The sequence below is a fragment of the Lissotriton vulgaris genome, chromosome 8 (genome assembly GCF_964263255.1).
Source record: "Lissotriton vulgaris chromosome 8, aLisVul1.2, whole genome shotgun sequence".
Taxonomy (NCBI): Eukaryota; Metazoa; Chordata; class Amphibia; order Caudata; family Salamandridae; genus Lissotriton; species Lissotriton vulgaris.
Window position 1 is genome coordinate 1049295619 of NC_141696.1, and position 72089 is coordinate 1049367707.

Consider the following 72089-nt stretch of genomic DNA (forward strand, 5'->3'; position numbering starts at 1 on the left):
ATTGAAACATAGGAAGGGTAAGAAAAGGGAAACAATACAATGACATACCCACATTAATTTATAATTACCTAGAATGGTGTGAAGACCAACCCTTGCCACGGCTCGGATAAAGGACCGGACCCCCGATAGTTCAGGTGCCAACATGAGAGGACAAGTGGAGACTAGAATCAGGACAAGTACAGACCAAATTGAATTAGGACAGGACCACCACAGGTCAGGACCAGCACCCACAGCTAAAGCGCAACACCAGCGTCGCAACCCTCTCTGCAGCAAACAGTCGGACCCCGATTGGGTTATCAAATCTTCTCCCACAGAACCCCGATTGGGTTATCGAACTCCTTCCAAGAACCCCAATTGTGTTATAAAATCTTCTGACAGAGTGCTCCGCCAGCACCTCTGCTCTCGATCACCTATTGAGTGCGTTGGGTCAGTGACAGGTCAGCTATTCGGACAAGTCAGACAATCTAGCTAGCCAAGTCTACCTTAGATATACAATTTTCCAGGGCAGTGTACCACCCCAATTTGTGTATTCCCTCAATTTGATTGGTCAAAAGACGAGGAGAAGTCATCACACCATACCAGCTATGAGGTCACTCGATTCATATATTCAAATTAATGCTCCCTCCCATCATTTTATTTTCCCATACACTTTTTAATCCACCCGACAATGGATGTTTCAATAACATACATTGTATGTAAAATGTTCAATTTAGCTTCCTCTCGAGAGGTCGAAGGGTGAATTTCCCAGGTACATCTTCAGGCAAGACAGTCACTGGCACAGGTTTAATGCCATGACTTGTGGACTCTTGAGCTCTTCTGCTCAGTCGCAGGATTGCAAGATGGAGTGCAGTAAGATTGCATCAGGTCTAAATAGGAGCTAATAGTAAAGTCAAAGAGAAACAGTTTTAGAACATACAATAAGGGGGCATGGCTTGCGCGCCGGCGGCAGAGGACGGCTTTCTCGTGAGCTCCGCTCTGGGCTTAATCACGGATGCCGTGAGGACCTTTCCTGCCGTTTTTTGAACGGCTCTTTCAGTCTACAACAGCGTCGGAAGGTTGCCAGACAGTAATGGAGCACTTGTGCGGTTTATTCAAGCAACGGAACGCCGAAGTTTTAAATCGGTAATTTTATCATATCTCTTCATCACGGATGGCCGCCATTTTGTTTGTTGACATCGTGAATGCCTTCCTACATCGATTTTTCTGCATTGTTTCAGTATTCAGGCGTTAATGAATCAGGAAACAATATTATGACACTTTTTTCAATCTAGACTCGTTTTTAAGTGCTCTGTATAAGCCAAATGCACTGTACCTGTCGAGTCCAGCTCTCATTGCAGTTCCTCTGAGGAATTATGGCCGCCATTTTAAATTACCTCCATGTGAAGAGCTCTGTTTCTTTTTGTTTACCCTAAATATATATACGCTCTGGAGAGGTTGCTTGACTATATTTGCTGGCATACAAACCCATCGCCTCCTATCTTCTTGTGCTTCCTACTGTCATTTTGTTTCTGTTTTTGCATATTATATCTGAGGAGACCCTTTTGCCTCTTTGAGTCCTGCTGGGTTTTTGATCTACATTTTGCCTCTTTAGACGCTATTACCTTCAATGTGACATTGCCTACGCCTTAACACCTTATCCGTGGACTGGCATTGGTAGACGCACCTTTTTTGTGCAGTGTGGCTTGTATCACCAATATGTCATATGTTTTCTTCTTGCCTTTCCCAATCCAATGAAGACATCAGCACTCAAGGGTAGTGCATGCTTTTGACTGTTCTCTATTTGCCGCCTCATTTTTGCCGCACACTGTATGCACCTCTTACTACCTAGCGTCTCTAAGCCAGTTGGTGTCCATATTTTTATTGGGACCTGCTGTTCAGGGTGGTGCCCTCATACGTTATTCGTACTACTGTGTGGATCCCTGACAGGTGTTCACTATCATGGCAAATGTCTCTACTTCACCGAAAATGTCACAGACTGGAACCAAACCTAAGAGGCCTAAGAATGACCCGCCTTCCCCCATTAACTCTTCGTCTAATCCTGTCCTGGATTCCATCCTTGAGGAGGTCTCCAACCTTTTATGACTGCTACTAATGCAAAATTACAGCAAATTGAGGAGCGTCTGGTGGTAATGGAGGGTGAGGTTTTGAATCTGGAACAGCGTGTGAGCGATATCCAAGATGTATCCACTAAAATTCCACTGTTGGAACAAGAGATCCATAAACTCAAGCTTCATACCGAGGATTTGGAAAATCGTAATCGAAGAAATAATCTACGCATTTATGGTGTTCCGGAAAATTTGGAGGGTGTGGACATGGTATCCTTTATGCGGAAATTTCTTCAGGAACGTTTGGACCTTCAACCATCGTCACATCCTCTTAATATCCAAAGGGCCCATCGTCTTGTCCGTATGAACTCCAACTCCTCCAAACCACGTGGCATCATCATGCTGTTCCTAGAATTCACGGAGTTGATGACTGTCCTGAAGGCCGCCAGGATCAAACGTCGTCTTCAGTGGTCTGGTCATAACATCTTTATTTCACAGGATCTTTCATCGGCTACAAATGCTCGGCGCAAGGAATTCTTGAATCTTCGACCGTTGATGCGACAGCTGAACATTCAATATGGAATTCTGCATCCCTGCTTCTGCAAGATCACGCATGGTGGCCGTACCAGATCTTATGATGATCCGCAGAAACTTCATGATTATCTCCTGAGTGTCTCTCCTTCTACTATGGACACTGCTAACTAATGTTTTTCCTCATGTTTTACTCTTCATCGTTGCTTTTCTACTCTTTTTGACCTCTTCTGATCCTTTCCTCTCTTCCTGACCTCCTTTTTGAGGTATTATTCTCACATCCTTGTGTCTTTTCTATCTGTAAAAGTCCTTTTCTTTGGTAGCTCATGGGTTGCGTTCTCTTTCTGGTGTATCCTCGCCTCAGATGTTTTGGTTGCTCTCTTTTTCTCTGATCAGGCCTTCGTGCCTTGATCTGTTCATTCTCTCTCTTTCTGTCCTCATCTATTTTTCCTCTTTTTCTCTTCTCTTTCTCCCTCTCTCTTTTTGGTTTCTTTACTCTGTTTCCCAGTCTCAATGCTATTCTATTCCTAAACGGTCTCTACCTTTGTTTTTGTTCTTCGTAATGTCATCTCTCTTATTTATGGGCTACCAACATGTGTAACTTTGTCTCTTGGAACGTTCGAGGTCCTGGTCATCCTGTGAAGCGTCAAAAGGTATTGTCTCACTTATCCAAATTTCATTCGCAGGTTGTATTTCTTCAAGAAACACATTGTTCCGATGTTGAATCTCTTAAGCTCAAAAGACATTGGGTGGGTCAGGTTGTGTTTTCACCTGCTGTTCACAAAAAAGGAGGGGTTGCTATATTGTTTCATAAAGCCTTAAATGTTCAGATAATTTCTTCTCAAAGTGATGAAGAAGGGCGTTAGGCAATGGCTAAGGTTGTTATTCAGGTTCAGGTTCAAAAACTTTATTCGATTCAAAAAAAGAATCATAAAAGTCAGGCATTTACATTTACAGATATGATTTAGAATTCATTTTTAAAATACAGTTTTACAATTAAAACACTAAACAAACAGATAAGACACATTAGTTAATATAATCACGGATGGAACCCATAACATTTACTTTCAATCAAATTATGATGGTTCATAAGTTATTCATACTAGGGCATGCATCAAGGGGGCAAAGGGAGGAAAAATCACGATACAGCAACATACATGGCAAAGAAAAAGGTTCTTGGGGCCAAATTAACCATACCGTTTTCTTATCAAGAGTGACACTCGTATAAAATTTAACATCGCACAACAGACACCAGATGACAAAGATAACAAGTAGTCATAACCCTCTTTATAATGACAGGGTTGCTTTTCCTTCAGAACGGGCTTAATAAACCTAATTCTCGGGTCCTTCTATAGGGAACAGAAGAGAACAACATGCATCGTGCTTTGGCTATCTTTATTGTTACAGGGACAGGGGGGCAGTCTCTCACACCAACCCCCTTGTTTAGGAAACGCAAAAAGAAAATGCAAGATGTTTAACCTAAACCTTGTCAGATAGAATCGCCATTGCACATGATTTGTGAAGGTTAAATAAAACTGATGCTGTAAAGTAACCATAGGACCGTAAGGCCTGGCCAGGGAATGTACAAGTGAGGATTTCCAATAACTAGATTTAATGACAGTTTTAATGTCTCCCTGTATTTTTTCATGGTTATCGAAAATGTCACCCAAGCCTATTTTGTGAAGCATTTCATTGACATAAGATAGCCAGGGGATCTGTTTCACATTTTCCAGTTTTAAACAACCCAGGAGGATATCTCTAGAAAGCTGTAAGTCCTCTGAAAACCATATTTTGCCCCATAATAGTAGGGGTGAAAGGCGAATGGTGTCATTCACATAGCTCAGACCTATTTCATCATGGGCAAATTTGTTTGAAGAACCTGATGGAATAGCCAATACGCGCTTTATAAATTTATTCTCCATAATTTGTATCATGTCAGGGCTTTCAGTCCCCCAAACCCCTGCCCCATAAGTAGCTACCGACAAACATTTTGATTTGTACAGGGTTTTTAAATGTGTAACAGGTTTTTGACCTAGTTTGCCACAGAAGCGAAACAGACCTTCTATAGAGCGACTAGCACTCTGGACTCGAGTCTTCATTAACGGGGCCCAACTTAATTTGTTGTTAAAAAGGTTTCCCAAATAATTAAAATGTTCAACCTTTTCGATGGTAGAATTGTTTACTACAAACTTTCTGGATTTGATCCCCTTCGGGCCACAGACCATAGCAAAGGATTTGGTGAAGTTTACCTTCAGGTCTAGGTCCAGCATGAAATTGTGAAAGGCATCAAGGCAATGCTGCATGCTGTTTCCTGTGAGTGTCATAAGTACTGTGTCGTCGGCATAAGAAAGCATTGGTATGCTTCTGCCGTTGACCTTCGGAAAGTCATGGCAATGATCCAACAGGTACTTTTCCAGGCCGTTTGTATACACAAGGAACAAAAAAAGGGGCTAATATGCATCCTTGTCAAACGCCCTCAGTTGAGAGGATAGATTTAGTTTTTTCTCCCCCTGGCCCAAACCTTATAGCTACAGTTGTTGATTCGTGCAGTCTACGGAGCAAGGTGACCAAGGGTTCCTCGAAACCCATAACCCCCATCATTTGCCACAACTTGCTCCGACACACAGTGTCGAATGCAAGGTCCATGAAGGCAAGGTGGATGGAAGAATTCCTTGCCTTCATGTACTTCCCTATGATTAGGGCCAGGTTCAGACACTGTTCGACAGTTCCTTTACCTTTTCTGAACCCATATTGGGAATTCACGATAAGGCCCACCGAATCTGCCCACGTTTCCAGTCTAGCTAAGATGACCCTACCCAGTATCTTACGCGATGCATCGATTAGTGAGATTGGGCGATAGCATCGGGGATCGGATATATCGCCCTTTTTAAAAATCGGCACCACTACTGCCTCCTTCCATGATGCCGGGACACGGCCAATAACAGCTGCTCTAAACACATTTAATAACAGGGGGGCCCAAACCTTGACATTATGCTTGAAAAAGTCCAAAGGCACTAGATCAGGGCCGGGGGCCTTTAATAGTATGCCTTTCGACAGAGCATCTTCCACCTCTTGCAAGGTAAGGGATGAGCTCAGGGACAAAGATGATTGAGAGACCACCGACTCCCTAGCGTCACCTAATGATGATTCATGGGGTAAGACTCCATGTGGATTAAAGATTTTCCCAAAATGTGATTCCCATGTATCGCATGTAATCTGCATGACGATATTATCCTTGCCATTGCTCGTAAAGAGGGGATGGTTAATAACTTCCCAAAAGAGCCTGCTATCTTTTAATTCCGAGGCCTTTTCAAGATCTTCCCAGGCTAGGTTTTTTAAGTCCTGCTTCCTTGTTCTTATGGCCTCTTTATAGGCCAGCCTGGATGCTCTAACCAGCTCTTTGTCCCTTGGTTTTTGTTTTAATGCTGTTTTCAGGGATCTATGTGATGCCGAGCATGCAGCGTCAAACCATCTGGGACCTAGCCTTTTATTTTTCCCAATTGGTTTTATGAGGCGCTCGGCTACATGCCTACATAAAGATTCAAAGTTCCCTATGACTTTTTCGGGATTAGCTGTGGATGTTAGACATGCTTCATATTCAGAGCTATATCCATTTAGGATCTCTGCCTCTAGACCAGCAGCATCTATTTTGCCCCATTTGAGAGTAATTCCTTGGTTCCTATTATACTTTATAGGTTGCTCCCAGACAAGATGATTGGGTTTAACAGGACAAAGCAGGGATAAGATTAGGGGGTTATGATCGCTGGCAGCATTTGCAATTACTTCCAACTTGTCAACATAATGAAAATACCCACTAGACACAATTACAAAGTCAATAAAACTCATCGTACCTCTGCTTCCCTGAAAAGTTGGTATCGGAGCCGAATTTGGACCAACCCAGGGCTCCGCTATACATAAATCATTTAAAATAATGATATTATTTAAAGCGTCCCCCTGTGGTGTATGTTTGAAGTGTGTCAAGGGATGATCATGGGAGTCCTTCAAGCCACACACATTCGAGTCCCCATGGCTGCATAATGAACAGTTGAAATCTCCCACCCAGATGATAAAAAGTAGGGGTTGTTCGCGACGTGCCCTGGCTATGGCCTCCTCCAATTTCGACATTACAGCTGTCTCATTGTCATCAAAGATGTTATAATACCAGTTAATCAGTAATAGTGGTTCAGGGAACAAATTGACCAACATTAGCAATTGAAACCATGGGGTATCAACAATCTTGGAAGTTACAAGTTTACATAATTTTAAAGAAATCGCTGTCATTAGACCACCTTTTGCCCTACCCGCATGTGAAGGTACCGCTAAGACATTAAATGATTGGAAACCATCAATATTCTGAGTAGATCGGCTCCATGTTTCCTGGAGACACAGAAGATCGCGGTCTCCCACAAAATCTAGCCAGGCCTCATCCTCTAGTCTTGAAGCAAGCCCAGCGATGTTCCAAGAAATTAGGCACAACCTTAATTCACTTTGATTCTTACTAACTAGTTCTGGTATTGCTTCCAAATTTTGCCTTGAAGTGATTAGAGTTAGTTCCCTTTTTTGGGTAAGGCTAACCTCAGGGGCTAGAGGGTTGGAAGTATGATCGTCACCTACGGAAACATTCTCCCGCAAGTTATCTTTACGACTTTCCCCCTTCTCCCTCTGGCTAGGCTCTCCTATTATCAAAGCATCACCAGGAGAATTTTGTGATGGTCAATCTAGCTCCTCCATACCCACGAGTGGGTCAAAACGGTTTCTTAGGGGGATGTTACTTGGGAACCATCCTAGATAGTCTTCTCCCTGAAATCTTGATCTTGGGTCATTATGCCAAGTTTGCAAAGAATTGTTGTTATTACATATTGAACCCCTAAAGAAGCCATCACCCTGGTGCCATGGTCCCCAGTTGTTTTGATTCGGCCATGCGGCCCTATTTCTCCGGACCCACCCAGGGTATGTTTCGCTGTAAGGGGTCTGCCCAGAATTCTTGTGGAACAGAGTCGGGGGGACAAAATTCTAATTTGGATAAAAGTATTCCAGGCCTATACATTGGATATCCCCAACTATAGCAAATCTTGGTTTACGACAGATGATATCTTTTACCCAGGTGTCACTGAAGTTAATCAGGATACAGTCCCCCTCTAAGTCCTTCTCACTTGGGCCCACCCAGGGGACTCTACGTACACTGAGTATTTTTGTTTTAGAATTGGGAGGAAGTGGTCTATTATTATTGAGCCAATATGTAGCTTTGTTTTTTAACTCCTGATTTGATTCCGTTTTGTTGGGCAAAACTGGGGGTACTCCTGTAAGAATTACCATAAAAGGAGCTGAGTCTGGGGGCAGGTTTACTGGTGGTAGTTTCTTTTTGTGTACTCTGTCATTGTCTGTTACAGGTCCCTGCGATGGTATTGGTTTGGGCCCATGGGTAGTTCCCTGTTTAGTGGTTGTTGCTTCAGATGTTGGTACTGTACTGGCCATATTTTGGCTTGGAGGCCCCACAGTGACCGCCACTGCAGGTTTGGTACGTGCTAGTGGTACAGGTTTGGTTCGTGCTAAAGGGACCGGTGCTGCCTTAGGATCAGCAGATGCAAGTGTTTGAGGTGTTTTACTAACATTTTTACTCTCTCCCCCTTTTCTTGAGTTGCTATTGTTGGTGTTACTATTTTTGATATTATTATTGTTAGTGCCCCCCACCTCGGGTGATTTGCTCTTATTTGCTAATGTTTCGAGGGAATGGGTATTAAGTGAGATAAGGTGTTCCAATTGGTCTAACTTTAGGTTAACAATTTGGGTTTTTTCTAAAAGGGGCAACAGAAGCATCTGGACCAATTTCTCAATTTTCCCCAGAAAATCATCATTATTAATAGTGTTAAATGAAAAGATTTTCTGTCCCGCATCAGCTAGGTGGGTGCCTTTTTGTTTAGTGGCATTTGCCAGAGCTCTAGGTGCAACTGTCTTCGCTAACTTGGTTCTAGTTCCTTTTTTGTGATTCCCCCCTCTTTTCCGTTTATTCAGATTGTTGGATTCACGCTCACAGTCTACGGCTCTAGCATCTGTGGGGATGGGCCCATTACTGCTCAAGTTGCAGTCTAGAGTGCTCACCCCCGTGATACCTGATGGAATAGGTATATGAGTGAGTGTAGGTGCTTCATCTTGGGAGTCCCCTAAATCTGCTACCATGATTGTCTGGGAGTCAGAAATTACAACTAGATTTGGACTAGCCTCCAAGTTGCTGTCTGCACTCTGATCAGGGATAGGAGCCTTATTGGGGGTAATTGTTGAACCAATACATCCCAAGGAGGAACGTTTTCCTGTTATTAGATCTAAAGACAAACGCTTTTCAGTAAGGGCAATTTCTTTTTCTAAAATCCCCGTGGCCCAGGTTATAAAGTCATCTAAGGTACCAGTGGCTTTCCCATTGTTCGTTTTTACAGTTACCTGTCTACCCTTCCCTGAACGCAAGGACATCATGTGGATTCGGTGTATTGTTATTCCTATCTATAAACAACCAAATATATAAAACAACGTCTTAAAACCAATCAAATGAAAAAGTTCTGGGATCACTAATGAAAGAAAGTGGACCCAACCCGACCTTGATCGTCCTTGGACGGCCTTAGACGGTCCCGCCCTTGTCCCGGGCTTCTCCCGGCGCGCTCCCGCGCTGCGGGTACGCAGCAAGCTTTTATTACAAGTGTTGCGATTGGCGGGCGGGCGTGGCCGGCAGGGAGAGCAGCCCAGCTGATGGCAATTGGGCGCGCAGGGACTCCTGGTCCACGGAGTCCCTGCCTGTGCTCGCAGCCCTGCCGGTCCTGATACACCAGCCCCTTGCAGCCCCTTGCAGAATGGAAGTGAGAGCAACAGCGGCCCCCTCCTGGGCAGCCGCGCTGCGGGACCCGCGAAGCTGTAGGCGCTGTGTTTGTTTTCTCCGCTGGCAAGGGCTCCCGCTGCTACAGTCCGTGAGGCGTTTGAGTAGAAGATCCCACCAGGTAAGAGGCGATAGAGTCCTTTATCCGTGGGCGGCGGGCGGGCGTGGCCGGCAGGGAGAGCAGCCCAGCTGATGGCAATTGGGCATGCAGGGACTCCTGGTCCACGGAGTCCCTGCCTGTGCTCGCAGCCCTGCCGGTCCTGATACACCAGCCCCTTGCAGCCCCTTGCAGAATGGAAGTGAGAGCAACAGCGGCCCCCTCCTGGGCAGCCGCGCTGCGGGACCCGCGAAGCGGGTCCGGCGAGCTGTAGGCGCTGTGTTTGTTTTCTCCGCTGGCAAGGGCTCCCGCTGCTACAGTCCGTGAGGCGTTTGAGTAGAAGATCAATACTCATTCAGGGAACCAGCGGTGTCTGAAAACTTCAGTTTCTGCCTTTCGTGCAATCACACTATTCATAACAAGACAATGGTATTGCTTAATATATATGGTCCAGTTCGTCCGGATCCAAAATTTTGGAAAGATATCAAAGTTCTAATTGCTTCCATAGATTGCCCAGATTTCATCATTGCTGATGATTTTAATCAATGGATAGACCCTTTTTCAGATCGTTTATCCTCCAGTAAGTTTCAACCGGACAAGTCTCATAAGAGTTTTCAATCTGCCATTGCTTCTCGCCCTTTATATGATTCATGGAAAGTATGTAATCCTGATTTATTAGAATATACTTTTTTTCTAATGTTCATCACACACGTTCGAGAATTGATTACATCATGGTTAGTAAGTCTCTTTTGCCCTCCATTCAAAAATCAGATATTGGTTCTATTTTTATTTCTGATCACACCCCTGTTTACACTACCCTGGATCTCTCTCTTATTTCCTCTAAATTTAGTCGTTGGAAATTTAATTCTTTTCTTTTATCTGATACCATTTTTATGAAAAAAAGTGCAGAGTTTTTCAATGAATATTTCTCCTTTAATAATCCCTTGGACACCTCTATTCCCATCACTTGGGATGCTTTTAAGGCTTCTTTTCGAGGTTTTACTATATCCTATGTCGCTACCAAAAAGAAGCTTAATAGACAAAAATATGAAGACCAGCTTAAAAAAATTAAAAACCTCGAACACTCATATTTTACTTCTAAATCCTCCTCTGCCCTTCAGGAGTTAATTCTTGCCAAAACTGACCTTAATAAAATTATTACCAATGAAGCTTGTCACACCCTTCTCAAAATCAAATCTAAATTCCATGGTGGCCAGAACAAAGCAGGGAAAATGTTGGCAAATTATTTAAAAATAAAATCAGAGAGTAAAAATGTTGGTCCCATCTTCAATGACTCTATCAATAAGTTAGTCACTTCTGATGAGGATATTGCTGAAGTATTTCACAATTATTACCAAACCTTATACTCTGATGATACTCATCCATCGGAATCGAACTTAACAACATTTTTTGAGGGCCTTCCGTCTCCCCCTACCCTTCCGGTAGACTTTGCTCTCCTGGAGCGGGAAATTACTCTCCAGGAAATCACTACAGCCATTAACTCTCTTAAAAAGTCAAAAGCCCCGGCCCTGATGGTTTACCTGTTGAGTTTTATTCCTCTTTTCATTCTTTTTTTGCAACTAAACTCCTTCAATTATTTAATTCATTTATTTCTGATGCCAAAGCCTCTGGATCCTTTTTGGATGCTCTCATTGTCATCATCCCCAAACCTGACAAAGACCATTCACAGTGTAAAAACTACCGCCACATATCTTTAATTAATTATGATTGCAAAATCTTTGCTAAAATACTTGCCTCTCGTCTTGATTCAGTTATCCCCCGTTTAATCAAAACAGACCAAGTGGGATTTGTGAAGGGTAGACTTGCTGCTGATAATGCTCGCCTCTTTTCTAATGTCATTGCTCATAGTAAAAATGTTAATGTTCCATTGGAAGCCCTATCCCTAGATGCTGAAAAAGCTTTTGATCGCATTATTTGGCAATTTATGTTTCATACCCTCAAGTGGTTTGGTTTTGGTCCATCTTTTATATCCTTGATTAAACTCCTTTATTCCTCCCCTCGTGCCAGTATATTTGTTAACAACGAATTTTCCAGATTTTTTTTCATTAAATGGAGGCACAAGACAGGGTTGTCCCCTTTCCCCTTTGTTATTTATTTTATGTCTTGAACCTTTCTTAGAACGTATTCGTTCCAACTCTAATATTACTGGAATAAAACTTTCCTCTGTAGAAACTAAGTAATCTGCATATGCTGATGATGTCCTCATTTACATGTCCAACCCAGAATCCTCCCTCCCACATTTTCTTGATGAAGTGCATCTGTATTCATCCATATCAGGTTATAAGCTTAATCTATCTAAAACAGAAGTTCTTCCCCTTAATCCAATTTGTTTTCAATACATGTTTAATAATACTGATTTTGCATGGTGCCCCTCCAAAATCAAATACCTCGGTATTTGATTTTCCTCCTCTCTAAAAGATACCCTCAAATTTACATTCGATTCTCTAACTAAGAAAATTCAATCCCTTCTTCAAATGTGGTCCCCCTTATTCCTATCCTGGTGGGGTAGATTGGATACCATCAAAATGATGATTACCCCACATGTTCTCTACACTGTTTCCATGCTTCCGTTTAAAATTCCTAAATCTTATTTTGTACGTATTAATTCTCTGTGTATAAAATTCCTTTGGAATAACAAACATCCACGAATTGCATTACATAAGTTAATTCGACCTAAAAATGAAGGTGGTGTTCGATTTCCTGATTTTAATTCGTACCACTCTGCCTTTTTGATTAAACAATCCTTCTCCTTGGCATATGACTTCATGGATAATCCGGTTCCTAAGGGGGTTCTTGTGGAACGCTCCCTTTTGAAAGATTTTTCATTCCAGCATATTACTTTCATGTCAAATTGTACGTTTTTATCTAAATACCCTATTTTGAAATACTCCCAAGCTCTATTACAAAATGTCTTCTTCTCTACCCTATCCCCTCTTCAATGTTTTCTATCCTCTGTGGTGTGGTACAACAAATTTCTTAGATACAAAGGCAAATCATTTTACTTTAAGCACTGGAAAGAAAAGGATATCCTATTTGTACATCAAATTTTTATTGGTTCCTCCCTCATTTCCTTTCCAGTATTGCAAAATATGTTTAATTTGCTTGCATCGTGTCTCACTGAATATACTATTATAACATCTGCAATTCAATCTTACTTGTCTTCCCTTTCTTCTACTGAGCCTTTCTCCTCTTTCACCCCTACCACTCCATTGTATCCCCTATTTTCTACTCAATTACCTAAAGCTGCTCTAGTTTATTCAACTTTGTTATCTAATATCTCAGATCGTCCTAAATCTAATGTAGAGACTGTTTGGGAGACTGACCTTGATGTCTCCTTATCTGTTGCATTGTGGGATCGGTTATGGTCTAAACTTTTTAAAGTGTCTGTTGCTGCACGCAATACGCAATCTTTACTCTTTATATATCATAGAGTTGTTATTACCCCGGTTAGTATTCACAAATTCTCTCCTGTTTCTTCACCTTTATGTTGGTCATGCTCCAAGGAACCGGGTACTCTTAAACACCAATTATATGATTGTACCCCTGTTTTATCTTTTTGGACTGGAATATGGAATATTTGCATGCCAATGATTTCTTGTTCTTCTCAATTATCTTTTTTAAATATATTTTTAGGTTCTTTATCAGATGATATGAATATTGATGTATCTTCTTCTGCTAAATTATTATACCTGTTTATTGCTCTTGCATTTAAAGTTATTTTATCGTGTTGAAAAGATAATTCTAAACTCTCTGTCCATACTTGGTGGAACTATATTTGTGATGAACATAGAATTGCTATCGCATCCTCTACCTCTGTCCCTCTAAAAATTAAATCTGATCTATTATGGCTCCCTTTCACTTCTTATCTTTCTTCCAATCCTTCTCCCTTGCCTCGTACTATTAATCCCACATGATATTTCCTTCTCTTTTCTTTTTCCTTCTTGTTTCCCCTCTCCTCTTCTCCCTCTTTCTTTCCTCTTCTTTTCCTTTTTCCTTCTTCCCTCTTTACTGTCCTTTCCCCCCTTTATTCTCATATACTTCTTTTGATATAGGCATGGCTTTTCATATTACATTCTTATGTATTTTTACCTAATTATTTATGCCATGTTTCTGTATTACTTTTAAAATGCCTAATAAAAATTTCCTGAACAAAAAAAGAACATATAATAAATGAATGCACTGTATACCACTTATCTGTACTCTATTCCTATTACTTTATTTTAACTACAGCTTTAGGATGAACAATTTAGTAAAAGCAGCAATTCAAGCGAAAACATAGAGCAGCCATCTTTAGTTCTAGTGCGCAGAAGCAAAGATTTCCCACCAAAGCAGAGAATACGTCAGGTCAGTTGCGTGTGACAGACGCATGAGCAGAAAAGTTCCTGCGTTTCGGCAGCCATATTAGGTCACTCAAGTTACTGTTAGTTAAAGCACATTGACAAGCTTCTCCTAGATACTAGCAATGTAGTCTGCTGCATTATTAATAAGACAAAACATGTTTATTAGTGCATTACATTTTATTTCGAGCGGGTTGAGTCCAAGCAAGTCTCTTTATGTGTAAAACCTTGCTCCATCATTAGTATAAGCCTCCATCAGCTCTCAACCTGTTCTGAGCCATGAATAAGTGTGAAATTGCTCTGAAATGCCTCTCAGGAGCAAGCAACAAGCTGACTTGAAAGAGCAGACATGACATTCTTGAGCTCAAAGGAATATGGATGCTGGGGACTGTGGGCCTTCTTTAAAAGTACAGTGTTAAATTGCGCTTTATAGGTCTGTTGATCCACAATTAACACCTGGGGTGCACTTAAAAGGATGAGAACAGCATACCAAGACCATTCCTATGGATCCCTTGTCTGGTTCCTGAAGGACCCTGCTTTCGTCTTCCAAGCTTCTGCCTCTAGGTTGTTGGGGGTCCAGTACATACTTGATTTGCATATGATTGTTATGTTTGGGATGACACTAGGATTATCATAGTACTCTTACCTCACAGAGCCCCAGCCCTGAGAGCTGATGTTTACTGCTTTTGAAGACTTTGGCCATCTTGAAAATGCCCTGCACGTATTTTGGGCCTGTTTGCAGCAAGGCAAAATGCAAATACTGAAAAAGTGGGTAGGCTGGAAGTGGTAATGGCCAAAGGAACATTTACCTCATTGGTTAGTGACCAACGCCACCATCATCCTCTAGCTGGTGACAGGCATAACAGTGGCACCCTTAGGTACCCTCCTTAGAATGCTTTCTGGACCAAAGGAGGAACAAAGAAGGACTGGATCTGCTGTGAGGAACCCTGAAGGACTGGACCTGCTCCCTTTTCTGCTCATAGCATATACATGGTCTCAAGGGTTGAGCTGGCTTACCTCCTATGAGTCTACAGGGTCACAGCAGGGAGCAAGAGTTCTTTTCTTAGACATACCCAAATGCAAATGGCAACTGGATCTAGACTGAACTCTACATTTGGCCTCTGCCTGGCACCCGGTGAGAAGTTTCTAGGTACCTCTCCTGAAGTCCTGTTTGCTATAGAAATGAACTCCTGTGGTTGGTTGAAACTTAATAGATTAAGGCCCAGATTTATTAAAGCTTTGTTTTTTTTTCTCACACATTGCATGTGACGGCTTAATTCAGATGTACAAAGCCACACAAGTGTCAATGTGCACCACCTCGCGTGGCTGTGTGAAAAAACTGTAGCATAATGTAGCTAGCTGCTTGCACTGTGTTATATTACATGCATAACTGGAAGGTGCTCCATGGGTGAAGCACAGCTGTCCCTTTGCATCCACCCATGGATTTGATGCAATTCCAGATTTACAAAAGTTAGCAAATATGAGACTGCATCAATTTGGTTTTCCTCTCAGATGAAGGCATAATGTGGAGAAATTTTTTTTTTCCTGCTCATTATTTGTTCTTATGCATCACACATAGAAAGAGAAAAATACCTCTTGGATTGATTTTGTTCAAAAAGGTATCCCTTCCTGCACAAAAAAAAAAAAATGCAGGCACTCTTGCATTATGGAGGAAGGGTGCCTGCATTTGCTCTAGGCACCGCGCTTAGCACCAGCAGATTGAAGAAATGCTTCATATCTTTGTAAATATGGAAGATTTCCGCTCTCTCCCTTTTACACAAAACAGCAAAGCATGTTCTCTTGCTGCACTGTGTTGCTTGAAATACTAATAAATACGCCCTTAATTGAGAAAGAAACATCTTTCACCAGGAAAAACATTATTGGTGTACTCCACCAGTGCTATATTGCAGTTGGCTTCAAATGATACCTAGGTCCCGGTCTACCACGACCATAGATTAGCATGTGTGGTTCTTAGAACTATGTTTACTTAAAAATTCTTATATCTGGTTCCCTTATTGCTTTTTTACAATTTTGGTGCCATTTGTCTTATTAAATTTCACTCCACTTATATTATTCAAGTGGGTATTTTTATTGTTTGGTGTTTTGATTGTGTTACTGTTTTGGTACTGCCTAACTATTTTAGACATTGCCCTAGTTTAAGCCTGTTTACCCTGTGCCCTAGCTACAAGGGGGTTAAACTAAAGTACATTTAGTGACTGACAAGGGTTGTAAGTATTCCTTAAGTTGAGTAATGACCCAACCCAAATAATAATCCTTTTGTTTTCATGCTTAGCCACTGCAATACACCGTTGTAGAAAACCGATGGTCCTACCATTTGACTAAACTGAAATTGTAAGGGATGCCATTCATGACCATGACATACTCAAGGTGAACGACCACCCGAAAATATGCAAACGAATTTGGAAACCTTTTTTACAATATTTTCTGAACACATACTAGGTTCACTAGCTTTCTAAAATGACAACGGAAATCTATGCTACAAAAATGATGCCATAATCCTCTGTATAGATATTTAAATTGATAGAAATTGTGTTACACATCATATTACTCCAAATCTATTGCCATTACTGTTGTCCTTGCAGCTAAACATAGGCATCTTTGCTGACCAATATGTGTGTTTCCCTAACCACCTTATTTTATATCCTCCTCTTTGTGTACCAGGAAATAATGCTAACACTATAGCTAGGTGTAATTACAATATAGACAGTTTTGTTGTCTGTTATCTCGGTAGGATATTTTGTAATCTGGTAATTTTTACTTTTTGAAGTTTTGTACATCAGCATACTAATACTATGTGCTTCTTCTATGTGATACAGTGTATGGTTCTATTTAGAGTTTGAGCTTGACGGATGCCAGAAATGTGGCTGATGTCCCATCCACGATATATCGATTGCATTATAACTACGGCTCCCTGTTTTCACTTTTTACCGATTTTACATATTAATACAAACAGAAAATCATTAATTTTTCTGTCTGCATTTATTTTTAAATATGGATAAAAATTGAAATTAGGTTGTTTTTAAGTGATTCTAAAAGCTGTCTGTCATGACTGCCAAGCGAATAGCTGAACGAGTTGACAGATAATGGGGTTGAAACAGAAATACATTTTAGTAATGAGGCTTAAGCAGCAGTAGGTGTGCACAGTATTGATACTAAAATGTGCATGTTTTCATGTAAGTGCATTGATTTATCCTCTGTTGGTTTTCATATCATTGAAACCTGTTGGGAATTAAAACGGGTGAACATTTATTGATTAAATGTGGAAGTATGGGGCATGGCTTGGCACCCGAGCGGCATGGCGGCGGCTGGGCGAGGCTCCGCGGCGGGACCAGGGAACGAGAAGCTGCATATTACCCTCGTCTTCACCAAGGACCATGTGAAGGCTTCGGAAGACGTCAGGGTCGTTTTCTGCGGTGCAGGGACAATTATAGTGCACAGCAACACCGTCTTTTACCAAAGTGAGTTTAACGTGGCTCCGTCCCAATCGCGGCCGCCATTTTGAATTGTTCGCACGAACGCGAACGTTTCTATTCATCTCCACAGCTGAAATTTCATGGAGCTGGCTGTTTTCTATTGTTTTTGACAAGACAATGTGCCTCACACAACCATTTTGCCTCAAGTAAACCAAAGTAATACTGCCTAATTCTGCATTTTCTCGCTTTTATCGGGCTTGAAGTTTTTTATTACAACATGAGGAGCAGCCATTTAAAAAAATATGCCTTTTCCTCAGACTTATCCTCATAACGCTGCGTGTTGTAGCCAAATCTCTTTTCTGACAATTTCTTCATTAATTCTTGTTATAAGTCTCAGCATATCTCCTTTTGGCGCTTTTTAAGTGCTTTTTTGGTTGCTTTTTGCTGTTCTCATGCTGCACTTCATCATATGTCCTATGTTTCATTGCTGATGTGACAAACTGTACAGTGGTCATTTTAAACTTGCTGTTACAATATCTAATGAGCATTTTATGAGTCCTAGGCCACACAAGTCTTAAGGAGGTACTTGCCAGTACTTATTTTTTCTGGCTTAAGGGTAACCTTTGTTTCGCCCTCATAAGCATACTTATTCATTACTATACAAGACTTCATATCTTTAGTACCTCCCCTCTTGTGGTTTGCTTCACACCATACAGCGCTTTATTTTCTTTTTGCCTGAACCAGGCAGCAGTGTGTGCTATAAGTTTTTATGGGCAGAATAAAACTAATTTCCTCCTCTTCATCCAAAACAAATTTTTGTAAAGAATTAGAAGATTTTTTCGGAATTCTCCGAATTAGAGGATTCCTTAGCTTCTTCTTCACACAGCTCAGATTCAACCATGGAAACCTCTCAAACTGCTTCAGGGAAAATGAAACACCAAACAATTGAAAAAGGATCCTCCCTCACCTCCTAAACAAACATCGCTTGTTTCCATGGAGTTGTTACTGGAGGAAATTAGAGCTCTTCGCCCTTTCATGGAAGAGACTAACACTAAACTCCAAGTCTTGACAGACAATTGGTCACAACTTGAAACAAGAGTTTCGTCTGTTGAGCAAACGGTTACTTTTTTCAAAGAAACTTGTGTTAATGTATCCCATCTTCATTCTCAAGTTTCCACACTCCAAAAGCAGGTTGAGGATTTGAAAATCGTAACCGGCGTAATAATCTTCGTATTTATGGTTTATAAGAAGGACTGGAAGGCTCGGACTCACTGGCTTTCTTCAAATCATTCCTTCCTAAACTGCTCCGTATGCGATAGGATACGGTACTGAACATCCAACGTGCGCACCGGTTAGGACGTCCATCATCTCCTGTATCTTCATCACAAAGGCCAAGAGGAGTTATCTTGTACTTTTTAGAGTACACAGATTTATTGAAAGTTTTGGCAGCAGTTAAATCTTCCCCAAAAATTACATGGTCAGGCTCCTCCCTATTTTTTGCTGCTCAAGACTATGCTAAAGCCACCGCTAATCGACGTAAGAATTTTTTGAATATGAGAGCAGAGCTTCGCTCAATAGGAGCCAGTACGGCTTGTTCCATCCCTGCTTTTTCAAAGTTACCTACAACAACAGAACAACTACATATGAAGATCCAGCGCACCTGCAAAGTTTCATTAACTCCTGCAAGCCATCTGCTGTGAGTCGTCTGGGCCTTCCTCTTCATTTACTGTCAAGAAATACTTTATTCGGTTCAATTTACAAAAACCATAAAAGTACAAAACACATGAAAATGGTCCATGAATCACCAGGCAGCATAACAATAATAAAATACAACATAGAAAGGGAGGGAGTACCCATTAAAATGTGCAGCACATGGTGGCGAAGTTTAAAAACGACAATATGTACGTCATTCTATAATTAAAAAAAGAAATTGCAGATTAAAAAACTTGATTCAAGTTACAATGATCAGAATTTATGGAAAATCATCTAGGACCAGTTGATCTTTTTACTGAGTCTCACCGCTATGGTGAAAAATTTAGCCACATTGTAAATTTCCCATATTTCTGCTAATAGCTGAAGATACAGTAAAGCTGGCTTAACTTGCCTGAACCCTTTCCCCTTTAACAAGGGTATAATACACTTTTTCCTGATATCTTTAAAGTAATCACAAAAAAACAAAAAGTGGACAGTATCCATGATCGAACAACCGTCACATTTGCACAGATCTAGATCCAGTCCCTTGGTCCAGCCAGGGCGGCCTGAAATTAATAAATGAATTTTATTCAGTCGAAACTTGGTTAATAGATACCGATGATTTGCGTTGTTAACAACCTTCAGGTAGAGTTCCAAATCATGGCCGGGGGAAACAATCAATTGATGGGTCCTAACAGAGGATTTTAACAACTCCCGGCCTTCTCTGTCCATTTCTCTGTTCAACAAAAAGGTGTTTTTAGCCCACTTCAGATCGGCTTTCACCAGGTTAGATGGTTTGTTGAACAGTTCGGGCCGACCCAACATTACACACATTTGTTGTACATATTTCAGCCAAGGGATCTTGTCCCAGTGATCTAGCATTAGGCAGTCCTTCAAAATTTCGTGATTAACTTCAAGCTCTAGATTAAGCCAGACTGATATCCATTTTAAGAGGGGGGCCATGGCGATTCGATCCTCCAGATAGTCCACGCCGCATTCCTGGTGGACTATGAAGCTGGCCGTGGATCTTGGCAAGGAAAGAATCGTTTTTAAAAAGATATCTTCCGTTACCTGGAGCGATTTAACAGGCCTAAAACCCCACAGGTCTGCGCCGTACATAGCGATGGTAATACATTTAGCAGCATATACTTTTAAAACTGCCTCAATGGGCTCCACCCCTAATTTACGTGAGAAGCCCAGCACCGCGGAAATAGAGCGTGCCAGGACTTTTTTTTTCTCCAGCATTTGAGGGTGCCACGTGGAACAATCGTCAAAAACAACACCCAGATAGGGAAATCTAGAGACTCTTGTCAGCTTGTGTCCATTACAGTGCAGCGTCATCACATTTTTTTTGGCCTTCCCTTTATGGTTCACCACCATGACATGAGATTTACCAAAGTTAATACTTAAGTCAAGATTTGTCATAAAAGCATAAAAAGAATTCAACAGGCTTTGAAGACCCACTGCAGTTCTGGCTAGGAGAGCGGCATCATCCGCGCATAATAATGCAGGCAATATGTATTTTCCTGCCCTCGGGATGTCCTTACACGCTACACCCAGCACTCCACCCAAATCATTTATATATAGTGTAAAGAGCAGGGGAGCAAGAATGCATCCCTGCCTTACACCATTGGTAATGCTGATTTTTCCAGTGCAGTTCCCTTTTCTATCATAACGTACCGTGGCTGTAAGGTCCCTATGGAGGTCTGCTAAGAAGTACACAATATTTGGGTCTATACCAATGCTAAGAAGCTGGCCCCACAACTTGGATCTGTTTACTCGGTCAAATGCCGAGGACAGATCCATGAAGGCAATGTACAAAGATTCTTGCTTCACTAATGTGTACTTCCCTATGAGCAATTGTAGATTTAAGCTTTGGTCAATGGTGCTGCGCCCCTTTCTGAAACCATACTGTAGAGGAGAAAGGGTATTAGTCTCCTCTAGCCATTCGGTAAGTTTACATAGGACCACTCTCCCTAGGACCTTAACTGCGGAATCGATAAGGGATATAGGGCGGTAATTGCCCGGGTCACCCATATCCCCTTTTTTGTAGATAGGGACAATCACTGACTGGGTCCATGACTCTGGGATTCCTGTTTTGGAAATTCTGTTAAAAACATTTGCTAAAACTTTGGACCAAAATAAGATGTCGACTTTAAAAAGGTCGGAGGGAACACCATCCGGCCCGGGTGCCTTGTTACTAGTCATTTTGCCGATGGCCACGGCCACCTCTTCCTCGTCCACAGTTAGGGTATAAGGCAATTGGGAAAAGGTGGTCGTGCCCTCTGCCCCCAAGGTCTCCGGTTCATAAACGGACTTAAAGTGCGAGTGCCATTTATCTTCTTGGATTCCACAATCCAGTTCATTATTACTAGGGTCAGAAAAATAGGGTTGATTGACCACAACCCAGAACTTGGCGCTACTTTTCAATACATCAGTTGAAGTCAAGTCAGCCCAGGCATCCTCTCTGATCTCACGCCACCTTTTTTCAATAGCTGTCTTGTATTCTTTCCTGAGAGTAGCCACAAGCATTCTGTCTACTGGTTTGGATTTGAGTGCTACTTTAAGTTTATGATTGGCAGCGGAGCATTTCTTATCAAACCAGCCTTCCTTCCCTTGTATTTTACCTTTGCCCTGTCGCGCCAGGTTGGATAGAATCTCGAGACAGACATTTTTATAAGCCTCCACTACTTCACTGTCCCCCGCCTGATCGTCCATACAGAGCTTTAAGTCCTCCCGGCTACTGTTGCAGAGATTACAAAAAAACTCCTCTGGAATTATCTTGCACCACTTGATTCTACGTGCTTGGTCGGTCAACCGCATGTCACATTTGTCTACCAAATTCGAGCTACTTTCCTTGATAACAATTACATTCTTAATTTTTAATACAACTGGGTTGTGGTTGCTAAAATGGGACCGCATAACTGAATAACTAGTAATTTGGCTTCCCCAACTACTAATTAAAAAAATGTAATCAATTACAGACCCGCTACCATGTCCTGTAAAAGTGGGAATGTCCTCATCACACCCATTTGGTAATATTAAACCATTTTCGGCCAACAAGGATTCCAGGAAAATGCCCTGTTCTGAGTGTTCAAAATTAATGTTTTCCTCATCCGGAGGACCAAATAGAACATTGGGAGGACATTTGTCCTGACAGCCATGGACATTAAAATCTCCCATTAATATGATGGTACATTCAAACTCTATAGACTATTTAAAGTCAGACAAAAAAGAATTTAACATCATCAGGTTACTAACTGGCTGGTCCCTGTCAAAAGAATTATAAAAGTTCACTACCAGTATGGTATGGAAACCCCTATGGGTAATTAGAACCGCAAGACAGTAGGGACAATCAGTTGCTATTTCCGTATATATGCCCGGGATTTTAGCAGATATCAGAGTAACCAGGCCCCCTCTGGCCCGCCCCCGCGTTGAGCTGACAGCTGGTAGGAAAAAAGTGGTGAAACCATCAACTGTGAGTGTGTGTTGGGTATCCCAGGTCTCCTGTATAGCTATTATGTCCATGGTGCCTATTAAATCCCTCCAGAAGGGGTCATCCACTTTACTCTTAAGACCCGCAATATTCCATGTTGTCAAAATTATCTCCCGCCTTCCCAATGCATTATCCGTTTTTTCGTACAGTGAGGCCCCACCTTCAGCACCCTGATCTGTAGTTAAGATTGGGTCGGTATTTAACTCCTGCACCTCCTGAACACTTTGTTCATTTTGCGAGGGGATAGGAAGGGTATTTTGCGTCTGTCTGAGTGGTGAGCCCTGTTTTTGTCAATCGACCCAGTACATGATTGGCAGACACTCATAGCGGTTAACAGTTGGAATGTTAAAGTGGTTTTCATACCCATTCGTGGCCTGATGGTGGTAATATGGGTGACCATTCTGTGGCCCTGTGGCGAACCCTCCTTGAAAGGGTCTACCTCTTCTTCTTCTGACCAGGTTCCATTCATCATCCCTGCCCTCATCCCACCCATAGGGTTGCACCTCCCATGGGGAATTAGACCTCTGTCTGGCTTTTAGTTCATGTGGACCCCTTAACCAGCTCCATCTTTTGTCCACTTGATTCCCAGGTAAGTAAAAATAAGAGAGAGGCCTAGCAGTGACAGTGCTTGCGTTATAACGAGAGGTTCCTCCGCAGATCTGCTCTACCACCTTCGGGTTCTCAAAAGTGACCACGATGCAGTCCCCTTGTAAGTTTTTTCTGTTCCCGCCCACCCATGGGGTTCTCTCCACCATTAAAATGTTGCTGGGGATATTCGGTGGTAGAGGGTGGTTTTTGGACAGCCAGTGGCATACTTTATTTTTCAAAGCCTGGTAGGATTCTACTTCAGATGATGAAATTTCTGTAACCCCAGTCAGAATCACTACATATGGACATGCATCAGGGGGGAGATGGATATTTCTTCGGGCCTCTGTCTTATCTCTTGGGGCCGAGTCCAGATTTGGAGTCAGAGGTGTGGGGTCTTTAAATTTGACTTGGGGAGTTGTCTTGGGCTTGGCTGAGTTCAGTGTTTGTTTGAGGTCAGGGGTCTTTGTTTTGGCACCTCCTGAGTTTGGGGTATTACTAGGGTTTTTTGGCACATTATTTTTAGCCGCAGTGACGCTTTTATCGACCAAGGATAGCTTGTTAACTGTGGTTGCCACGTGGGGTGCCTTATTATTCAAATTAAAACTAGGGGCACTTATATCCTTGTGAATATTTTTCAATACTGTTTCTAAACAACGTAGCCTAACCTCTATGGGTTCAAGGAGGGCTTTTAACATTTCAAAGATATTATTATTTGCCATGCTTAACCCACTTCCATCCTGGCTACTTTGGCTAGATTATTTACTTCGCCACTTAATTCCAAGATTTCCTCCAAACTACTGTCTACAATAGTATCATCCGGGAGGCTTAATGGTAGGCCAACATTCGCCGAGAGCGCCCCCCCAGTATCATTAGCACGAGCTACCAAATTACTGTTCACAATCACCGGGTCTGTGATAGTTATGTCCCGGTTGTGGGTAATGTGTGCTTTCTTCCCTTTATGAGTAGTGGATTTATTGGCCTTTTGTTTAGGAATTGCCCCCTCTTTCAAACCTCTTTGATTTGTGACACTAACCATGGGTGGGTTATCTAACTCATCGCTAACTGAACCACCATCTATCAGCAGATTGAGGTTAGGGGTAGCCTCCAAACCCTGTTGGGAACTTGGAACATCATAGTCCCCAGCATTATGTACCATGGCAAGAGTATTGGGGCAGGTCACAGTATTAGGCGTACATGCCTGAGCAATAAGGCCTAGGGAGGATCTCTTAGCCATAGCTAAGTCTTGAGACACCCTTCTGTCCATTAAAACAATCCCTTCATCAATTAAAGCATGAGTGCGAACAATAAAATCGTCAAGGGTGCCAGTCAACTTTTTTGCTCCCGCAGCGACCATACTTCTAGTCTCTCTACAGTTCATTACAGACCTTGCTGCTACTCACCGATATAGCAGTTAGAAATCAACAATATGTTAACAAACCCTGGTGAATAAAAAGCACTTACAGAGGCAATCAGAGTACAACTCTATTAATTAGAGTAGGAATACATATAGGGTCGACAGGCTTACAGTTTTGGTGTCCAATAATCAGTGGGCTGGTGAAGATCGACCAGGGTGTATGGGCCAGGCCAGGCTCCTCAGGCCTCTGAGGGCCACAGAGGGCCCGCCCTTTGCCCGGGCTTAGCCCCGCGCTTGGTCCCGCTCGCGTCCCGCTACGCGGAGGGGTTGATGGTGTTTTATGCGCCTCCGGGCACCTTTCCCGTTGTCACTGGTAGCGCCCCCGCTAAGGCTCTTGGGGGTTGTAGTCCCCCCGCTCGGCGGCCGCTCTGATGTGAAAAGGCGGCGGCGGGGGGGACTCGGCTCCAAACACCTGCGTCTCCCGGTCCTTGTTCCCGGTCCCAGGCAGCACAGACACGGCGGCAAACTCCTCTGGCAGGTCAGCAAAGTTCCGTGTTTGGGCTCCCACAGCGCTCCGGGGCCGCTGCTGTTTTATGCGCCTCCGGGCGCCTTTCCCGTCGTCACTGGTAGCGCCCCCGCTAAGGCTCTTGGGGGTTGTAGTCCCCCCGCTCGGCGGCCGCTCTGATGTGAAAAGGCGGCGGCGGGGGGGACTCGGCTCCAAACACCTGCGTCTCCCGGTCCTTGTTCCGGGTCCCAGGCAGCACAGACACGGCGGCAAACTCCTCTGGCAGGTCAGCAAAGTTCCATTATTGGGCTCAATTACTGGTTAAACTCTTATGTTGTCCCGTTTTTTGTCTCTTTGCTTCTTGTGTTGTAGATTTTGATCCTTCAGATGTTGTATTTTTACTATTCATTTTTACTGTTCGGATGTTTCCTTACTGTTCTTGTTCTGATATGCTTGTTATTTACCAATAATATTTTGTAATTAATGTTGTTGCTGTTAATTTTCATTCTCGTTTTCTTCTCTAATTTATTAATTTCTCCTTTCGCCTTTGGAGGTTCCCTATCCTCGTTTCATGATGTTTCCGTGGTCCCCCATTTAGTAGATCTTGGATGTGTCATCCAGTCCATGTGGCTCCATCCCCCCTCCTTGTTTTCTTGTATTCTTCCTATGTAGGTATGTTACCCCCTTACTTCTCTATTCCTCTTTTACTAATACCTTTTTACTTTTTCTTTCTTGCAACTTCCTTTTTTCTCTAGGTGTCCTTGATATTATCTTTCTCTTTACTTTTTCTCATCGCATCGCTTCACGCTTTCGGATTGTTTCCACCATTGATGTTTATTCTTTACTCTTCTTCTGCTACTTCTCGTACTCCGCTTTTTCTAGCAGTTTTTATTATGTTTTCGATTTCCTTCACTTCTTATAACATATGGTGTTGTTAAAGTTAGTTTCTTGGAATGTTAGAGGTCTCAATTCTCGTATTAAACGGCAAAGAGTGTTAACTCATTTGGCTAAATTAAATGCTGACATAGTATTCCTGCAAGAGACTCATCTTACAGACAAGAGTCATTAAAAATAAAAAAAGGTTGGGTGGGAGAACTATTTTATACCACTGGAGATGGTAAATGTAATGGAGGTCTGATGTTGTGTCGTAAATCCCTTATCTTTTCGTTTATTTCACAAGACTCTGATACAGATGGTCGTTGGCTTAATGTTAAATTGATGTTTTAGGATGTTCCAGGATAATTTTTTAATGTTTATGCTCCAACAGGCGTGGACACCTCTTTTTGGCGCACAGTGGCCAAACTGATCATGCTTCACATGGAAGATAATTTTATTTTGTCAGGAGATTGTAACCAGGTATTTGACCCTTTTATAGAACGGAACTCTAAAGTATCATTTATCCCTAACAAAACACATAACTCCTTTACTCACACGGTTACACAACATAAACTCTTGGATGCCTGGAGATTATGTAACCCCACTACTTGGGAATATCCGTTTTATTCCCCGGTGCATCACTCCGAATCACGACTTGATTATTTTTTTATATCACATAATATTTCACAAGCACTTACACATGCGGAAATAGGCCCTATTTTATTATCTGACCATGCTTCTGTTATGATTGATGTAGACATTTTACCCAAACCTGGTGCCCCCAGAAGGTAGTGTTTTAATAATGCCTTACTTTCAGATCCAGAATTCTCTTCTTCATTTAAACATTTTTTTAATGAATACTTTCTCATAAATTACTCTAATTTCCTACCCTTTTCAACTATTTGGGATGCTTTCAAAGCTTTTGCTAGAGATTTTATTATTTCCTATGCTTCAAAGAAGCGTGCCATTGCTCGCAATCGTATCCGTTCTTTGTTTGAAGACATTAAGAGACTGGAGCTTTCTTTTTATACTTCTAATTCTAGTGATGTTCTCAACAATCTTGTTAATGCAAAACTACAGTTTAATAAGGAATTGACAGATAACACTCCACTATATTTATTGAAATCCAGCACAAAATTTTATGGTGGTAGAAACAAAGCAGGGAAACTTTTAGCAAACTATTTAAAAACAAAACAGAACAAAGTGAATATATTGATGCTATTTTTGATGATGATTCTACTTTGAAGTTTAAGGACTTGGAAATTTTAGATGAGTTTGCTTTGTTTTATAAAGGACTCTATTCATCTGAAACAAACTCCACAGACCATTTACTTGCACAGTTCTTCTCACTCATTCACCGACCCCAACCGCCTTTTGCTGATTTCTTATTTTCGGAATCTCCGAAAACACAACCAGAACTTCTAACTGCACTCCAGCATTTGAAAAAAGACAAAGCTCCTGATCCAGATGGATTCACTGTTGAGTTTTTTCTCAATTTCTCCACTTTATTAATGCCCAAATTACACCCTTTACTTGAGTCCTTTCAATCGTTGGGAAAGTCTAGCGGTACTTTTTCTGATGCCCACATATGTGTAATCCCTAAGGATGTGAAAGATCTGAAATATTGCAAGAATTTTAGACCCATTTCACTTGTTAATATTGACTATAAGATTTTTTCCAAATCACTAGCCCTTCGTTTAGACTCCTATCTTCCTAAGATGTTAGGCAAGGAACAGTCTGGCTTTGTGAAAGGTCGTGTTATACAAGACAACACTAGACTTTTCTTTAATATCCTATCCAAGGCCTCGCATTTAAAACATCCCTTGTGGCAATAGCACTCGATGCTGAAAAAGTATTTGATAGGGTAGAATGGCGTTATTTATTTTATACCCTTAAATGGTTTGGATTTGGCCCTAATTTAATTTCCTTAGTCTCCCTACTATATTCAAATCCACGTGCTGCTGTTTGTGCTAATGGGTTAGTATCTTCTTTCTTTGACCTCGGTAGAGGAGTGCGTCATGGATGTCCTTTATCCACTTTTCTTTTTACTCTGGCCCTCAAACCCTTCCTTTCAAGAATTCGTCAAAATGTGCATATACAAGGTTTTCAAACCCCTACAACTAATGTCAAACTTTGCAGCATATGCTGATGAAATTTTGCTCTTTATTTCCAATCCCTCTGAGTCTGTTCCAGCCTTTTTAGACAAAGTTCACTCATTTTCATCAATATCAGAATATAAATTGAATAGCGATAAATGTGAATTATTGCCCTTAAATAAGTATACTTTTAAAGCCGATTTTACCTTAACTAATTTTACATGGAAATCGTCCTCTATCAAATATCTAGGTTTACATTTTACACCGTCAATAAAAGAAACAGTCATGTTGTGCTTAAATAATTGTATACAAAATCTCATGGCGCTCACTAATAGGTGGCATCCTCTTTATTTATCCTGGTGGGGTCGCCTGGATACTATTAGGATGATGCTTTCCCCCATCTCTAATATCCCAGTTTCCATATCTACTAAATTATTTAAATTAATAAATTCAGTGTTATCCTCCTTTTTATGGAACAAGGAGAGATCACGTATGTCCCTCTCAAAGTTAACACATCCTAAAGATGAAGGTGGAGTTAATTTTCTGAACTTTATTGATTGGCATAAGGCCTTTCTTCTGTGACAGGCTTCATACTGGTTGCTTGACTCTGCGGAGGACTGTCCTCTTTGGACGTCAGTAGAGTTTTTGTTCCTTTCTCCCCTTCATTTCAAGAATACCTCTTTCTCCCACAAACTTCAAAAACATTCTACTCCATTAATAAATTTCACTTAAAAATTATTGAACCCTGTATTTCCTCTACTTTCTGATACTCCAAAGTCCTTCATGAATTCACCCATATGGCACAATAAAACACTGTTAATACGTAATAAACCTTTTTACTGGAACTCATGGAAACAACGTGGTATATGTTGGAGACACCAGTTGTTTTCAAATAAAGAATTTCTCCCTTTTTCCTTGCTCAAACAATTATCCGCTTTACCCAACTCCTTCTTTTCCAAATTGCAACTTCTTCGTAAAGCTGTTATTGATGTTTACACATCATTATCCATTATCCAATAACATTGCTGCCAACCCTACCACTCATTTACATAAAGACCTCTCCGCCCTTTTTCACACACGACCCAAGGCATCTAAACTACACCTTTTTTTGCCAAGTAACAAGACGTTGAGACAGAAAACGGGTATTGAACTGGCGTGGGAAAATGATTTCAATATTGAATGGTCTCTTTCTTTGTGGAATACTTTATGGACTAAATTGTGTAAGTCCTCCACATCAGCTAGTTTAACGCAAACATTGTATTATGTGTATAATAGACTCTTGTTATCCCCACAACTTCTACATAAAAGATTCCCTACTACTCTGGATATATGCTGGACATGTTTTTCTCCAAATGCAGATCTATTCCATCTTTTATTCTCTTGCACTCCAGTTTATAACTTTTGGAAACAGGTCTGGTTTCAAATTAATTTAATTTTTGGCACACATCTCCCATTTTCTAAGACACTCATCTTCTTAGGCAGCCTTTCTTCAGCTTGGAATAATAATGCAATTAATTTTAAAATACTCGATTTATTAATAGCTATTGCCTTCCAACAAATAACAAGGAATTGGAAGAACTTTACAAACATCTCATACAAAGCCTGGAGGTATGATGTTTGCCACAATCATAGACTGGATACATTTTCCAATTTACCGTCACCCATTGCTCTTAAAAGACTTCAGTTGTGGTTACCAGTTACAAAATGTTTTGATACCAGTGCCAGAAAACACTCTTTGCAGATGTACTCAAAACTCCATAATTTCTCTAAATTCATCCTCTCTCTTTTGTGATTCATTTATTATATTTTTCATTTAATATCTACTGTAGATATTGTTATTCCTTGTTTTTAATCAAATATGCTTCCTGGAATACAATTGTTTTGTAGTATCTGTTGCTCAATGTTGGATGCTTAATCGCATTTATTGTTCAATGACACGTTTATGTGTTTCAATAAAATTCTTTTTGCCCCTAAAAAAAATGTGGAAATATACTAGTTCCAGCTTAATTTTGTTACAAAACGCAAAATAAATATGGATAGATGCAGATAAAATAAGCAAAACACAAATATGGATAAATACAGACTGAAATGTCGAAAAAATAAATACCATAAAAACTTGAGCCCTAATTATAACCTAGCATGCTGTCTGTCAAACTCTAAATCTGGCTCACAGCTTAGTTATACTGTTGTATGATAAATACAACGTTTAATTATGGTCACCAATGCTCTTGGTGAACATGCCTTGTTAATTGGGGTATTTCTTCGTTTTACAAGAAACATTTGGATTTGGAGATTGATTTGTGTGAAAGAAAAAGAAAAGCCTGCCATAACATCGCTGTAAATCACAGCATTTAATTTGGGATGAAAGGTCCCTACATATGCACAAATATATTTTGCATCTTTGTGCTTCCTGGCGCACAAACTGCTGCCATGCGCCAACGCAGGCTCCCTTGTACCAGGGTGCAAAGATGCCTGCGTCACAGGTAAATTTTTTATGTGCAAGAAGGTAATCCTTCCTGCACATAAATAATCAGAAATGGCGCTTTACAACTTCTATGTGTGCTGCCTTAGTACACATAGAACTTGCAAAACTGTTTTAATCAATCAATCAATCAGAGTACTTGTAAAGCACGCTACTTACCCGTGAAGGTCTCAAGGTGCTGAGAGGAGGGGGTGTTCGAAAAGCCAGGGCTTGAGGAGTCTTCTGAAGGCGAGTAGGTCTTGGGTCTGCCGTAGGTGGGTTGTTCCAGGTCTTGGTGGTGAGGTAGGAGAGGGATCTGCCACCGGAGGTTGTTTTTTGGATGCAGGCAACAGTGGCGAGGGCGAGGCTGGCAGAGCGGAGCTGGCGGGTGGGGGTGTAGAAGCTGAGTCTGCTGGTCCGGAGTTGTGGAGTGCTTTGTGTGCGTGGGTGAGGAGCTTCAATGTGATCCTCTTATCGATGGGGAGCCAGTGTAGGTCTCTCAGGTAGGGGGTGATGTGGCTGCGGCGGGGGACATTTATGATCAGTCGGGCGGAGGCGCTTTGGATGCGTTGTAGTCATCGTAGGTGTTTGGCTGGGATTCCTGCACAGAGTGAGTTGCCATAGTCCAGTCTGCTGCTGATGAGGGCCTGTGTCACCGTTCTTCTTGTTTCGGTCTGGATCCACTTGTAGATCCTTCGGAGCATTCGGAGGGTGTTGTAGCTGGAGGAGGAGGCGACGTTGACCAGTTTAGATATGGAGAGGGAGGAGTCAAGGATGAATCCTAGGTTGCGTGCATGGTCGGTGGGTGTTTGTGCTGTTCCCAGTGTGGTCGGCCACTAGGAGTCGTCCCAGGCTGAGGGGGTGGGTCCGAGGATGAGTACCTCCATCTTGTCTGAGTTCAGCTTTAGACGGCTGTTTCTCATCCAGTCGGCGACGGCCTTCATTCCCTTGCGGAGGTTGGTTTTGGCGGTGTGCGGGTCCTCGGTGAGGGAGAGGATGAGCTGGGTGTCGTCAGCTTAGGAGATGAAATTGAGGTCATGTTGGCGGCCACTTGTGCGAGGGGGGCCAGGTAGACGTTGAACAGCGTTGGGCTGAGGGATGAGCCCTGGGGGACGCCGCAAATGATGTCGGTGGCCTCAGATCTGAAGGGCGGGAGGCGGACACTCTGGGTTCTGCCGGAGAGGAAGGACGTGGTCCAGTCAAGGGCCTTTTCTTGGATTCCGGCTTCTAGGAGGCGTGTCTTTAAAGTGCGATGGCAGACCGTGACAGGTCCAGGAGGATGAGGGCTGATGTTTCGCCGTTGTCTAGTTGGCGCCTGATGTCGTCTGTGGTGACGATGAGGGCTGTCTTGGTGCTGTTGTTTCGTCTGAACCCGGACTGGGACAGGTCCAAGATGTTGTTGTCTTCCAGGTGGCGGGACAGTTGCATGTTGACGATTTTCTCAATGACCTTAATCGGGAACGGGAGAAGAGAGATGGGCCGGAAGTTCTTGAGGTCCTTGGGGTCCTCCTTAGGCTTCTTGAGAAAGGCGTTGATTTCAGCGTGTTTCCAGCTTTCCGGGAATGTTGCTGTTTTGAAGGAGATGTTGATGACCTTCCGTAGTTGGGGTGCGATGGCAGCATCTGCTTTGTTGAATACGTGGTGTGGGCACAGGTCTGACAGAGATCCGGAGTGGATGGAGTTCATGACCTTGCGTGTCTCGTCGTCATTGACGTCGGACCAGGAGGTCAGGCAGTTGGTGCAGGTGGTATTCACAGGGGAGGTGGGGTCTGGTGTAGTCTGGGCGGTCATGGTGTTGAAGCTGTCATGGATGTCAGTGATCTTGCGGTGGAAGAAGATGGCCAGTGAGCTGCACAGTTCTTGTGAGGGCGGTATGTCGTTGGCCTTGGCGCTGGGGTTGGAGAGTTACTTTACGATGCTAAAAAGCTCTTTGTTGTTGTGTGCATCGTTATCCAGGCAGTCTTTGAGGAGGATCTCTTGGCTAATCTGATGAGGTGCTGATGTCTGCGGGTGGCGTCCTTGTGGGCTGTGTGGTTATCCGGAGTGCGTTTGTGGAGCCATATCTTCTCCAGTTTCCGGCATGCACGTTTGGAGGTCTGCAGCTTGTCGGTGAACCAGGTGGCTCTCTAGCTGGTGTGGTTGTTGGAGGGTTTCTTGAGTGAGGGGAGGGTGTTGGCGCAGTCATCGTTCCACTGTCTGAGGTTGTGGGCTGCGGTGTCTGGGTTTTGGGCGAGGGTGGTGATCAACTGGTTTTCTTGTGACTTTGCTCCAGCAGCGGTGAGGTAGCTGTTGGGTGCGGTGGTGCGTGCTTCGTTTATTGAAGGTGAAATGGATGCAGCGGTGGTTGGTTCAGTGGAGTTTGGTGGTGTGGTCGTAGGTGACGTGGGTGCCTGTGGAGAAGACGGGGTCCAGCGTGTGGCCAGCGGCGTGGGTGGGCGCAGTGATGAGTTGTCTGAGGCCGAGGTTGGCGAGGTTGTTGATCAGGGTGGCGGAGTTGGCATTGTTGTTGTTCTCGAGGTGGAAATTCAGGTCCCCGAGGAGGATGTAGTCCGTGGAGGCGAGTGCGTGGGTGCTGGCGAGGTCGGCAATGGAGTTGCTGAATTGAGCTCGGGGTCTGGGGGTAGATGAGTGTTCCTCTGAGGGTGGTGTTAGGGTCGGTGTGGATATGGAAGTGCATGTGTTTGGCGGTGTTGAGGGTGTCGTCTGCGTGAGTGGTGACCTTTGGGTGGACTTGTTGACGATGGCTATTCCTCCTCCGATTCCGTTGGCACGATCCCTGCGAGTGATCTTTTAGCCATCCGGGATGGCTATGGCGATGTCGGGCACCGAGGAGTTGTTCCACCAGGTCTCAGTCAGGAAGGTCACATCTGGGGCGGAGGTGTCCAGCAGATCCCAGAGCTTGATGGCGTGTTTGCGTGCGGAGCAGGTGTTGAGGAGTATGCAGCGGAGGTGGTTGGAACCAGTCCTTGGAGGTTTGGTGGCCCTGTCACAGGTGAAGCTGCAGGTAAGGCAGCAGGAAGGTCCGTGAGTCCGTTTCAGGGCAGCTTGGAAGCAGGTGTGGTTTTGGCCGGCTTTGAGTGCAAAGATGGTGCTGGTGTCGTAGCGGAGTCTGGTTGTGCATTCGAGGGGTCCAGGGGTTCTGGCGCTAGGCGCAGTCCAGGCGTGGACGGGCACAGACGGGCTTGCCTTTGGCGCACCTTCGGCACACCAGCCGTGCGCCATAGGTGGGGGAAAGGGAGGGAGGAGCAGCTTGGAGGCGGGAGCGGGTGGCAAATGGGGTGCAGGGGGGCAAGGCCGTAGGGACACAGCAGCAGGAAGGAGCGGGAAACGGCGGGAAAACAGGAGGGCGGCCGGGAGCATGTACGAGGCAGCTGGCAGCTGTGTGGTGGCGTGGGGAGTAACCTGCCTGCGAGCAGGGTCAGAGGTCGAAGTTAATGATTATTTATGTGCAGGAAGTGACACCTTCCTGTACGTAAACAATAACCAAAGGTTATTTTCTCCTTTTGTGTGTGCTGCAGAATGCAGCACGCAGAGAAAAAGTAAAAAAATAGGAGAAATCTATACATTTCTTCTTGTTGCATCTCCCTATGCCGCATTTACAGATTTACGATTTCTTGTGAATCTGTAAATATGTCATATTCCATGGGTTTTGCGTGGGAACACTCACAGCAACACCCTTGGAATGTCCCTTTCACGTAAAGTGCTGCATGTAAAGGGGCCGTGCTTACAAGGACAGAAAAAGTCACGCAGGGTGGCTTTTCCTACCCTTGTAAATATCGGGCAGCAAAATGTGCTGCTGGTGACACACCCGTGGCGCAAGAGGCTTGTAAATCTGCCCCAAGTTGGGAAATTTGATGTTTAGAAGGGCCTCTGTTTCATCAGTTAGCAGTAGGTCCACCTGCTGTGGTCAAAATCACTTCCATAGTCCCTTAAATAAAACCTATGGGGATTTGTAAAGGTACCTTTCATGAAAGTTTAAACGTATATCTTTCATTCTTACGCGGGGAGTAGTTCTCCCTATGTCTAAAACATCATTTTAGAGAAACCCGTAATTGATGATTTGCCACAACCAATTTCTTTCAAGGAAATATAATGTGCAAAATAATTGCTCAACCAGAACTTGAAAACTGCTCCTCCACATTATTTGGGTGATGCTATCTTTTTTACTTTACTTTAAAAACCTTCAGTAGTAATGAGTCCCAATGTTCTGTAATGCTCAAGACGTTCATGATATAAGATCTCAATCAATAATACAATGAAGGTAAAACAAATGCTGGATCTCATGCAACCAACATCAAACGCGGCATCCATCCCTTTAATGAGCTTATAGCAATGCTTTCTATCATCTTCACCCCATTCGCAATCGTCATTGAGAATCTGGAGCATTGAGTAATTACCCAGCTATTAAATAAAACCAATCCTGACCCAGGCACTTGTCAAAATACTATGCCAAAAGCAGGCTCCCATTTTTCACCAGGCACTTTCAAAATATTATGCCATAAGCAGGCTCCCATTTTTGGTCATGATTCTTCAAACCAGTGTGATAGAACTGGGCTCACTTTACTTGAAAATCAGCTCCAACTTCAACAATTTCAAATCTGACCTCTGTTTTAACTGTATCATGGACACCTTCATAGACATTGGAGAAGTGTATGACATGGACCCTGGCCCAAGTCTGTGTCATGTTACTTTCTGATCTCTTCATTACTTGTAATACTGTGTACTGCAATACCTTTCCCAACCATTTTAAAATGCTCCCAGCAATTGGTGCAACTATCTGCATTGTTTCAAGTAGTTCATTCGGAATATACACGCCAAAAGAAAGTAAGTAAGTTGCTTTCAAAACCTTACAGCATCTTCTCTACAGTGCCCAAAATACCAACATTGTTTCTGATCATCGTACACATATACATTATTCTAAACACTCATCTTGGATAACCTTAAATGTGACTACCTTCTATTTGTTGATGATACACACCTTAGTGCTTGTTTCAATGACAACCCTGAGAACTTGAAACAGGACGGACTGATTTCCTATCACACATTTTTGAATACAGGAAAATGGTTGTTTCTATGCCTTTTAAAATTGAGATATTGCTCCTTAGGACCATTGCAGCTACCATGGTGATATCTTTCTGACCACACAAAAACGAAATGGGAAGAAACAAGGATGAATATGCTTGAAAATCTGGGAAGCTATGTGAAACTAGCCATTTATCCTTTGTCTCGAAAGATTTCTGTTTCTTTGCTGTTTGGTAATAGTTTACGGGGCTCCTGATCCCAATAAATGCGAGACACTCCACTGATCTTCCAACCCTGTAGTCTCAAGATGGCAGCCCCCACTGATCGCTGCAGAACAGGTCATATCTGCTGAAAGAATATCTTAGCATTTGGGGAGGAGTAATTGCACTCAGAGAGATTGCCTGTGTGCCTCCCCACAGAAATGAGGCTCTGAGTCTTGGAGCAGATGGGGTTCTTTTCATTTTTATTTGTTTATGTTTTATATGTTTGCAAACAGTATCAGCATAACTTTCTCAATAGTAATAGAGATTGTAGACATATGTAAACACAGTAAATGCTTCACATACTCTATTGGTCAACCAAGCATTTGGATTACCATTAGCTATTCCTGAAAGTGTATTTTTTTTATAGGAATGGCAGATAGTATTTTTTATAAGAATGGCAGTTGGATTCACTCCACCGGTGACAAGAAGGAGAACCTCATCTGCTTGTTTTTCCTCTGCTCTTCTTTGTTTTCAGGGTTGTCTATAGAAATATACAAGGAGGCTTATATATGAGAGCCTGGTGTCACTTTTGCACCACGTAAAGGGGTACATGCATAATGCAGGTCTCTTGATCATATTTATGAAGCCAGTTAAGCCACCCTGCATGGCTTTGAGTGGCCTCATGAATCATGAGTAAGGCAATGCAACACAGAACTTTGTGTTGCCTTACTATGCGCCCAGGAGGCATTCCATGGGTTTTGCAATGGGGTTTCCCATGCAAAACCCATGGAATCTGATGATGACCCCTGATTTACAAAATCATGTAAATCTGGGAAAGCACCAAATCTGTACGCCTAACGAGGTGAGACGTAATGAGGAAAACATGTTTATTTCTCCTCTTTTTTTACTCTTTCTATGTGTGATGACTTCTGCAGCACATACAGAAAGAGGAAAATGTCTCTTAGGATTGTTTTTGTGCAGGAAGGTGTCCCTATGTTGGTGCTAGACTGCCGAAATGACGACCAGTACATGGAGAAAGGACAGGAATACACTAAATTGCTTTAAAACAGCACATTCCTGCCCTTTCACTTTGGCATAGAGTAGCCCAGCAAGGTGCCTTGCTGTACTGCCCTATGACAAAATCCCATAAATGAGGCCCAAGGTATCCTTCCACAGCAGTCTCTTGGAAGGAACATTTTGTAAAATGCACCTAAGCATTGAACGCAGATAAGCTTTGGGGGGGGGGAGTCTTTCAAGAAACCTCTACCTGTATGGAAACTTCTGCTATTGGTGTTTTTCTGAACATAGAAGTGAGTGCTCCCCATTTCTAGTTTGCTGTGATCAAGCCTGAATGATCCTGCTGAAGCCAGCTGGTCTTCCCTGCTGAACTTCCAGCCACAATACTTTGAAGGCCAATCAAAACCACTAGACTACTTTTAGAACTACTAATAAAAGTGGAGGTGAGTTGAATGATAGTTCTCCCTTGAAGGCACACTCCATTTCTGCATATTTTTTATTAGTCAATCACCACTGCTGCTATGGGTATGGTCCAATAACAGGTTATATTGTGATCTAGCTAGAATGAAGTAGACTTGCATGCCTGTACGCCTGTGGGTTTGCAACTGTTACTGTGGGTCAAAATGCACTCTACACTCTTTCATCATTGAGGCTACTTTAATGAGCAGCCACTGACCCAGAACTACACTGTACCTTCAACAGCACTATATCGCCATTTTGAGAGTGAACCATCACTAATGCTAAATATAAGAGAAAGGTTTACTTACCCTGACCAAGTCACACAATTTTTGGAACACTAAAAAACTATCACCATTCTCAGCAGGCTTCAGGTGCACTACATTTAAGGTTTCTAATGGGCTTTTTTTTAATTTGCAGATGTTTCAGAGCAACAAAGGCATGAATGGTAAATGTTAAAAACTTCAAATCGAGTTAGTTAGAAACATACAATCAACATTTCACTGTGTTGTGATCAGTTTGGTATTATTGGCAGCAATGGTTGCAAATATTGTTAAGCTATTTAAACATTTTTGTAGCTGCTTTTTTTTGGTACTGTAATTTCTCAGTTGTACCGAGATATGCACGTAAACCGTGTATAATTTAAATTGAAGCCATGATTTTAAAAATACTTTGGGCCTCATTACGATGTTGGTCAAAAACCAATCCGTCGACTTGTTGTCAGAATCAGTTCCAACTAACTTGTGTTCGGTGAGTCAGACCGATCAATTGTGATGGTTCCGAACACCGTTTGTAAAGTCTCCCATTAACTTTAATGGGGGCCTGTGTTCTGACTGACAACACAAACTCCCATTGAAAAAAGGGGGGGTTGTGGAAAACCTTGAACCCTGTTGCATGCACCCCATGGTGACTGCCACACTGTGCATGGTTTTCAAAGGGGGGTACATTAGATAGCCTCACAAGCCCCAACCTCAGGTCAAAGGGTGAAGGGGGGCCTGCTAAGGGCCCCCAAAGTCAGTTTCTAACAGCTGTTCCATGTCGTACAGACTGATTCAGAAAGACTGTCTGAATCCGACATTGTAATAGTAGAAATGTGGTCCATAGAGCTGTATGATTCAACTTCAACCGACTCTGAGTCTCCAAATGCCAGTTGGAACCGAACGGTTACCTTTCCATCGTAATTAGTCAGTCGGAAATGTTTCAGAGTCAGTGGGAAACCTAGGTTCTGACACGGTTTAGGAGATTCCAACTGCAGTTCAGAGCCTTTCCGACTAACAACGTAATGAGGTACTTTGAGTTGTGTTACAATGTTTTACTTACAAAATTTTGGCTAACTTTGTACATTCACATTTCTCTAGCAAGACAAGTTTAACACTGAGAATGTTGTGTAAAGTGACTATTCATTGATTGCTTTATTCTCTATGCAAGAATCACAAGAAAATTCTGGTACTCTGGAATAGTGCTATGCCATGCAATAATATAGATTGACCTGATGCTTACGCTACAACTGCATAACATCTAGGGGCTTATTTATAATGCCCTTGCGCCACCAGTAAGTCACATTGTGTGACGCACCTGAGGCGCAACCTTCTGCCCGCTATTTACAAGAACACATAAAGCCACCGTGCGTGCCTTTCCACGTGCTTGTAAATATCACCCCTCTCGTGCAACACTTTGTGTGAAAGGGGCGTGTCATGTGTGTTGCTGTGGGTGTTCCAACACACAACACCCATGTATTCTGATGCGTTTTCAGATTTAGGAGAAATAGAAAACCTGGAAATGCGTCAGAATGCTATGCTACCCATGGGGTGGCGTAGCGTGGCACAATGAAGAGAAATGTTTACATTTCTCCTTGTTTTTCCTCTTTCAATGCGTGATGGCTTCTACAGACGCATGGACATAGGAAATCACTTCAATTGATTGTTTTTGTGCAGTAAGGTGTCCCTTCCTCAACAAAAAAAATCTTCCCACGACACAGGCATCCTTGCACCATGGTGCAAGGGTGCCTGCACCGGCTCATGGCAACCAATTGTGAGTCAGCGCAGGGGAAAGCACAGGGTTGTGACATATTATTGTAAATATGTAGCATCCCTGTACTTTGAAAGTGACTCAGTGCCGCTCAGCCAAATGGCTTGCAGCACGCTCTGAGTCACTTCCATTGTAAATATGGTTCCTAGGCATTGTGATTCAATGAATGTGCAAGTGGCACACGTTTTTGTAAGGAAATTGCTAACCATATATTTTGGTTTTCCAAGTGATGGGACTCTAAATAGTCCTTATATTTGAATATTCATGAAAGAAGAATCAGAGAGACTGGAAAATCTAATAGAGATATGTGACCTAATGCATTCTGTTATCATTTCAGAGCTGTTGAAATTTACACAATACAAACACTTCAAGAGATCTAGTTATCTCTGGAAGTGTGGTAATAAAGACTGCAAAAAGATAATACGCTGTGTGTGTTATTGAGCGTGAGTATAAATGTTGTGAACTGAAACAGCCAAACTGTTTATATGCACCAAGAACACAGTCCTGAAATCTCTAGGTATGTACACCTTCTGGGAACGAAAAGACAGTGACAAGAAAACAAGGGTTTTCTATTTATGTGAGGATCAAGGTACAAGAGTACAAGACAATGTGGGTAAGGAAGCGACTATAAAGTGCTGTTTTAAACATAATCTGCTATAATCTGCTATCTCTGTATGGATTACCTTTGGAGAGGTATTGAAGCACAGTTTCACAATAATGCATGGCCACTACCACGTAAAAGAAAGCATGCAAGAAGGTTGAATTGAGCTAACGACCAAAGGTATTTTTGGGACTTGGAGGAAATATGGTGAGCCACTGTACAAAACATGTTCTTTGCTTTTGATTTGTTAGTTTTCCCTGTCTTCTGGTCTATATTTCTCATGCAAAATTTCCTCACACTTTTTCTCTCACACTATATCCTTTTGTCTCTGTTTTTCTTTCCAGGATATATCCTAATTGTACATTTCTGATTTTTTCTACTTTGCCCTAAAGAACCACCTTTGACCCCGGGACTTCCACTTTAATCGATCAAGAATCCCAGATGAAGTGCTGCTTTCATAGGAATCTCCTAGTCTTGACATCATTCTGTCCATTTTAACTTATACCCAAGCACATCTTTATGGTATTGATTCACAAAGGTGAACTTACAGTTTTTTGTCATTCACAAAACCGTTTATGGGTAGTATCTTTTATAAATGTGGAGTTTCCACACTAGGGACGGAGACCCCACACTCAGGGTACAACACCCTACATTGAAACAGATAGGACAGAGGGAAGTATAAGAGTCTGGACATAAGCTCTGAATCAGTCGCTACATTTTGTAGTGAAGTTTGTAGTATTACAAGCATTAATAAAAAAAACTCATAACAAATAACTTGCAAAGTCTTACGCCTCACCATGTCCCATGTCCTACATTAATACATGTGCTGTTCATTTTGGAAGCTTCAGAGATCTATATATATATATATATATATATATATATATATATATATATATATATATATATTCCTACTGGCGGTCGCCAATAGGTAGTTATAGTTAGGATCTACTTTCCATAGGAAATCCGCAACATTCTATTGGGATTAACTTTGGCGCCGGTGGACGAATCTTCGCGAATTTCTCCAAGAAAATGGCCCGCTCCGCTCCTTCCCTGAAAGTTTAGGGGGGATTCGTCAAGCTGGGGCCGAGATAAAAGGGGGGTCGCAAAACGTGTTTTCCCCATGTTAATTTCCATAGGGCGGTCAACTTCACTTTTAGCCCGAACGGCTGAATGGATTTCCACCAAACTTGGCAAAATTGTAGGGACTGGTAGCCCGATGTGACTTTGCTATGTCTCAAGATATGTGCTCCAGTGGATTTTGAGTAATTTAGGTTCAAAAAAGTATATATATCTATGGCAGCGCCCCGGTACACGTACCGGGTGCGCCCCGGGCGCGACCCGCGACTTGCGCACGGAAAGCTGATTGGCTCTCGGGTGTCTGTAAACATTCGAAACAGTTCGGAGCGGCCGCCATCTTGTGTCTCGGTAGGATCGAGACACAAGAGGTGGCCAAAACAAAGGGGGAAATGACCATAAGGGGGCAGGGTAGACCCCCCCTGACCCCCTAGGTTTGATGTGGGGGCTATAAAAGGGCCCCGTGGGGCAAACATTTTTTTTTTTTCGTTTTGCGCGGGGGGGGGGGGGGCGGTACGCGCACCCGGGAGCGGCTCGGGGAGCGTACCATGAGGAAAAAAGAATGACAGAGTTTTTTTAAAAGTGAAGCCTTTTTTTATAAATTGGAGGTAGTTCTAAAAAGAACTTTTTTTTTCTTCTTTTTGTTGTTTTATATTTTTTTTATCTTTTTTGAACATTTTGTACTTTTTTTGGCTTTTCAAAACAGTTTTATATATTTTTTAATTTTTTTAGGGGGAAAAACAAAAAAAAGGGAATTGAAACTGGCTCAACTGGAGCAAAAAACAAAAAACTGAAAAAATTACTTCTTTTTGGGGGCACTTGTGATTGTCACCTGCAAGGACGATGAGCTTTACGCTCTTTTCACCATAGGCGATAAGCTTGCCACATTCAGTACAAGTGATTTTAAAATCAGCAAATCGTTGTTGAATACAAGGCATCATCTCTGATGTTTCTGGTCCCGATGAAGTGGGTTCGTTTCTTTGGGAGGTGGTCCTTGAAGACTGGGGGAGGTTACTGGCCAGTTCCCTGAGCTCTGCACGAGAATAGTTGTTAGGGTGCTTACGGATCATATGTCAAATCATGGTATTGTTACCAAAGGAATACTTTTTGTTTGGGTTGCCCCTTGAGAGTTGTTCCTTACAGATAAGGCAAGTCACCTTTGCCGCATTCACTTTCTTTTTTCCCTCTGGGAGTGAAAAAAACTCCCATACAATGTGTGACTTGGGCTTGTATGGGGTATTTTGTTCAGGCAGCCATCTTCTCCCATCCTCCTCTTCCTCTTCCTCCTCCTCCTCTTCTTGACCACCAATGTACTATTGTGGTGGTCCTCTTGGTGGTTGTGGTGGTGGTGGTGGTGGTGCAGATGCTCCAGCTGTTGCAGCTACAGTAGCCATTAGAAAGTACAAAATAGTTCTCTCTCTATTACTGAAACAGGTCTTCCTCACTCAAAGGTCAAAGTCAGAATAAGGAAAAAAGGTGGGGTCTTTCATCATTTGGAAAAAAAAAAGGCCTGAACCAATGAGAAGTGTTATTTTCAGGTCACAAGACCAGGAATTTCATCATTATGAAAGTAAAAGTGTTCTGCACCAATTAAAAGTGTTATTTTCAGGTCACATGACCGATGCGCTTACGCGATGTGCCCACGGGCGTGCCCCAGGTCGCGTCGCGTAAGCGCGTCGGAAGTTTATGTTGCGCGATCGTATTCGCTCGAGTGCTTACGGTTGCGCTTACGCCGTGCGTATCACACGGACGCAGCTACGCGATACGTTACGATCATGTTTTCGTTCGCGACATTGGCGCTAACGGGACGCTTCCCGGAGCGTGCCCTGGGGCACTTCAAACGACTACGCTCTCCGGGGTGCTCACGGGGGCGCGCCCTGGGAGCGCTCCAGGGTCAAAAATAAAAAAAATCAAAAAAATAAAAATGTTTAAAATACAAATAAAATATAGGATTCATTCATTTTCAAAAATATTACATTTCATAGCTATAGAAATTTGCTATTAACCAAATTTTGAACTTCAAAGAAAAAAACATAGGTTTGGGGCCTTATATATAGTTAGGAATTAGCATTTAAAAAACCTATGAAATTCACGGAAAAAAACATAGGTTTCACACCAGTTATAGTTAGGAATTAGCATATAAAAAACCTATTGAATTCACTGAAAAAATCATAGGTTTCACACCAGATATAGTTAGCAGCAAATTTTACTGACATAAAACCATTGAAATTCCACGTTATAGTTAGTTGGACTCACTATAACTTGCGCGTGTAATGCACTGCTGATGACGTCACATATTACATCACTCATGACATGGTCAGTGACATCACTCATGACATCACTGATGACACCATCTTTGTGACAGAGTGACAGACCTCCTTTCAGTGTAATGTAACCCTTGAAACACATATTCAAAAATAGAAATTAACATTTTCAAAAAAATGTTGATATCCATACCAGTTACAACAACCAATTCAGTAATTCCACCATCTATATACACATCCACTCATTCACCGACAGTTCTACATAGTCACTCATACATATACTCACTCATCATATGTAGTGATACACCAATACATCCTGTTACACACCGACAGTCATCCAAAAGTTATTCACACACATACTCACACATGCAAATAAACTATTGAACATCCATTTATTTGCATATACAACTATACACACACTACCACCTTACTTCTAAGGAAACTTACACATACTTACTCTCTTAAACAATCACTTTTAGAAACACATACTTATTTAAACAGGAACTCTTACAATCTCACATATACTCACTTATAAACATCAATACTCACATATACTAGATTAAAACATATGTCGTTACTGATAAAGACACTAGTGAGACAGTCATTCACTCACTAACACACACATATACACACTCATCCACCCATATAGTCCTGCACATATGCTGTCTTCAAAACACATACAAACAGTGAGTCAGTCATTAATGCATCTATGTGCAAAGTAATACCCCCACCAAACCATACAGACACTCATACTGATACTAAAAAAACATCTAATAACTCATATACACACACATGTATCTACTCACCAACCCATGTAGCCAATTATACACAAAGTGAAACACTGATACATATATTTCAATATTTAAACATTACTCACTAATATATGTATTCACTAAGATACACTTAATAAGCCAGTTAACCAATCAATTTTTTTTAAAAAAAACATTCACCAAAACATTTATTTAAACATTTATTCTTCCATCGACCTTTACATATACATATATAAAAAATATTTATTTTTCAGAAAGATACACATTTACTGCATGGTGTCATCAGTGATGTCATGAGTGATGTCACTGACCATGTCGAGAGGGATGTAATATGTGACGTCATCAGCAGTGCATTACACGCGCAATTTATAGTGAGTCCAAATAACTATAACATGGAATTTCAATGGTTTTATGTCAGTAAAATTTGCAGCTAACTATAACTGGTGTGAAACCTATGGTTTTTTCAGTGAATATATATATATATATATATATATATATATATATATATATATATATATATATATATATATATATATATATATATATATATATATATATATATTATATATATATATATATCAATCACCAAATGTCCTAAGCATTCGCCAAAGCACTTGACAATGCTCTGGACCATCCGGCCTTCCTTCAAATGCATGCCTTCCTGCTTCACAAATATAAAATGCCTGACGCGTTTCAGGGTCGAGGACCCCTCTTCAGAGGCTGCTAAAAAGACACACAGAAATCACTTCACTTCATTTCCGGCTGTATTTAAATGTCAAGCCCCCCAGTGGGCGTTCGTTCATTGCATCGTTACACTGGCAATTGCTGGGACTTGTAGTCCGTGAGGCGAAAGTCATTATTTCCTTTAGTAGGTCTGTGTGTGGATTTTGAAATCATGCTTTTCATTAGATTACCTTAGTAGGTCGTGTCACATTTCAGCATGCTGCGTTATTTTCAGAGCACTGTGCCCACGAGTCAAGAGGGTGAATGACTCGAGCCTCATCCTGCTGGATATTGCTTTTCTTCCAACAAGCAATGGTGCAGTGGCCACGGCCAGGCCGCAGTGCAGAATTAAAAATCACCAAATGCCCTAAGCATTCGCCAAAGCACTCGACAATGCTCCGGACCATCCGGCCTTCCTTCAAATGCATGCCTTCCTGCTTCACAAATATAAAATGCCTGACGCGTTTCAGGGTCGAGGACCCCTCTTCAGAGGCTGCTAAAAAGACACACAGAAATCGCTTCACTTCATTTCCGGCTGTATTTAAATGTCAAGCCCCCCAGTGGGCGTTCGCTCATTGCATCGTTACATTGGCAATTGCTGGGACTTGTAGTCCGTGAGGCGAAAGTCATTATTTCCTTTATTAGGTCTGTGTGTGGATTTTGAAATCATGCTTTTCATTACACTATAAGTCCCAGCAATTTCCAGTGTAACGATGCAATGAACGAACGCCCACTGGGGGGCTTGACATTTAAATACAGCCGGAAATGAAGTGAAGCGATTTCTGTGTGTCTTTTTAGCAGCCTCTGAAGAGGGGTCCTCGACCCTGAAACGCGTCAGGCATTTTATATTTGTGAAGCAGGAAGGCATGCATTTGAAGGAAGGCCGGATGGTCCAGAGCATTGTCGAGTGCTTTGGCGAATGCTTAGGGCATTTGCTGATTGGTAATTCTGCACGGCGGCCCGGCCGTGGCCACTGCACCATCGCTTGTTGGAAGAAAAGCGATATCCAGCAGGATGAGGCTCGAGTCATTCACCCTCTTGACTCGTGGGCACAGTGCTCTGAAAATAACGCAGCATGCTGAAATGTGACACGACCTACTAAGGTAATCTAATGAAAAGCATGATTTCAAAATCCACACACAGACCTACTAAAGGAAATAATGACTTTCGCCTCACGGACTACAAGTCCCAGCAATTGCCAGTGTAACGATGCAATGAACGAACGCCCACTGGGGGGCTTGACATTTAAATACAGCCGGAAATGAAGTGAAGCGATTTCTGTGTGTCTTTTTAGCAGCCTCTGAAGAGGGGTCCTCGACCCTGAAACGCGTCAGGCATTTTATATTTGTGAAGCAGGAAGGCATGCATTTGAAGGAAGGCCGGATGGTCCAGAGCATTGTCGAGTGCTTTGGCGAATGCTTAGGGCATTTGGTGATTGATATATATATATATATATATATATATATATATATATATATATAAAAACTCAGCTCCTCCTCGGCTCTCACAGCGTTTCAAGCCACAGCAGCGCACGCTTGCAGACGAGGGAGACGGACCACAAAAGTCAGCAAAGATGAAATTTATTTTGCAACCTCTACAGAGACCAGCAGCTACACGTTTCAGGCGATATATATATACAGATAGTTTAAAATAGTCAATCTAGTATTTTATTATATAATAGCAATATAAATAATATTAACAAATCAACCGCAAAACATTCAGAGGGGTTAAATTCACTATTCCAACTCCAGTCTGTGCAACAGTAGGGAAAGCAATGAACTTAGGAGGGGCAATATTTACTATTACCACTCCAGTCTGTGCAACAGTAGGGAAAGTGCTTCACTTCCAACTCATAACATATTTGAACAACCCCATTAATTTAGAACACATATAAAACTTGTAATATGAACATTATTAATTAACCCCCAAAAATGTATATGATTGTCAAAAATGTAAAAAAAAAAAGGTTTTAAATAAGATTAAATGAATATGCCCAGAATCACAGGATATTCAGCTGTCTTTGCCGAGACTGGAACCCAGTTCCCCAGATTCGGGGATGACCACCCTAGTTGTTAGGCCAACTCCTCTTGTATTTTATATTAATTTATTATTCAATTCGCTTCTCACACTATAACCCCTCAAACATAGCATCCATACTTAAAATATAACTCCAATAAATCCACCCTCATCCTGCTGCTGTATGCCTCAATCTTGCCCCCAATAAAGCTGAGGATTTGAGGAGCAGGCACCCACTTTTACCAGAAGTGAATTGGCCATCATTAGTGAAGCAGTGCTTGCATGGTACCCGCAGCTTTATGAGGGAGCAAATCGTAAACTGAGCAATGCAGCATGTGCCCAAATCTGCCAGGACATTGCCATGTGCTACAGTGCAGTGGGAGTGAACACCTGGAGGGCAAAATTGTGATGACAATGCTGGGCGGACTGATGCTGCTGAGTCAGAATCAAGGCCCACAACATCATGAGTGTGCCTCCCAGCCACATACACTGCAGTCCCACCTGACCCCTCTGCACCGAAGGGTTCTACATACTGCCTTCTGACCCTCCATGCTCAGCTGGAAGAGTTTGAGTAACAGGGAACATGGTAAGTACATGTAGTTTATTATTTGCCATAACTTTGTGGGTGGTTAGAGAGATGTGCTGTGATGTGTCTGTGATTGTTAACATTACCTAAGTTATAGCTTCAAAACAATGAGGTCCATGCATCATTATTTTATTTAACTAAAGTTTTTAACAAGGAAATCTGCGACTTGTAGTTCCCATTTCACAAATGTGTAGAATTGCATTACACATGCATTTCTGAATTTAAAAAAAAAACTGAGAGTTGCATAACTGGTGACACAAAGACCTTATAAAGGATGAATGCAATGCTGAGCTTTCGTCTTGAAACTGGTATTTAATACTATGGCAATTTGTGATGTTACTATGTTCTACCAAGCATGCTTTTTGTTACTGTTGTTTCTCTAAAATACTTTTTGTTGTATGAAATATAGTCAAGGCTGTTATTGTATAATGTTACTTCAAATAATACATACATATCTAAAGTGTAATAAATGCACACATTTTCCGAACAATGTCATGTAAAGTTTTCATTCAAAGCGTTATTGTACAGGACACAGTGGGCTTACCAATGTGGAAATCTGAAGTTTGCTTGGGTAAGATATTTTTTAACAAAAAAAATCGATTTTTTAGGATTACCTTAAACACTTCAAATGAGTTCAAAAATATATGTTTGGCTGGTTAATTATGTTGCATTTAATTTGCAGTTATATTTTACTGCACTGGATATTCATTAGATACGTCAGGTACCAGAATGCCAGCAGTTAATATTTTTTTTTTTTTTTTGTCCCTAATTTGTTAAACACATAAATATTTGTTTGTTTAATCTTTTCAGTCAACCAAGCTGGCCAAGCAACATCTCAGCAGGACAGGGTGCAGAAGAGAATATATTTGATGTGCAGGTGGGAACGTCTGCTTTGCACCTCAAGCGGGGAGGAGGATGAACTGACACTTGCAGGGGTAGTGCTCCCACCCAGCAACTTACTCGACTATCAGCTAAATGTTTTTTGACAGAGACTGAAGAGGGGCAAGGGGGGAAATGGATAGGGAAACCACTAACCATGAGGAGGAAGAAGTTGTTTCTCCTCCTGGCCTATAAGAAAAACTCATAGAAGTGGTGTCTCCAGATCACACTCCAATAACATCTGTACCTGCCCACCCTCCCTTCCTAAATCACGAAACCCCCATTCCATCGGGCTCCAGCTGCAACCCCTGCTACTACTTCTCCTCCCATTGCCCACCTAGATAACCACAAGCTGAGGGAGATATCTGGTCCTAACAATCCTGAGTTTTCTTGGGGTACTCAATCCCCTTCCTTTGTGTCTGTTCCTGCACTCTCAAGGGGTGATGTCGACAATTGAAGAGGCTAACACAAGATCTCTCTGGGCAACTGGATTTAAAGGAAGAGGTACACATGACCCAAGAGATATTGTCTGCATAGCTTGAAACTTTTACTTTCTCCATAACCAACTCTCCTATAGCTTTCTTCTCTCCTTTGGCTCCCAGCCCCACCCAACCAACAATTGACCCTTCTCCCACTTTGTCTGTCCTCACGGCTTCCCCTGCTGCGCCTTGTGTTCTCCCTTCCAGTAGGTTTTCTGGTCCTGCAAAAGCCAGCCAAAATGGATCCATGTTGGAGTAGATTTTGAACATTCTATTAAAAATGGAGAGTAAGGATGGTCAGTGACTTTGTCCCCAAGTCCAGATACTAGTTACTAAACAATATGTGGCTTGAGCTGCATACATCATCATCTTAGTTGACAGGAGACTTTTATGTCTGGACTATATTTTGACTTTGGACTATTTAGTTTGACCTTTTGTTTATAGACTGGTTCCCCATATGCTTCCTGACTTGGTATTTTTATGTTGCCCAACCACCTTCAACTTCCCTTGCATATTCTTCTTGAAGACTTTATTTGTGTTAGTTTCTTTCGATCCGCCTGTCTTTGTTTAGCCTTTTCTTTTTACTTTAAACTAAATCTATTAAAAAGTTTAATTTCATAAACAAATCTGTTCTTTATTCTCTATAATGTTTGTTGCATTCAATATGGGTACATGTAAATGTGTTAGTATTTAGTACATGCTTTCAAATAGGTTGTGAAGAGGAGATTCATAAATAGGTGATATATGTACCTCGGCAGGGGTGTTTTCTAATCAGATTTTTCAGAGTAGGGCTAAGCTCAAATTCATGGAAGGAGTGTGCAAGGGATTCTACAAATCGATATGAGATGTGAGGGGTGTAAGGTGCAATGGTTGTGTAGGGTTTAGTAGATTCAGTGGCTGGCTGGTTGAATGCTGACAAATGGCAATCCTCAGACGTGAAGTAGGAAGAACAATGTAGGTTGGACGGGAGGCGACTTTCAGTATTTTAAACATTGGGCTGTCATGCCTGGTCTGCTTTTCCTTTACCTGAACAACCCCCTCAACTCATTGTTTTTTAGTGTGTTCATCCATCTTAAAGCCTTTGCAAAAACCTTTAGCCACTTCAGGAAAAATCGGTTGCCTACTTCTTTGGCTCTTGGGAAAACAGTGCCGAGTATGTACAGAACTTTGGCAAACCTCTGAAACTGTTGACTTCAACTCCACTTAGTATTTTTTTTCTATGGTTATCAACTTATTAATTTTATGGGACAGCTTAACAAAAGTTCTGGATCCCACTGCTAGGGACCAATGTGAGGATTTTGGTCTACTATATGGTACGGCTGTGGGGCCTTATTATGGAATGCACTCGCAAAAACTGTCTTGGTCCAGTCAGGCGTGTTTGCTAACCTTAATCTCAACCCTGGGTAGCTGGGGCTTCGAGAAGCAAAACTTAACAAAGCAACTTAGGGCCTCATTATGAGTCTGGCGGACGAAGGACCACCAGACTCATGGTGGCATGGTTGTGGCAGATCGAGCCAATACCACACTGGTGGTCAGACTGCCCCATTAGGAGTTGGGTGGTCAAGCTGGCCTGGGACTGCCGGCTCTGCCAGGGAACCACCTTTCCCTGGCGTTGGAGCGGCTTTTAGAGAATCAATATGCTTAGTGAATCCTCTGTGGTCCCGCCAAGCTATTACCAGTTCCCTCTCCTCCAGGGTTTACATGGAGGTTCTTCCTCCATGTAAACCTTGGAGATGAGGAAATAAAAGAGGCCCTTAAGGGCGATCTGTGCATCAATCGCATGTGGATGCGCACAGAGGGGGCATACCATTTGCCCCACTGTGTGCATGCACGTAGATTCTTGCACGCATGGGCTTTTGAGTTAATTCTGTGCAGGAAACTTGTAGTGTGATCCATTTGTGGTGCCTTTTTCAGGCAGCTCACCTGTCAGACTACTGTAAGGTCGAAAAGATTTAGAGGCTCATTAGGATGGCGGTCAGAGGCACCTCAACGGTGCTGGTGGAAAATGTCATTTTCCGCCCTCCAGCAGCGGTCCTTGCAGCCCTCATATTACAATGGGCAAACGTATCCCATTTCCCGTCATCCACGGTGCGATGTGAACTGCCAAATAAATGTGCCTGCCATTGTGGCGATGGGAGCCATTAGAGACCCACAGCCTTACAAATCAGGATGCCCCAAACAGTCCGTCACACCGCAGCGGAGAAACCACCCGACCGGAGACTGCGGAAGCAAAACAGAGGTGCGCCAACCCAGACTCCCGGTCCCCTACACCCGGTCCGGACTACAATGGGTCCAGCTCTACTAGCCTTTCCGGTGCTGTAGCTGATACACTACCGGCAAATAATGGACCGTCGCGGACAACGCCGCAGGTACGTAATCACACAACTCCACACACAAACACAACACACAACTCCTGGCCTGATATACAGTTCATATCCACATCAGACACTCTGGTGGGGACAGGAACACTTCCCCAAGTGTACCCACACATGTTATACCTGTCAAAAAATCACCCCTCCGCATCCAGGTCGCCCATCAACCACCAAATTACAGCAATGTCCTGGTCACGTCACTGCAGTGGTGAAGACGTGGGAAAACCTGAAAACAATGTAGGAGACAGTGGCAGCGCCAGGGATGGGCAGTTCACAAAGATTCACAGGGCCCCACCGCCACCCTTTACACACTACGCCTCCCACAGCCATATGGGGACATGCTATGTGCTCCTCCTGTAACCCCTCTGCACAATTAACCATCCAGGTGTATCCAGACCCTGCACCACACACATCAAACAACCAGGGGGCCTGTCTCAGAAGGTGGGGTGAAGAAGAACACCCTGCACAGAAGCTCAGGGGCAGGGCATTCCTCCTCCGCCCACCAACCCTCCACTCCTGTCAAGCAAACTGAGTCCAATCATAAAATGAAGACTCACACTACATGTGAACAACCACTGAAATGCCCACACTGCCTGTCAAGTCACACACAAACACCCAACACTGACACCAAGACACATACTCATACCATTGGGCAGCAGCAATGCTGGACAATAAATAGGCTAGCGCAAAGTGAAGTAGGCAGTGCTGTGCCGTAAAGCAATGGAGCAATCCACAAAGCATCTGTATATCACATGCAAGAGAAGTAACATATCACACCACCCTTAGGCCATAAAATCCGACATAGGTGGCACAGTGAGTGAAATTAAACCAACTTGACCTTTTTGCAACAACTCAGGTTTACATCAAGGCAAGCCATGCATAGGCACAGGAATGGTAGGAAGGGTCTGAAGTCAAACAGTGAACAGACACACATCTGTCTCAACTTACTTGACATGTGTATGTCATCAGCACAACACACATGGCTCATTTTCACACTCCTTGACTGTCAAACACACTGTCACATGAAACCATACCCATACAGAAAAGTATTTATTAAGCAAGGACACTGACAAAGCAGACAACATGAGTAATTGTCTTTATTACAAATTACCCACATAGGCATCAGAAGTAGACAACAGCAAGGCCAGTGGTGAGTCCATCGTTCAAAGTATGCACCCTTGTGCATGAGAACCTGCACAGGGAATGGGAATCCTAAGTGATAAACAGCAAGGCCATTAGCCAGTACAAAGTAGAATAAAGTACATGTGTGCTTGAGAAACTGCACAGGGAATGGGCATCCTAAGTGATAAACAGCAAGGCCAGTGGCCAGTGCAAAGTAGAACAAAGTACATGTGTGCATAAGAAACTGCACAGGGAATGGGCATTCAAAGTGATAAACAGCAAGGCCATTGGCCAGTACAAAGTGCAAAGTAGGTACATGAGAGCCTGCACAGGGAATTGACATCCTAAGTGATAAACAGCAAGGCCAGGGCCAGTACAAAGTGCAAAGTAGGAACATGAGAACCTGCACAGGGAATGGGGTTCCATAGTAACCAACAGGAAGGCCAGTGGCCAGTCCAAAGTTCAAAGTAGGCACATTTGTGCTTGAGAAACTGCACAGGGAATGGGCATCCTAAGTGATAAACAGCAAGGCCAGTGGCCAGTACAAAGTAGAACAAAGTACGTGTGCTTGAGAAACTGCACAGGGAATGGGCATCCTAAGTGATAAACAGCAAGGCCAGTGGCCAGTACAAATTAGAACAAAGTACATGTGTGCTTGAGAAGCTGCACAGGGGATGGGCATCTATAGTAACCAACAGCTAGGTCAGTGGCCAGTCCATAGTTCAAAGTAGGTACATGTGTGCTTGAGAAACTGCAAAGGGAATGCACATCCTACGTGATAAACAGCAAGGCCAGTGGCCAGTACAAAGTAGAACGAAGTACATGTGTTCTTGAGAAACTGCACAGGGGTTGGGCATCTATAGTAACAAACGGCAAGGCCAGTGGCAAGTCCATAGTTCAAGCTAGGCACATGTGTGCATGAGGACCTGCACAGTGAATGGGTGACACATTACACTGCCATGAGAAGCAACACAGCCAGGGGTATACCAATGGGTAGTCCAGGCACTGCTGTGGGAGAGATAGGTGTGGGAGGGGGAGTTAGCCTCAAACTTGGCTGTCAGTTGAACTGGGAGGTGGCTGATTGTCGGGCCAGTTGGAGGATTAGACCTAGGAGAGAGAGGACCAGCTGAGGTAAAGGCATCAGTGGATTTGGGAGCCAGAGGGCTATTTGGACCGAGTGGTGTGGTGGCACGTTGAGGGGGAGACATGCTGACCTGAGACACAGTGTGGGGGGGTGAATGAGGAGGGGTGCCTTTCCACTTCCTGGGGATTTGAAAGGGAGTAACTGTCTTGGGTGGAATGGAAAGTGGGGTAGGCACAACAGACTCACCCTCCACCATGGCTGCATCAGGTGCAGGTGATGGCACTCCCTCTGGGGATCTGCTGGTTTCGGGCGGTACGCTTGGCCTATCCTGGCCTTGCCTTTTCCCCTCCCTCCCCTGTTGACCAGGCGAACCCCCTACAGCTCATCAACAGCTACTTCCCTTGAAGGTGAGTGAAAGCTTACAACAGTACCATTGTTTGCAGATTTTGTTGTTGTTGAAAAGGCCAAGGTAAGCTTTGAGACTGCTGCCTGTTGTTGGCACTGTGCTGGCTGCTAATGTTTCTGGGACAGGGTAGTCATGCACAGCTACAGGATGTCTATATTGGTACTGTTGCTCATTGTAATGTGTGTAGAATTGAGTACCTTGATGACAAGTGTTGTGTAATGGCTGTGATGCCCTCACCTGACAAGTGAATAGTGTTTGCTTGTGCTTTCATAGGTCACTTCAGCCTCTCAATGCCTCCAAACAATCAGTTCTCCTGGTACATTGTAAACAGAGTCAACATTGTACATCCTGTGATGAACATGGAGCTGACACAAAACATATGTGAGTAAAGAGTGTTTATTGACAATGGGTATAGGTGACAGGGAAGTAAATATCAACAAAAGGTGAAAAGTGAATCAATGAGTTGTGGTGATGGAAGATGAGACAATCGATTAGTCACCACGTTGGTGTGGTGACCCATTCCTACAGGCGCACCATTAACCTGGCAGTGTGGGGTAGCACAGTCAACAAAGTCAATGGCAAGGTGAAGAGGGGAACCATCATAGCTGGCTCCTTGACTGGCGTTTGGCTGGTGCTTTGCCACAGGATCCTCCCTGGGATTTCTTTCGACGGCCCCTTGAACGTTTGACAGGGGGGGCCTCTGTTGCGGGTTCAGCAGGGTCTGAGGAGTCACCCCTCTCTGTGGCTGCAGGGGAGGAGTTGGGGGAACTGTTCTTCTGCTGGCCACTGGAGGTAGATAGAGCTGTTGTTTGGCCATAGGTTTGTCTCTCAGTACTGCCACAAGCTGGTCCACGATTTTGTCCCATGCGGGTGTCTATGAACGTCAGCAGCAGGTGGAGCTCATGAGAATCTTCAAGAGCCTGGCCCATGTGTCCCTGGACCTGTTCATAGGCCCCAAGGACTCTGGCGATGTTGGCCAGGGCTTCGGTCGCAGTCTCTGATTGGGTTTGATGCCCAGTTGCCTTCTTACCTGCCCTGCGGTCCCGGACCTGTGGTGTCACCACTCTATGCACCCGCGTACTCTCCCTGCCCTTAACAGATTGTGGGGTGGGGTGGTCATCCTCTGAGGCAGGGAGAGTGTTGCAGACAGCACTGGTGGTGGTGCTGGTGCTGGTGGTGGTGGTGCTCGTGGTGGTGGCGGCACACAGGTCGTTACAGCAAGGGTCAGTGTAGTTGTTGTCGCTGGGGTGGGCGCGGTGGGGACAGTGGGCCCTGGGACCTGTTGCACCCTGAGATGCCTGGTGGGCCGGCTTTCAGCTCTGCATCCAAGAAATCTAGGGAGTCAGCATCAGAGAGTCCATGTTCCGGGGGTGGAGACTGGCTCTGTAGGTTGGTGTGATCATCTTCTGCTGTCAGTTCTTGGTCACCTGTGGAACAGAGGGGAAATAGTCATTGGAGTGCACCCCTCAAGCTTGGTGTTAGATGTATTTTATTTACAAGTTATACACCACACAGTTTACTGTGATATCACATTGTATGTCTGCGTACCCCTGTGCATCATGATATGATGGGGAGGTGCATACATTACTTGTCCATATTGTGACGCATCAATAGATACCATGTGCAGATTTTGTGATTACAAGGACATGTTGTCTTTTAACGACTAGCAGCACAATGACTTTAAGTGAAACATATTTGTTGATCACTCTGCACGGGAGTGTTTACATCTGAGCATGAAGTAGACATGGTCATGTCATTCTTACCTTTGTCATGTCATGTCATGCATACCTTTGTCATGTCATGTGTTTTGCTTTCTTTTTACAACAGACTATGCTTGTTTTCATATGGGCTTTGATGCTCTGCCCCCATGCCACTTACAGATAGCATTCAAAGCTGTGCATGATTGTGCCCTGAATTTCTTATACATGTGATTTGGTGAGTCACACTTTGGTTTCTGTGACAATTACATACACTTAGCTGTCTGCACACTGGAAGTGGCAATTCGATTTATGCCAAGTTTAGTGGGAGGTGAGGGCTGGTGTGGTCATATGGCTCCATGCTTTTAGGAAGAAATGGTGGGGTGCATGCACTGTCTACTTACCTGTTCTGTGGCACATTTGGGGGGATTTTCTGACATATCTTTCAGGGTGTGTGGTGGCGTGCTCTATTTTGCTAAGATGTGGGACAAGGGTGCATGATGGGAGTTGTAGTGCAGGCTTCCCACACTCAAACAACCCTCCCTGTTTAGATGGCTTCTTCCCTGTGGAGCAGAGGGAGGGAATGGTTACACATGGCTCTTGGGTGTGGGGAGTGTTCCATCTTGCACAGCTTTGGGACAAGGGGGACTGGAGGGAGTTATAGTGCTCTCTTGCTACCCACCCACACTCCTCCCTGTGAAGATGGCTACCTAAGTGTGAGTTTGAAGAGAGCAATGCAACAGCTCCCACATGGTTGTGGGTGTGGCGAGTGTTCCATCCTGCTGTACTGTGGAACAAGGGAGCCTGGTGGGGGTTGTAGTGCTGGCTTGCCACCCACTCACCTCCTCCTTGTGAAGATGGCTACCTATGTGTGAGTTTGGTTGAGGAGGTGCAATGGCTGCCCCATGGTTCGGGGTGAGGGAGTGCTCCATCTTCCTGAGCTGTGGGAAATGGGGCCTGTTGGATGTTATTATGCTGGCCTCTATCCCACAAACACCCCTCCCTGTTAAGATGGCTACCTACCTGTAAGTGTGATTGGTGGAATCTAATGTCTGCCACATGTTTCTGGATGGGGTGGAGTGCTCTATCTTGCTGAGCTCTGGGACAGGGGGCCTGATGGGAGATGTAGTACTGACCTCCTACCCACAAACACCCCTCCCTGTTAAGATGGCTACCTACCTGTAACATTGGTTGGTGATATATAATGGCTGCCACATGCTTCTGGGTGGGGAACTGCTCCATCTTGCTGAGCTGTGGGACAGGGGGCCTGGTGGAAGTAGTAGTGCTGGCTTCCTACCCACACACACCCATCACTGTGAAGATGGCTACTTACCTGTGAGTTTGGTAGAGGAGGTACAATGGCTGCCACATGGTTCTGTGTGGGGAAGTGCTCGATCTTGCTGAACTGTGGGTCGGGGGTCTGGTGGATGTTGTAGTGCTGGCCTCCCACCCACAAACACCCCCCCCTATTAAGATGGCTATCTACATGTAAGTTTGGGTGGTGGAATGTAACGGCTGCCACATGCATCATGGTGTGGTGAGTTGTGGTGCTGGCTTCCCACCCACAAACACCCCCCCTATTAAGATGTTTACGGACCAGTACATTTGGTTGGTAAGATGCAATGGCTGCCACATGCTTCTGGGTGGTGTGGGGTGGTAGGGGTGGGGTGGAGTGCTCCATCTTTCTGAGCTCTGGGACAGGGGGCTTGGTAGGAGATTTAGGGGTGGCTTGCCACCTACTCACACCCCTCCCTGTTAAGATGGCTACCTACCTGTAACTTTGGTTGATGATATATAATGGCTGCCACATGCTTCTGGGTGGGGGAGTGCTCCATCTTGCTGAGCTGTGGGACAGGGTGCCGCTCGCAGCCGTGAACTATGGGCTATTACCTGCTGTGCAAGCTGGAAGAATCCGAACTCTGCTGCTGACCTGTTGTAATTTGTGCAGGCTGAACCGGGATAGTGCGGGACTGCGAGGACCAGAGGGCGGAGCGTCTTTCACATGACGCATCTGGTGCCTCTTGCCGCCCACGCCTCCCTGTAATCACCGCCCCCCAACACTTCAAAACAGCTCATGCCCCCGTTTCGCGGGCGCCGCTCGCAGCCGTGAACTCTGGGCTATTACCTGCTGTGCAAGCTGGAAGAATCCGAACTCTACTGCTGACCTGTTGTAATTTGTGCAGGCTGAACTGGGATAGTGCAGAACTGCGAGGACCAGAGGGCAGAGTGTCCCGTCACACGACGCAGCTGGTGCCTCTTCCCGCCCACCGCCTCCTCCGATAGATTTACACCCATTAGGGCGTCATGGGGGACGCGCTCGGGCGCGCGCCAAGAGAAGCCCGGACCAAGGGCGGGCCCGTTGAAGCCCGTTCAAGACCGTACTAGACCGGACCGGGCCCCCCCTCTTTACCCTATGTAAGCAGGTTTGTACGTACACTGTTACCCATTATTTCGTCAACACTCTCCCTTCATCTGTGGATTCCAAATTTTGTATAACAATAGGTCCACACGAGAAAGTAGGAGTAAGGCTGTTGCGGGAGGGTTACAGTTAACAGGTACCTTAGATAACTTTATAATCAGGGTCAATTCCGTTATAGATCAGGGTATTAGCTTAATGGAACGCAGAGTATCCCAGGACTTAGCTCTAGCTAAAAGGTCATCAATGGGTCACTTTGCTACCGCTCGTACCCCAGAGTAAACACCCTAGAGATCCAAGCCGGTGTGCATAGGATATCTAGTCAGTTAGATATTCAACATACACATACACAGTCCTTAGCTGTCCCACAATATTCCCTGGAATCAGTGATTACCCAAGAAATAATTTTGGCTGGTTCCCAGGAAGACACGAATACTAGGCAACTGCGGGCCAGATGGGAGGGTGCCATATCGAAACGTAAACGAGCCAATACAATCGCCCCAGGAGGTAGAAAAGCCAAGGTAGCTAAAGGCCAAGGCGATACTGATGCATCTAGCAAGCAGGGGGAGGAGCTTGAGCAAGCCACACGGATTGGCCCGGACCAATCGCAGCTAGATGTACAACTTGAGGTGCCAGATTTTAGAATTATAGAAGACCCTGCATGTATGATTGTTAATTTTAACGAGGACGCGGACAGTCAATTTTTTAAAAAAATGGGGAACTTTTTTAAAACTATTCTTTCACCCCTGGAAATCAGACTGTCGCGCATTGAAAAGCAGCTCTCTGAGCTGGATAAACTCACTAGAAGCAGAACATCCCAAGGGCAAAAACCCCACTATGTAATAAATCTATGGGTAAGGGACCTGAAGGACAAGTCACCAATAAGCCCCCGCCTTTAGTGCAAAAAAGCAACCTAAATCCCCCAACGGTACCAGAGAAGAAACCTTCAGAAAGACCTCCTGGTATAAATCACCCTCAAAGACGGGAATCGATCACGCCTATTGCACCCTCCACGAACCCCAGTAAGAACCTGGCAGGGTGGTTTTCTGAGGGCAGATTTGCTCTAAATCTGCCTCCAGAAGCCAGCCCGTTTGTGGTTGTTTTGACCGGGGTCCCAGAATTGGATGGACCCAGTGAGGAACTATCCTGGTCATTAAAGAATAAAGTCTCCCACTGGCTTAATATCAACCGTCCATTACCACCACATATGACAAGTAAAATCTTAATGGTCCGTAGGGTGTCTTGGGTTGGGCCTGAAAGAAAAACATGCCATGGGGACTCTGTGGTGGTCAATTTTGAGGACCCGCGCACAGTCGATTACATCTGCTCATGGAGATCTCAAAGCACTAGGGCATTTAATGAAACCAGATCGCTTTCCTATTTCTACCGACCTAGAGATCTACCTGACCAAGGAGGAAACTGGTACAGTACTAGAGGTCAGGCATGGGGAGGGTTTGAAAACAGGGGACACAAGCACATCAATACCAATAGCTGGAAAGGGGTCCCCACCACCAATAGATTTAGTTGCCTAGAAATGGTTGACTGACTGCAACTGACTAGGGAGAATAAAACTGACCCTAATGAGGGACAATGCAACTTAGATTCCACCGATGTGCATAAGTCAATAAAAGGCAGGGATGTAATGGGCGACTGTGGTGTAGATCATTCTATTATCATATGCAGTCCATCAGATAAGGGTGAAGGCACCAATGTTAATCTAATTGAGAGGAAACTTGGGACCGACCATGCACAGGGAGATGTAGGACTGGAGGCAGACCAAGCTGATGCCACACGAGATGAACTGGGGGACTTAAACAAGTGTCTAGTCTCCATTCCATGTAATAACGGTATTGCCACCACCTTTAATCTGAGAGATTCATTAATAGAAAGGACAGTACCCAGGGTAAAAATCGCCCTGCTATCCTGGAATATAGCAGGTTTGTCGAATTAAATCAAGGATCCTACATTCTTGTCATTTATAGACAATTTTAATATCATTTGTCTTCAGGAATGCTGGGAGCAGTTTGAAGTGCATATTAATGGTTTTCGCACTTTCTTTACGCCAGCAAAGCAGTCAAGCAGGGGTATACACTCAGGAGGCCTCTGCACTTTTATATCCAATACTCATAACATAATGGTTACACCACTTATCTCACGGGGTGTAACTATTACCAGATTTTTTTACTTAAACTGGAAGGCAATCAACAAGTCATTTTGATTAACCTTTATAACAACATTCCCAAGTCCGAATTTAATAAAGTTCTGGAGGAATTAGTTAATACCCCAAACTGTACACCCGAATCCGGACAGGTTGACAATTGTGTCATACTTACTGGTGATCTAAACTGCCATCTCTGTCCTCATAGTGATTCCGATATATGCGGGTTGGTAAACCTCAAGGGAGATCCGTGCACCCACTTCGAGCATACGATGAGCGGGAGCTCATTCAATAACTTACTATTCCAGTGGGACCTGGGGTTTGTAAATGAGCTTTGCAGCCCACGGGCTGCCTTATTACCCACTTTTAATGGTCGTGGACACCGGTCAGTCATTGATTTTACACTGATCTCCAATAGCTACCAAAGCAGTGTTCTCAGTTTTAATACTGAGGACATTGCAATGAGTGATCACTTCCCAAAGTACTACTTTGAACCTGGGCTCGAGTGGCTGCCACAGTAATAATGTAGCTGAAAACGTATATCGTCACAGGATAGCTTTGGCTAGTGTGAACAGCTATTACATTAAATCGAACAGGGTTGAGCCCAAGGACTTCCTAGAGAGTCTGATAAAAAGTCCGTTTACAGACTTTATGATATGTTTAACGGAAAGTGCTGATTTTCAATCGCTCATTTCCGCTTTCCAAAAGATCTCTGAGCAGATCTCCAAAAAATTAACAGGCACAGCCCGGGATGGTTCAGGTCGCAAGGCGGAGGGTTGGTTCGATGCTGAGTGCAGTAAAGCGCACTCGCTCTTAAAGAAAACACTTAAAAAAGAACCAAAAAACACCCAGGACATAAGAAGCGCCAGAGCACACTATTATTCTGTTTTAAAGAATAGGAAAAGAGTATTGAAGGAGGCAGCTTGGGAAGCACTTCATAAGGCTTGCGCCCTAAGAGATAACACTGCCTTCTGGAGAGCTGTAAATGCCCCTTTCTTCGTTGAAAGGAGTACAGATTTGATAGAGATCGCCATAGAGGAAGACACATGGGTAACCCACTTTACTGAGCTCTACAAGAAAGTTGATTTAGAGCGCCTAGGGCATTGTGAACAACGGGGTGACTTACAGGCTGACATCTCGGGCCTGTTTCCCCTAGAAATCGATTTCACTCTATCGGAAGTGGAGCTAGCAATTTCAGAAAGTTCTATTGGTAAAGCGGCTGGACCAGATGGTGTCCCCATAGATATTTATAAGTCTAACACAAAATTATGGACACCCCTCCTAACCAATGTACTTAATAGCTGTAACAAAAAGGGTTTCCCATTGACCTGGCAGGAAGCAATAGTAGTACCAATATTCAAAAAAGGAGATCGAAATGATCCGAAGTGCTATAGGCCCATTTCACTACTAGATTCTTTGATGAAAATTGCTGGGAGAATAATATTAAATAGACTACAACTATGGACAGATGAAACAGGAGTTCTTTCCAAGTTCCAGTATGGTTTTAAAGCAGGTCTGGGTACGGTTGAGCAAGTTTTAAATTTGGCTCTAATTATGTGCAAATATACAGCTCAAAAAGAGGTAATTTATTTATGACTTTCGTCGACCTAAATTCGGCATTCGACTGTTTAAGCCATGATATTCTGTGGGACACCTTATTACCTCTAGGCATTGAACTTAATATTCTTAATTTTATTGAAGAATTGTACAGAGGGGCAGGGGCAAAGGTGCGCTTTGGGAAGAAGGGAAAATGTACATCTAAATTCCCTATAATGAAAGGTGTCCGCCAGGGTTGCATTCTTGCACCCTTTTTAGTTAATGTGTACATCAACAGTGTGGCGGAACATTTAATGTGCCATAATCTGGATTTTCCCCAAACTGAAGGAGCCCCAGTCCGTATTCTATTGTACACAGACGATGCGGTTATAATGGCAAGGACCCACGTGGGCCTCCAGAAAGCATTAATCATCTTTTCAGATTTTATGGGATCTCGGGGTTTAAAGATTAACATTGGGAAAACCTATACCATGTGCTGCTCGTCAAAATCAAACATCCATTGTAATACCTTTTTAGAACAGTCAAAGATAGAACTAAGCAGTACTTTTTCTTACTTGGGGATTATTTTTAATAAAAAAGGTACTTGGACAACAGCCGCCACCACAAGAAAGTTAGCATTTTCCCGTGCGATTGGGGCGGTAAAACATTTTGCTAATAAGCTGGGGGGACGGCCGGTTTGGATTTTGCTAGATATTTATAGAGCAAAATGCGTGTCAACTGCTATATAAGGGAAAATGCTTTCCTGCGTTATATTCTAGCGGTCCCCGAATCAACATCCACCTATGTTTGCCATAAGGAGCTTGACTTGGTTTATATCTCTGATTTAATAAAACTAAGCCCTGTCTTGATATGGCACAAAGTGTGGACTTCTATAGAAACTCAGTTTAACAGGTAAATAATCCAGGATTGCCTCAAACTACAGGGGGTACAAAAAATAGCCTGGTTCTTCTATGTAAAGGGATTTCTAACAGATATAGGGTATCCTGCGTTTTGTGATACTCCGTCTACACTGACCTCCATTAACAGAAAAGCATTGAAAGAGCTTTACCTTACTTTTCTGGAGGACAAACGTTGGCGGATGGAGGAGAAGAAGGTCTCTGTCATCCAGAACCTACTAATCCTACAAGAACCTGGCATGCAAGGCGATCTAACCTCTGTCAGGAGTTGTTACAGCAGGATGTTGTTATCAAGGTTAAGGACAGGTCGCTTTTATAGGCTGCTTACTTTTCCAGAAACAAATAATTGGTCGAGAAATCTTGTCCTGTGTCCATGTGATGACACTCCTGAGCAATCTTTGATACATTGCATTTTATTTTGCAAGGTTTACTTACATTGCAGAAAAAGATATCTGTTCCCATTATTAAAGAACTGGGGTCTGAGACAGTGCAGACCTGCTCTTTTGAAAATTCAAATGCTACAAGATGAAATGACAATGTACCTGGTATCCATGTTTCTAAAGAGTATTGTTAGGTGTAGATCCACCATGCAATGACTTTTTTAACTGAATCGTATCTGCTACTGTAAAAATGGCTTAAAACTTATTTATGTATTCTACTGTGCTTTTATGATTCCATTTTTGTAATCGAATAAAGCTATCTTTGACTTGACTTGACTTGCTGAGCTGTGGGACAGGGGGCCTGGTAGAAGTTGTAGTGCTGGCTTACTACCCACACACACAAATCACTGTGAAGATGGAAACCTACCTGTGAGTTTGGTTGAGGAGGTACAATGGCTGCCACTTGGTTCTGGGTGGGGGAGTGCTCCATCATGCTGAGCTGTGGACAGGGGCCTGGTGGGAGTGTCGTAAATATTTAATTTACCGTCTTAATTTCTATGCAGGTAAGTACTTAATCAATAATAACTCAATCGGAAAGAAAAAAACAGAGTCTGTGGTGTTAGAGTTCTTAGGGGTTTTATTCCTCAAAAAGGAATCGTTCCGGAACTGGATATCATGTTCCTGCAACCACAAGGGGTTCAGGAAGGGATAGAGCAATATTTTATTGACAATACATAGCTTATATACTTAAATCATGTCATAGAAACCAATATAGTAGGCGTAACAGCTGAGAGAAGACAAGATAACAGCATCCACGTGGTAAGGATACGTAATTAGAAGGCGTGAACTAGGCGTGAACATAGAGGTGTGTGCTAGAAACGTCACAGATAGGTGTCACAAAGGGGTGGCACAAAGCAGAATGTTGCAATGTCAGCAGAAAACTGGAGCTTGGATGCGCGCGCAGCTGCATGACGTGTGATTGACGTGGAAACTGGAGGGTGCAGGGGACTTGACATTTTCACTGACGGAAAGAGACAGAAGTCTGGCATGTCAGATCAACTCGTACTTCTATCATATCTGATATCTGATGTTTGGGAACCATATTATCTGAACGGAAAAGGTCTCTGGGGCAGGAGCTATTCTATACTGACTGTGAGTGCGTGTATAAGCGCCTAAGTGTCTGCATGAGAAGCGTGGGGGCATTGGCCTTCCATGGTAACAGAGCTATGAATTACTTGCATGGAGACAGTAGGCCGGGCCCTTTGCATCTGCAGCTGGGGGAATGTTTACTTAAACTGGTAGGCAGGAATGTATTTTCGAGGAGCGGAACAGATAATTCGAAGGTTGTAGTCAATCTTGGCAGGCAGCAGGCTGAGCTAAGCGCGGTGGGCCGCGCTGGAAGTAAGTCAGAGTTCACGGGTACAGAGACAGTCTGGACTGAGGCTTTCAGAGTCAGAAGCCAGGAGAAAAAGGCTCGATGGCAGAAATTCAGGGCCTGCTTTGCCAGAGCTGAAAAACGTGTAAAGTACACTACAAAAAGACGTTGGCATGGCATACTTAGGAACGGACTATTCAACCCATTCAGGGTGGGTCTGAAAGAGGACATGTTAACGTTGGACGCAAATGTATTTGCGTCTTCATAGCTGGCACAGGAGGGAAGTTACATGCACTTAAAGCTGGTACATGGAGTCGGTGGGGTACACGCTAGGGAACACAACTTGACCATAAAATCTATATTTCCTCATTCCCTCCTGAATCGATCAGTTTGTTCTTGTAACATCATTTGCTCGTCTTTCTTCCTTTGGCGTTTTGAGAAAAAACTGGAATGCTCAATGCATGATGTGGCGCACAGTCCACAAATCGCTGGCCCACACTGTAGGCACAGGCAGCAACTGAATACTAGGACTAGGCCAATGCCTAGGAAGGATAGGATCTTCCATCCCCAAGCGGTTAACGTTGTCCAGAACCAACCGGACCAAGTCCAGGTGCCTGGATTCTGATGTATCAGATTTGCAATTTTATGAAGACGTGTAATGGCTTTGTATACAGATGGCGCGTTTTCTGGAATGAAAACACAGCAACTTGACCCGATGACCTTACACGCTCCACCTCTATCTGCCAAGATGACGTCAATAACAAGACGATTCTGAAGGACAACAACCCGCATGGCGGACTGCTCCTCTGTTAAGTTACCTAAGGCGGAGGCAGTTTCATTTACTACTGCTTCAAGTGTTCTAGTTAATCTGCGTATGAGTTTACTGTTTTGGACGGGGCCTAAGAAGAAAAAGAGCCCTTTATTGAAATCTGTGTATTGCTCCCATGCCGTTTCAGTGTAGTCGACAATCGGGAGATCTCTTCGGAGTCTATTCTTTACTAGATTTGTATTTCTGTGATAATCAGGAGGGGCTAGAAAAACAGGTGGCAGAAGGAATGCAATGTAACAGGTACCATCCCAATCTGGAGGTAAGCGTATGTATGCGGTATGACCACAAACAAAGTAGGAATGACGGGTAGCTCTAAAAGAAGACTTGCCTTGATCTCTGAATTCGACCACAGTAGTACATTTACTATGACCTAAGTGTACTGAACCTTTCTTACTGACACATATTTCACCAGTGACTGGTAATACTGACATAGCAGGGAGAACTGGTGCAGCTTCGGATTCTACAGTAAGAATCATAAGGTTAATTGTATAATTACCTAATCCATATACTTCATTTTCTAGATCAGTTCCTATTCTAATGGGAAGTCCCTTCTTGTCAGGGTAACAGACGTTAAGCAGAACTAAGTTCAAGTTTCCCCAAACCCAGCTCCCTTTGTAAACAGCAATATCAGGATCTAAGAAATTAATTATTCTAAACCATGCTCCACAGGAGCCATTGTGAGTGAATGGGTACGGAAAGAGGGGCAGAGCTCCCTTGTATTTCTGGTAGGGAGGGAGTCGGCCACATATCCAGCAGTTTGTAGCATTATTAGTCTGATGGGAGTGATGTAACATACTAATGAATGTGTTGTTGCGCAGCGCAAGTCGGTAAGAAAGTTCATGTGGAGGTAACTCGCTAAAAGAATGTTCAGCAGAAACATTGTAAGCAGATCGTTCACGCTTGAAAATAGGGTAATAGATAGGAAGCAGTATACTTGCAACAATAATCAGAAGACTTAGGAAAAACATAATTAATAATGTCACTATACAGTGACTGCGGAGTGATTTGCAATATGTACGTTTCTTGAGTTGTCTCTCTCTCTCTCTCTATCTCGATCTAGGGGATACATGTCAGAAACTATTTAACCGATTCACCTAGGGGAGGACTTAAACAATTAAACTGTCTGACTTGCTAGATCGGAGTTTGAGTTTATACTCTTCTTGGGGAGTTTTCTCTCGTTCGGAAACTTTAAAGTCACTAGGCTCAATACAGTCTTTGGGAGGGGTGGACGAGTCTGGGTCTGGTTTCAGTTCGTTGCATTGTTTAATATGGCTCGTGTGTATCCACCCCTTTCTGCCCTCCACTTTCACTGCGGTCCTCGTAGTAAGAAGGACGGTCTTCGGTGCTTTCCAGCGGGGCTCCAGCGGACTTTTCCTGTCAAAGTTCCTAATTAAGACCAGGTCCCCAGGACGGACATCATGCGGCTTTACATCAGTGTTGTCAGGGAAAGCTGCGGCAACCTGTGAACGACATGATTGGAGTGCAGACATCAAGGAGGCAAGGTAATCTGTCAACATGTTACAATCAACATCAGTAATTTTCTTAGGAATGGGCGTCCCCCACATATTCGGTGGTCTGCCAAAAACCCCTTCATACGGGGATAGTCCTGATCTCGAGTGGGCGACCATCCTCATATAGAACAATGCCACTGGCAGGGCGACTATCCAGTCGACCCCTTTCTCTTGACATATTTTAGCAAGGCGGGTCTTTAGTGTCTGATTATGCCTTTCTACAAGGCCTGCGGCTTCGGGATGTCGGACACAATGGAATTTCCACTGATATCCTAGCAGCAAGGAAACCTGTTTCATTAATTCGGATGAGAATGGCTGTCCGTTATCTGAGTACACGACACGAGGCAAGCCGTACCGTGGGAAGAATTCTCGAACCAGCTGCTTGGCAGTGGTCGGAGCAGTGTAGTCTGGGACTGGATATGCTTCGGTCCAACGGGAAAGTGCACAAACAATTACGAGGACATATTTGAATCCTCGACAACGGTCCATCTGGATATAATCCATCTGGAGGACTTCAAAAGGGTGATCGGGAGGATGAAATCCACCTTGCTCTACGGGGACACTTTTTCCTGGATTGAACTGACAACAGATCATGCAAGTACGCACTTTCTGTTTTGCTGCTGCTCGTAAGTGTTTATTGTGCCAGAGATTTTGTAAACTGTCTAACATCGCTTTCTCTCCTAGATGTGCTGGACTATGTGCTGTATTTATCATGACTTGAACCATGGAGTCGGGGAGAAACCATGTAGATTTTCCCTTCATCATCCAACCTTGATCTGTCTGGATCCCTCCTAGTTCAGTCCATTTCTTTATTTCATCTGAGGTAGCATGTGTCTGAATATCAATTACATCTAGTGCGGGATCCCTGACTGTCATACAATGTGTCGGTACTATTGTCTTTGTCACATCAGTTGTCTGGGTGTGAGTCAGTGCTGTATGTTTTGCTGTCTGGTCCGCCAGGTCATTACCCTGGGAAACAGAATCTGTAACTTTAGTATGTGCTTTACACTTCATGACGGATATGCCTGAAGGCAGATGTATTGCTTCTAACAGTGCTTGAATGAGGGGACCATGTTGGATCTTGGCACCATGAGAGGTCAAAAAACCTCGTTCTTGCCATAACATTCCGAAGTCGTGTACAACTCCGAACGCATAACGGGAGTCAGTGTATATGTTAACATTTCTGTTCTTGGCTAGTATACAGGCTCGGGTCAGAGCAATAAGCTCTGCCGCTTGAGCGGACAGTGTGTCAATACGATATGTTTCTTTAACTTCAGTTTCAGTGGTCACTGCATACGCGGCCACTAATTCTCCTGTACTTGTTCTCATACATGAACCATCCACATAAAGTGTCAGGTCTGGATTTGTCAGTGGAACATCTGTTAAGTCTCGTCGAGGCTTTGTTACTGCATTAATGATCTCTATACAATCATGCGGAGCTGGATCTGTCATAATGGAAGGTAACAATGTTGCGGGGTTCAGAATGCTGCAGCGTCTGATTTCTATGTGTGGTTGGAATAGCGTTAATTCATAACCTGTCAGTCGTGCTATAGTCAGGTGCTGAGTCTGGGTTCTGTTTAAAAGAACCTCTACAGAATGTGGAACTTGTACTCTTAATTGATGTCCTAAAACAATTGAGTCGCTCTGTCTGATTGCTAAAGCTGTTGCTGCTACGGACTTCAAGCACGCAGGGAGTGCCTGGGCTACTGAATCCAATGTACTTGAAAAATAAGCGCAAGGCTTATGTGAACCTGCTTGATCTTGGGTGAGGACAGACAATGCTGTGCCATCACGTTCTGTAACGAAAAGTGTAAAAGGTTTGCTGTAACATGGTGTCGCTAAAACTGGTGCTTGGCATAAAGCTTTCTTTAATTCTTCAAAGGCTTGTGTGTGTTCCTGAGTCCAAGGGAGGACAGTCAAAGTTGCTGCCTCCTGTGATGTCAACTGAATGAGTGGTTTAGCTAGAAATGCATATTGAGGAATCCATTGTCTGCAGTACGAGGTGAGGCCTATAAAGGCCCGCACTTCCTTTTGTGTCTGGGGTCGTGGCATATTTACAATTAACTGAATGCGATCGGGAGTGAGCTGTCTCCCCACTTTGGACAGCAAGTGACCCAAGTACACAACTTGCTGAACACAGAATTGTAGCTTCGAAGGAGACACCTTGTGTCCCTTGTCGGCCAGAAAATGTAAAACTGTCAGTGATGCTTGTTCACATTCGGGCTCACTTCGTGCGGTGATCAGCAGATCATCGACGTATTGCAGTAAAGCGGTGTTAACTGGCATTTGAATACAATCTAGTTGTCTTTTCAGTGCTTGACTATAGATGCTGGGGCTTTCTGTGAATCCTTGAGGTGCGCGTGAAAATTTGAAACTTCGTCCATTTAAACTGAATCCGAAGAGGTATTGGCTCTCTGGATCAATCGGTACACTAAAGAAGGCGTTCTTGAGATCTATTACAGTGAAGAACGTTGCTTCAGAATCAATAGCAGTCAATAGGGAAGAGATATCGGGAACCACAGGGTACTGTGGAACAATGCATTTATTCAATTCTCTTAAATCAATCACCAGCCGATATACTGGCGGTGCATTGGGATCAGTACGTTTAAGAATCGGAATGATAGGAGAATTACAGATATTGGAGTCGGTCTCTACGACTACTCCTTGGGCAATGAGCTCTTCAATGATTTTCAGTAAAGCCACTACAGCATCGGGTGGTAACTTGTATTGTCTGATTCGTGGTAACACAACACCTGATTTCAGTGTAACACGGTATGGTGTGATATGCATACAACCTACATCGGTTGGGCCTTTTGCCCACAAGTGATCTGGTACATTTTTCAATCTGACATCAAACTCTCGTAATACATAATGACCCTTGAAATCCCGTAGAAAGAGTCTAACTCCCTCCGGGGAACAACATATCACTGCTCCTAGAGCCTTCAATGTTTTGATACCTAACAGATTTTCTGGACATGATTTCGTAAGTAACAAGTCTGTAACACGTGATAACGGACCCACAGCCAGGGGGACAGGTTCTGATACCTCATTTACAATGGGCTGTCCTGAAAAACCAAGGGAAACATTCTGTGAGCCTGAGAGGGGTGCCCCTGGGACTTCGTCATGGCTTATTGTGGTGCGGCTTGCCCCTGTGTCAATTAAAAACTTTCTGTCTTTTCCCAATACTTGACTGTGTACATAAGGACCTTCTTGATCTACAGGAATTTCAATAAGAGGCAAGCCCAATTCCCTCTCTAGGCTGTTTCATGCGTATCGTTGGTAATCGGGGTAAGCGGATTGGGCATACTGGTACATCTGTTGGGAAACTTGTTGAGTCGCGGCAATGGGCTGTGGCTGTGATACCGCTACTGTCTGTGCTGTATGAGATGAAGCATGCATAGGCTGCGCATTCTGCATGGGCTGTACGTTCTGTGAGGTCTGTTGCTGGGCCTGATCTTGTCTTGGTGGATGTGGTCTTTCCTTAGTTTTACCTGTTGCTATGTTATGTTTCAGAACTGGACATTCATGTACGTAGTGACCTGGCTGCTTACAGTAGTTGCATGTCCCTTTAACGGGAGCTGCGGTGTGACCTGTCTGGGTCGTACCCTTTCTCTGACTGTCGGCTGGAACTGATTGGGCTACTAACATTTTCATCTTCGTGTCTTTCATACGTTTTTGTTCATGATCTTGTTCTTCTCTAATTCTGTTCTGATGGTATTGTAACATTTGCAACATCTGTGATGGCGTATTTGCTTGCCATGTACTCTCAACCTTGTATACACGGTTTTTAACTGTTAACAGGGAATTCTCGACTAACTTTGATACAAAAAGATGGGGGTACGACTCGCTACTTGGTTTAAGACCACTATTAATAATGAAACATTTCTCGAATCTTGAATAGAAGTCACTAGTATCTTCATCTGGTTTCTGTTTACAGGCCGAAATTGCGTCCCAATCTTCCTTTCTAGTTGTCAGTAATCTTGGCAGAACCTGTACTATCAAACCTGGTAATGCTTTAGTTTTCTCCCCAAGGCCTACCCCTGGGACACGTTTGTTCTCTTCGTCTTCTATTTCTGCCCATACAATCTTTTTCTCTCCCACCTCCCATTCCTTTTCCTTCAGTTTCTCGTAGATGCCCGTGGGCAGCAGTACCTTCAACATTTTCATGATATCTTCATATGTGTAATCCCCCATCAGTAACATGTCTTTAAGTTCTCTGTGGAAACCTGCAGGGTCTTTATCATGACAGGGTACTAGTTTCTTCATTTCTAACAATTCTAACTTAGTCAGAGGCGTGTGTACATACACACGTTTCAAGGTATGATCGTCACCCATTACTGGATGTACTTCTCGTAAGGGGTTCTGACTTTCAAGACCATGCAGACGTTCTATATGATACATTTTCCTTTCTGGGGGCGGAGCGGGAACATATTCGGAGCTTACGAAAGTGTTATATCTATGTCGCTGTTCTAGAATTATTTGTATTAACTTGGTACTTAGACCTCTCCATCTATCCGTGAGTAGTGCTTCTAATGTATCGTGTAAGGGACCTGGATCAGAATGTTTGTTTCTGTATAACGTGAGAAGGTGCTGCATCATGTATACACCTGCTAATTTCTGCTCGTCTGGGGAAAGGTTCAGGAATGTCTGCACTACGGTGTCATCATTGTACATGTCTGGATTGTCAGCCCATAATATTGCTGACCGGGCTAGTTCTTGTTCATCCATAGAATTGAGTACATGGTACCCTATTCGGTCTCGAAGCCTTTTATCAGTCTCTTGGAACTGATGTTCAAGAGAATTCGGTTTTGTTAAGGCAGAGAGAAAAACTCTCTTGCTTTCTGGACGAATGCCTTTCCTAAGGTAAGTTCCCTTACCTACATACGCTATCGTATCTGTAGTCTTTTCTGATTCTTCGGGTTCTTCTTCCTCCTCGGAGGAAGCTTTTTCTTTTTCTTTTTCGTGTATTTCTATCACTGCTTTTCTTATTTTCTTGTACATACTGGCTATGCAAGTCCCCTTATCATGCTTTCCATCGGATATATTTTGACCCCACTTGTTGAGTGCATTTAATTCATCCTGTTCTGTTTCAGGCCTGTCTCGTTCTCTGATTAGGCAATTTATGAAAAAACGTAATATATATGCTTGAATGTCAACTTTCTGATGCGCCATGGCATCCTTAATACTTTCGGGGTCTTGCCCAGTCTGGACAAAGTGATATATTCTATCTAGGTGCTCTTTCATTCCTGATAATAACAATAGGTAATCTGCAGCATGTCGTAAGCGTAGTGATGCTAAAAACATCCTATCATCTTTACCGGGTACTGGATCGTATCTGCAACCTTGGAGCGGTTCTTTGAGTATGTCGAGACGGGGTGATTGGAGTATAAAAGGATTCTGCATATCCCTAAGGTGTAATCTGTGTGTTGCGGGCAGGGTCCGAAGACCCCCCATCGCACCTCCTGAGGCGGAAGCTTGGACATTATTTCTCTGTGGAGTCTGTATCTGTGCTTGACTTTGTCTTTTAGTAGGGTCAGGTAGAAGCGGTTTCGGTAGATCAACTTTAGGTACGGGAAGTGGTGGAGGTGGAGGAATAGTGGGCTGTCGAACGGGGAAACCTGGTTGCAGTTGTGGCGGGTTGCCACCTCCGTCACCGTCAGTAGGCGGGACGCGGACAGGCAGATTAGTGTAAGCGGGTGCTACATCCTCTAGATAGGAATTCAGGAATATGTCTTTAGTGGCCCTGTGAGTTACTTTAGTTGGAACCAATGGT